Below are 72,089 nucleotides of genomic sequence, written 5' to 3'. Positions count from 1 at the left end.
TAGCTGGGATTAATGTTTGATATTGGGTCCTTCTAGGAAATCCTACAGGAAGTAAGTGCTACCAAAAATACAAAACAAAGAGAATTCACTTAGGTGATGAGAAAGGTCTTATTTTTTTCTGACTGCTACAGTTACTTTACAAGTAAGAGGTTTACATTATACTTCACAGCTTAGTCATGTATTTAATTTGCCATGAAAATCCATATAACATTCATACTGAAAATTTAAAACAAAGGCCAGTCCACGCACAACTAATATTTCAGTTTTTGCTGAATGTAAGTTTGTTAAATCAACCACTAAATGGACTTTCTTGAATACTTGAATTGCTATACATGGAATATGAAAGACAATTATCTTTTGGAGTTTTCTGTAAGTAAAAAAGACTCTTCAACTTGGTGCAAAATCAATTACATGGATAATCGAATCCACTATTTTTGTGGTAGAAACTGCTGGAAGCTGATCAGCAGGCTAACATGTAACATCTCTGTAATACATGTATATTTTCCATGTGTTATGCCTTTAACAGGGCTATGAGTATAGGATACAAAACAGGGGATCTGCCAAAGATCCAGTGTGCTCGTAACTACCTACTTGGGCTGGTAGCCAACCTTGGCATCCCAACCAACTTTGTCAGTCCTAGCTGCTGGACTAGTGCAGTGTTTCTCAACTCCGGTCCTCAGGGCACACTAACAGGCTAGATTTTAAGTATTGGGGAGATGCAGACTAGAATACTGCAATCACTGAGCAGCAAATTATATCACCTGGGATGTATTTCAGTTTTCTTGCAAACCTGGCCTGTTAGTGTGCCCTGAGGACCAGAGTGGAGAAACACTGGACTGGAGAACTCCACCCACCCCTCACCCTTTTCTGTTTTACTCTACATATTCACATTGATTGACCCCCCCCCCCAAAAAAAAAAAAAAGAATAAAAAACAATGTTGATGGTGATGCCTTGGCTCTCAAGATCCTGCCCAGACATCATGTGTAGGTAAAGGTTAGAACAACATGTTTTAACCACTTTCTGACTACATTACCCCACTGTACAATGGCAGAGCGGCTCTCCGGTGCCGGATCATGTACCTAGAACAAGATCCAGCACACTAGATTAGGGAGCGCGCTGCTTCTGCTGTAATTAGTCACAGCAGATGCTGATCAGTGGGTGCGGGCCAATGGATGTCTGCCAGCACCCACTGATAAGTAAGGAGAATGACAGAACAGAGCTCTGCCTATGTAAACAAGGCAGAGCTCTGTCCTGTCAGCGGGGATGTGCTGGATTTTGTTTCCCTGCAAAGCAGGGAATATAATCCAGCACTACCTTAGTGCAGTGGTTCTCAACTCCTGTCCTTATGACCCACTAACAGGCCAGGTTTGCAAGATAACTGAAACAGGTGATATAATTTTCTGCTCAGTGATTGCAGTATTCTTGTCTGCATCTCCGCAAGGTAATACATAAAATCTGGCCTGTTAGTGGGTCCTGAGGACCGGAGTTGAGAACCACTGCCTTAGTGAAAGCACCACATAGTAACACAAAAACACTGGTTGGGCACACATTTAACTATTTGATCGCCCTAGATGTTTCCCAGCCAGCGTCATTAGTACAGTGACAGTGTATGTTTTTAGCACTGATCACTGTATTAGTGTCACTTGTTCCCACAAAGTGTCAAAAGTGTCAGTTAGTGTCAGATTTCCGCCGCAATATCGCAGTCACGCTATAAGTCTTGGATAGTAGGGAGACCAAAAGTAGGGGGAAATCTACTACAATGTTTATCATCCATAAAATGTGATATGGCTTATGCTCCCTTTCCCTTCATCAAAACCCACAATCTCTTCATACCCTGACAACTGTACACAAGTGAAAGGGCCTCACCTTCTTCTGAGGGGTTCTCTTCTGATTGTAAAACTCTTCTTTGGCATGGCCCTTTCTTTCTACCCACCAGTGCTGTCACACAGTTGCCCTTTTCCACCACCATGGCCAATTTGTTGTCAGCTTTTATCTTTTGCTATCTGGTTTAGGCTTTATCATCTGTATTCTCTGGCTCAGTCATCCTTCCATATTCACAGATTTGTCACCTAGAACCCATTATCTCTATCTTACTGTCACAGCTCTCTTCAGTATCTGATCTGCTGCTACCAATCAATTTTTTCAAGTGTTTCTCTACTGCAACCTTCTGCTCCAAGTTCTCAGTGGTCCTTGTACATCCTTTTGCCCCTCCATCCCCTCTGATCTTGCTCACTTATTTTACCTATGATAGTTCTGGGGTTTCCAGCCCAAACTCAGGTGAAGATACTACAGGAGTGAAATCGTTTAGTGCACGGGTGTCCAACCTGTGGCCTCCCAGCTGTTGTGGAACTACAAGTTCCATCACAGGCCTTTGGGAGTCATGCTTGCATCTGGCAGCCTTGCAATGCCTCATGGGACTTTCCTTGCAATGCTTCATGGGTCCTGTAATGCCGCAACAGCTGGAGGTCTGCAGGTTGGACACCCATAGTTTAGTGCATTAATGTCAGATCTGATGTAGGATTCCCTCTAGTAATCCTTAAGCCCCGTACACACGATAAGAAATTCGGCCGGGAAATTTCATCCGATGACCGATCTGCCGATTTTCGGCTTGTTAGTATGGTGATTCCGACAGCCAACTCCGACTTTTCGGCCAAAAAAATTCTGGTGTGCAGGCTATATAATTTTTGTCGTCCGTCAACACACGTCCAATTTTTGTCTCATTAGTACAGATTTCGACGGGGAAAAATCTTATGAGCAAGACTAGGCATGCTCAGAGATGAAAGAACACATAGAAAGCAATCCAACACATGACATCACTTCTAAAATAGAATTCTGTCGTACGGGAAAATTTGTGTGCAGTCTAGAGCACATTCCAACCAACAGACACGCACTCTGGACAAAAGACGGACAACCGGTCGGCGGAAAATAGTTGCGTGTGTACAAGGCTTTAGTTTTCATCTCTGCCCCAACCATCTCCCTTTCTCCCTACCACACCATAAACTATCATCCCTCCCCTCCACCAATGGTTCATTTCCACCATTAGCTCTTGCATCCTCCCTTTCAAGCGCCTGTACACATTTTATAAAAATACATCAAAATGGTAATGACAAATTACTTTTTTGATGTCACAGTCAATATTATAATGGCATAGTAGTTATTGGCAATAATAATATTTTTTTTCACCATGCTTCACCATGTATTTTGTTTTTTTATGGAAAGTAGTAGATTCCTCTGTGGTACATCACTTTTGGTCTTGTCATATCAATAGTATGCTAGTGAACACAGATCAAGGGCAATAGGTGTCTAAGAATCCATAATCATGACTCTTCAACATTTTTTCACTTGTGTGAAGATTATATGACATGCTGTTGTGTGATTGCTGTAAGATGCCCTGTTCTAAGGGGAATAATAAAGAATTCCTCCCATTTGAAAACCCCATGTCTAAATGTGGACTGATGGAGGATAAGTCTTTAAAATTCATTATAGCTTTTTTAGTGCTTTGATCATCAACAGATCTTCTTCTAAGGTTCTCTGAAATATCTTCTGATAAGAACAATTACAGTTTGACCTGTTACTGTTGTAAAGAGCAGATAACCAAAATGGTAGGGATTTTTTTCTCTTTTCTTTTTCTTGGGAATGGTGTGGGTATGGTAAAACTCACAATTAAATGACCAGAACACTGGCTGATGTACACTACATATGGATTATGCTGAGTTAAATAAAAGCAGGTTAAATAGACTGTCTAATTATAAATTGGGTGAATTTCAGATCATATTTCAGCAGCAATTTATGAAGAAATTCAACGATTACTCTAACATTTCCTTTACAAAGGTATGCTGTATATGTTCTGCATTGGTTTATAGACAGAGGTTGTAGAGTGACATAGCCAATGAGGATCATTCCTTGGAGCCCTACTGTACCTCTCAAGAAACCACCATACCATCCAGCATAGCAACTTAAGTTTACAGCTTAGCCGTCAGACCCATTTCAAGCACACCCAGACAGCTGCAGATTGAAAAACAATCCTTTCACTTTACACTTCCATCTGGCTGCAGATGGTTTAAATATGACCCACTGGGAACACAACTTCACTATAGAGGAAATGTCAAAGATTGCAGATTTTAGCCCGGAAAAGGACAAGGGGGCTGCCTATAGAATATCTGACATTTTTTTGAACACTAAGGCTGAACTCCATGATAATTTCCATGATCCAGAATTTTACCACTAATATGATGCATCTAAAGCCAAATCCAATTTAAAGACTATGGGCAGTCCAGAGCCAAGTGAGCTGCGTTTTAATATTTTTTTTTTTTTTCATTTTTTTACATGATTCTTTATGGGGTCACCTAATAGTGTAAATTTAACATGGTTAGACACATAGTCACACACTAATGAGTCAGTCCACTAAACACAGATTATTCATTATTTGGTGGATGTCGGGAAATAAATAATGAAAAGTTTCCTAATGCCTCTCACAGACTCCATGGATTAGATCCATGAATGCTAGTTCCCAGATCAGCAAGTTTGTGGCATTTGCATGGGTTCCAAAGTAATGGAAACATCCAGAAACACTTTTCTTTCTTGTTTTAGCAGGAAAAGTTAAACTTTATAGAGGATTAAAATTATGTGAGAAATGACAGTGGAGAGCTTGGTACTGGAGCCCTGGAGATACAAGAATCCAGAAGAAAACATAGCCTTCTAGACAGCTCCTATAACAGAAAAATCAACATTGGATGGTCTAGTCATTTAATGTACCATGTCATATACCAAAGTACACTACTCAAAAAATTAAAGGAACACATGTAGCATCAAGTAAATTAAACTCCTTGAATATTGACCTAGTCAGTTAAGTAGCAGAGGGGGTTGTTAATTAGTTTCAGCTGCTTTGGTGTTATTTAAAATAACAACAGGTACACTAGATGGGGAACAATGAGACAACCTCCAAAGCAGGGATGGTTTTACAGATGGAGACCAATGACATTTTTTCCCTACTCATCTTTTCTGAATGTGTTTCACTAGTTTTGCATTTGGCTTGGGTCAGTGTCACTACTGGTAGCATGAGGCAATACCTGGACCCTATAGAAGTTGCACAGGCAGTCCAATTCCTCCAGCATGGAGGAGATTCCAGGAGACATGCAGTTACTCTAGGAGAGCTGGACAGGGCCGTAGAAGGTCCTTAACCTATTAGTAGGACCAGAATCTGCTCCTTTGTGCAAGGAAGAACAGGATGAGCACTGACAGAGCCCTACAAAATGACCTTCAGCAGGCAACTGGTGTGAATGTCTCTGACCAAAAAATCAGAAACAGACTTTATGAGGGTGGCCTGAGGGCCCGACGTCCTCTTGTGGAGCCTGTGCTCACTGCCCGGCACTGTGGAGCTCAATAGGCATTTGCCATTGAACACCAGAATTGGCAGGTCCACCACTGGCATCCTGTGCTTTTCACAGATAAGAGCAGGTTCACCCTGAGCACATGGGACAGACTTGAAAGGGTCTGGAGAAGCCGTGGAGAACATTATGCTGCCTGTAACATCGTTCAGCATGACCGGTTTGGTATGGTGGTGGGTCAGTGATGGTCTGGGGAGTAAGATCCATGGAGGGACTCACAGACCTCTACATGCTAGACAATGGCACCCTGACTGCCATTAGGTATCGGGATGAAATACTTAGACCCATTGTCAGACCAGATGCTGGTGCAGTGGGTCCTAGGTCCCTCCTGGTGCAAGACAATGCCCGGCCTTATGTGGCAAGAGTATGCAGCCAGTCCCTGAAGGATGAAGGAATTGATACCACGCTTGCCTGACCTAAATCCTCTGAGACTTTATGTTTTGGTCAATCCAATGCCGCTAGGTTGCACTTCAGACTGTTCAGGAACTCATTGATGCCCTGGTCCAGATCTAGGAGGAAATACCCCAGGACACCATCCGTCTCATTAGGAGCATCCCCTGACATTTTTCAGGCATGCAGCATGCATACAAGTCATACAAACTACTGAGTACCATTCTGAGTTGCTGCAATGAAATTTCAGCAAAATGGACTAGCCTGCTGCATCATTTTTTCACTTGATTTTCAGGTTGTCTTTGAATTCAGCCCTCTGTAGGATGATCATTTTAATTTACATCAAACATTGTGGTATATTTTAGTTCCTAACACATTACCCAGTCCATATCAGTATAGATATCCAGCATGATATTTTTCCCCATTGAGATATAAGGTGTTTTCGAAGTATTATTTTAATGTTTTTGAGCAGTGTATCTATATTAACCAAAAGTGGACCTTGCACTAAAAGTCAAGGTATGTTATTACACCAGGCTCCAAGCTTTACAAATCTCCATCACCTGATACCTGTAAAAAAAAACAAAAAAAAAAAAACATACCTGTGTAAAAAAAATAAAAAGTTAGAAAATATAATTGTTTTCCACCTGGCTCCCACCCATGGCACCTTTCGGCAAGATCCTGATAGTGTTGAAAATCCCAAATCCCGTTGGGAAGACACTCCTGCACTGTGCTAGAGCACTCTTTTCTGACTTAGCATTCCCAGGATCTTATCTAAAGGATGGCGACCGTACCCTCTGTAGTGTGGAAGCCGGGGTAATCAAAGTATATTTTCTAACTATATTCTATATGTAAAGGGAAGTTCTAATGTAATAAGTTAACCCTACCCGTAGTGCAAGGCCCGCTTTAAGTTCTAGTGCCCTTGAAGGACATTAAGTAATTTTCTAATTTTCAATTTCATATGATTTATGTGTATTCTCCCTCTCCGTGTCTTTTAACCACTTCAGCCTTGGAAGATTTTACCCCCTTTATAAAAAGGCAATTTTTTGTGATACGGCACTGCGTTACTTTAACTGACAATTGCGCGGTCGTGCAAAGCTGTACTTAAATAAAATTGATGTCTTTTTTTTTCCCACAAACAGAGCTTTCTTTTGGTGGTATTTGATCACCTTTGTGGTTTTTATTTTTTGCACCATAAACAAAAAAGTGCAACAATTTTGAAAAAAAAAAAAGAAAAAAAAACAATACTTTTTACTTTCTACTTACTTACACATCTAATAAAAAAAATGTAAAAAAAAAAAAATCTAATTTCTTCATTTGGGGATGAGTGACATTATTACAGTGATCAGTGGTAAAAAAATATACACAATTACTGTGCTAATGACACTGGCAGGGAAGGGGTTCACATCAGGGGCCATCAAAGGGTTATATGTGTCCCTTGGGGGTGTTTGCTAACTGTGTGGGGGATGCTCTGACTGGGGGAAGACAGTAATCCATGTTCCTGCTTAGCAGGATCACAAGATCTCTATCTTCTCCCCTGTCAGAATGTTTATCTGCCTTGTGTACATAGAAAGAACAGCTGATTTTCCTGTCTCCAGAACGATCGCTGGTGACCAGCAAGCATCGGGTCCGCCGGACCCGCTGATTGGCTCCCCCTCTGTGCAATCACGCCACCTAGTGGCTATTGCATGAAATGACGTACAGGTGCGTGATTTAGAGCCAATTTGATGCAGTAAATGTACGCAGACGGAAAGTGGTCAATATTGTGCCACAAAATATTAATGATTTAAAGCATATCGGATTATATTCCGAGCCAGCAGTATACCCTGACCTGTATTTTCTCCTAAATACAATCTCTGATGTCTGAACGTATAAAGAATTTGATTCCTTATTGCAGAGTTTCCTTATCCCTTTGTTATCATGCCCTCTTTATGCAAAACTGTATATATTAACTTACAACATACCCTGCAAAAGTTATGACAGTCTACTTCTTGAACCCCCTTATGAACAGGGGTATTTTATGCCTTTGTGTTCAATGACTATGATCAGAAACTTTTAAAGAGTATATATATCCAAAACCAGAAATTTCATATATTGTACTTTACCAGGCCTTAGATGTGGTGGCTGATTTTATTTTATTTTAATTTTCTTGTTCTTTTTTCATGGCTTATTCTCTTTATTTCACCTGGCAATCCTGTGAATACACTTCCTGTCCTTGGGTGGTTACACTCACTCACTCCAGACTACCTATGGAGGAAGCCTCACACCCTCACACATGTCTGCCTTTGTCGAACTCCATCACATGGTGGTTGATAGGATAAGTAGTTTACAGAAGAAAGATAATTAATTGGTTTTGCTGTCTGTTTAGCTCACAGGTAGTGAGAAGGACACTGTATTTCTTCAAGATCAGCAGGTATTTTCTATATGTGTAAAAAATGTTGCTAGGACTAGTAAGCTGCAAAATGTTACATTTTTGTTCTAGGGTTTTTATATCCTTCAGATGATTTTTTTAAAAGCAGTATTAAACCCAAAAGCAAAAAATGTAATATAGAGCAGTTTACCAATCATTAACCGTAGTAGCTGTATTCGTTTTTTTTTTTTTTCTTAGGCATTTTTTCTCTCTCTTTCACACCTCCTGCATTACACAGACACCACTCTGGATGAACAAGCACAGGGCATGTTTGGACAGCACCATTGTCAGTCTGGAGGGAGGAGAGAGTTAGAAGTATTAGCAGATTTAAATATAGTAACACATTGAAGCTGAACTTCAGCTAATACTTTATATACAGGTACAGCAAACAATCTTTTTCTTTTGGGATAAAGGTTTTACATAAATAAATAAAAAACAGTTCTGGAACGGGAGGATTTGCCCCCTTTAATGACCAGGCCATTTTTTGTAATTAAGCACTGCGTTAATTTAACAAAAAATAGCACGGTCGTGCAACGCGGTAACAAAATAAAATTGATGTCCTTTTTTCCCACAAATAGAGCTTTTTTTTTTTTTTCGTGATATTTCATCACATGTGCGATTTTTATTTTTTGCGCTATAAACAAAAAAAGAGCGGCAATTCTGAAAAAAAAAAAATAAATATTTTGTTTACATTCTTTACATTCTGCTATATAACATTCCCCAAAAAGAAATTAAAAAATCAAAAATTTTCATCCTTTTAGGTCAATTTGTATTCTGCTAGATATTTTTGGTAAAAAGAAGTGTATATTGATTGGTTTTCGCAAAAGTTATCGCGGCTACAATCTAGGGGAAAGATTTATGTCATTTTTATTTATTTATTTATTTTTTTACTTGTAATGGTGTTGATCTGCAATTTTTAGTGGGACTGCGACATTGCGGCGGACAGATCGGACCCCTAACTGACATTTTTTACACTTTTGGGGGGACCAGTGACATTACTACAGTAATCTGTGCTAAAAATATGCACTGTCACTGTAATAATGACACTGGCAGGGAAGGGGTTAAAAATTCAAAGAGGTAATTGTGAGCCTAGGGGAGTGTTTTCTACTGTGGGGGGAGGAACTTGTGAAATGATCAATCGGAGCCTTCTGACCCATGCATCGGCTTCCCTGCTGCCGACTGGGGGCGGGAGCATGCCGCTGCCGCCACTCGCTTACCCCCTAGCTCCCTGCTTGTGAGCAACGTAGCCGTAGTTTGCCTGGGGAAGCCACACTGCCGCAGTAAATACACGGCGTGTGGTTGGCAACCGGTTAAGCATTTATTTTGTCAAATGAGAAATTGCTGGACTGTTCTCATTACTCAAGAGGTAGTTGCAGCAATGGAAAAGTGAGCTTGCTACATATAATGTCACAAGGTATTGAAATCAATACATCATATCAATAATCTCTTTTTTTTTTTTCTTTCTTTTCTGTTATTATTTTATGTTAACTTATTTTGTTTTTTATATGCTTGTTTCTTTTTTTGTGAAAACTCAAATAAAAACTAATTGAAGTAAGAAAAGTGAGCTTGTGTTATAATTAAATAGATTCTTTAGGCAACCTTTCAGGGTTTCATCATGGTAGAAAGTAAGCCATTTCTCAGCAAAATGTATACTTTAAGAGCCTGTATAATATAAGACTAATATTACATGCCAGTTACCTTAGCATAAAAGTCCAAGCATAATAAGATACGGACCACGGGCAATGGCTGTTCAATGTTTTCTTACCCACTTCTATTCTTCCAAGCAGTAACAAAAAATCGTCCTTTACAGGGTACATGAAAAGAAAACATAAAAATTCCAAAATATAAGCGTTCCAACTGTATGTTGCCTCCAACAGCACATTTAAGCCTCAGTTAACTCCCCTTGCAGCCTTCTAAAAATCTGAGAGAGCCAACTTTCAATCAAGCACCTGTGTGCTCTAAGTCAGGTGCCAAACCCTGGGGTGGTGTCCCTCTACTCAGGATGTACCACAGCCTGGGCATGATGTAAATCCCATCCAGAACTATAGTCTGGGATTTTTGGCACAACGGGTATACCTAGTTGACTATTTCACTGTCCTTCCTTACAATACCCAAAGTTGAAAATATGTTATTTAAGACAATGGGGGTCACTTCCTTAATTATGCCAAGTAATATAAACCTCTACTGATGTGTTGGACACATACCAGCCTTCAGATTATATAAAAGAGAAGAATGTTTCATGCACCGTATTACAATAAAATGGTACATTTGTAAAGAGTGAAAGCGGTTAAAGTTTACACAAGATGTTTCCTAGGTTTTAGCCAGAAAAAAAGACCCCAATTAATTGATAGATTTTGCCCAGGGGGAAACACACTTCAGCTGTGAAAAATTCTCTCCAGATGTCCTCCTGTTCACCCCGCATATTATCTGACTCTCCGTACATGAAAAACTTTTCAAACACATTATTATTTTAGGCATATTATTACCAAGTATTTCATGTAAATCTAAACCCCAATCACTACAACTTCATATAAGTTTTTACATGTTAATATAATTTCAGTAGATTTTTTTTTTCATTTGCATCTGTTGTTAAAATAATACCTGGTGGTCCTGCCATGCAGGTCTTTGTTCAGGTACTTCCTAGCGTAACAACAGTCTCATTTATGCTCCTGTGTTGTCACCCTGTCACTTGCATCCCTAATAAATATAGTGTCTATGCTGACACATATTGCACAGGCCGGGTCCGCTGCTGTCATCGGTTATCCAATCCAGAGCAATGATGTGTAGCCAAAGTTGGAGGTAATACATGTAGACAGGAGGTGGCTGGAGGAGATCAGCAGAACTGAAATTCAAAAAGGATGAATTAAGTAAAAACAGTATTTTATGGGAAAAAAAACAAAGCTTTTGCTAATAATACACAGTTCTTCAGCAAACTAAATGTCATCCAGGTAGGATTTAGACCAACTTTAACCACTTAACCTCCGGAAGATTTATCACCTCTTAACGACCAGGCCATTTTTTTGCTATACGGCACTGCATTACTTTAACTGACAAATGTGTGGTCATGTAATGCTGAAAATTAAGTTTATGTTATTTTTTTTTCTCACAAATAGAGCTTTCTTTTGATGATATTTGACCACTGCTGGGTGGTTATTTTTTGCTCTATAAACAAAAAAGATCATCAGTTTTAAAAAAGTTTTGCTATATTCAAAACATATCCAATGAAAAATGTAAAAAATCAAAATTCTTTATAAAAATTAGGCCAATATGTATTCTGCTACATACACTGCTCAAAAAAATGAAGGAACACTTTCAGAACTCAATGGGGAAATATATCATGCTGGATATCTATTCTAATATGTAGGGATGGGCCGAACGCCCCCCTGTTCGGTTTGCACCAGAACATCTTGGACAGGGAAAAAGTTCTAGTGAACATTCAAACAATATTAAAGGTTACGAATATAAAAAATCAAAAGTCCTAATTTTAAAGGCTTAAATGCAAGTTATTGCCATTAAAAGTGTATGGGGACCTGGGTACTGCCCTGGGGGACATGTATCAATGCAAAAAAATATTTTTAAAATAATCATTTTTAAAGGAGCAGTGATTTTAATGATGCCTAAAGTGAAACAATACAAAATAAAAATTCCTTTAAATATCATGCCTGAAGGTTCCCCTAATGTGCCTGCAAAGTGGGGCATCTGTACGTATGTATGGAGCCTGCTGCAGCAATACTGATCTTTCTAAAGGAAATGTAATTTAAACTTTTTCGGGGCTGTAATGTATTGTCAGCTCCCGGCAATACAGAAAGAAAAAAAAAAGAAAAAAATGGCGTAGGGTCCCCCTCCCCCAGTCCATACCAGGCCCTTGGTATCTGGTATGGATTTAAGGGGAACGGCAAAATGTAAAAAAAAAAACCATTGTGGGGTCCCCCACAAAATCTATACCAGACCCTTATCTGAGCAGGCAGCCTGGCAGGTCAGGAAAGGGGGGGGGGTCGAGCGAGCACTCCTGAACCTCCTGAACCATACCAGGCCACATGCCCTCAACATGGCGGGGGGTGGGTGCTTTGGGGACATGTTGATAGGGACAAGGGCCTCTTCCCGACAACCCGGGGCTGTGGTTGTTGGGGTCTGCAGGTGGGAGGTTTATTGTAATCTGGAAGCCTCCTTTAACAAGGGGGCCCCCAGATCCCACCCCACTGTGTGAATGGGCATCGTACCCCTACCCATTCACCAAAAAGTGTAAATACCAACCAATACTGACCATGTCAGAAAGAGGCCCTTGTCCCCATCAATATGGGGACAAGGTGCTTTGGGGGGTGCCCCAAATTACTCATCTTATGTTGAGGGCAAGCAGCCTGGTATCGTTTGGGGGGGGGGGCTCTTGCTCGTGCTTTTTGGCGTCTATGGGAAATATTGGACAGCTTGACATGGCACTGCTCCCTGTCTTTATCATTGACATCTATGGGAAATCTTTGTAAGCTTGACATGGCACTGCTCCCTGTCTTTAACACTGGTGTCTATGGGAAATATTGGTCAGCTGGACATGGCACTGCTCCCTGTCTAACACTGGCGTCTATTGGAAATCTGGGTCAGCTTGACATGGTACTGCTCCCAAACCATAAGTGATAGGGACACCAAACTTGGGGAGCACCGAGAGGGGACCCAGGGCTACAACATATCCATACATTTTAAACGTGGGGTATGCCTGTACACTACACTAACTGCACTAATCTGTCTGAACACACTATCCACTAACTACCTGCCTAATCTCAATTGTCATTCATTTTACACGGCTGCCATGTAAGCAGCATCTTTATATAGTGTGGGGCGTGGACTTAGCCCCTGAGCCATGATTAGCCAAAGGCACTCTTCCATTGGCCAATCATGGCTCTGACAGTACATTGTGCTGTGATTGGCCAAAGCATACAGGTTAGATGCATGCTCAGTACAAAAATTACAAAAGGAGACACAAGCGCACAGCCGCCCACGCATAATAAAGTTTTAATAAAGACAATGGACAACACTTCTGTGGATTCACATATTTCAAGGTAATAGCGGGTTGCTTTCCAGCCCTTTATACCCTCCTTACTGTGATTAAACTCTCCCTGGCATGGCCCCTTTAAGAAGAGGGGCATAGGAGGGGTTACTTCTAATAAAAGGAGATTGGGTATTAGTGTGGGCGTTGCCTGAGGAAGGAGGCTCTGCCTCCGAAACGCGTCATCATAGCAAACAAGTAAGTGTGCAACATTGTCCCGCTCTTCACTACAATCTATAGCCTCTCAGCAGGGCCATGGCGCCCATGCACAGTGGCGGCCAAGCCGGCAGGTCCGGGTGCAGGCGCACTGGGCTGAGAACGCCAAAGCCCTAGCGAGGAGGGTTTGGGTCCCGCCACATCAGGATCTGCGATTGAGCTCCGTATCACTTGAAGGGGCCATTCGGGGGAGAGAGAGGAAAAAAAGGGAAATCCATTGATGCATATGCCCACTATTACCTTGAGATATGTGAATGCATCCACAGAAGTGTTGTCCATTGTCTTTATTAAAACCTTTTGTATAGATTAATTGTCCATCACCCAGTGGAAACAAGGAGAGCTGCAACGACCTTACATTGGAAACGTGTGTACTTTCACTTTCTAAAATCAGCCAGCCTTGTATTTTACATCTGGTCAGAGCATGAACTGGTGAAATATTCTTTTTAGGTGCATGCTCTGGCCAATCACCAGCAGTCAATGCACTGCAAGAGCGCAGTTCATTATGGGGCACTATTATACTCATCGGTGGGCGAACTTCTCGCTGAGTACCCCATTTGCTTGGGTGTTCAACACAACAGCCCATCCCTATTAATATGGACTGGGTAATGTGTTAGGAACAAAAAATGTCATGTCATTTGATGGAAATTAAAATTTTCAACCTATAGAGGGCTGAATTCAAAGACACCCTGAAAATTAAAGTAAAAAAATTAGTCCATTTTGCTGAAATTTCATTGCAGCAACTCAAAATGGTACTCAATAGTTTGTATGGCCCCCGCATGCTTGTATGCATGCCTGACAACGTCGAGGCATGCTCATAATGAGACAACGGATGGTATCCTGGTATTTTTCCTCCCAGATCTCGACCAGATCATCACTGAGCTCCTGAGCAGGCTGAGGTGCAACCTGGCACTGTCAGATGAACAGAAATATAATGTCCCAGAGGTGTTGTATTGGATTTAGGTCAGTCGAGCACGGGGTATCAATTCAAATGGTATCAATTCCTTCTTCCTCCAAGAACTGGCTGCATACTCTCGCCACATGAGGCCGGGCATTGTTGTGCACCAGGAGGAACCCAGGACCTACTGCACCAGAGTAGGGTCTGACAATGGGTCCAAGGATTTCATCCCAATACCCAATGGCAGTCAGGGTGCCATTTTCTAGGCTGTAGAGGTCTGTGCGTCCCTCCATGGATATGCCTCCCCAGACCATCACTGATCCACCACCAAACCGTTCATGCTGAATGATGTTACAGGCGGCATAACGTTCTCCACAGCCTCTCCAGACCCTTTCACGTCTGTCACATGTGCTCAGGGTGAACCTGCTTTCTTCTGTGAAAAGCACAGGGTGCCGGTGGCGGACCTGCCCATTCTGACATTCAGTGGTGAATGCCAATCAAGCTCCACAGTGCTGGGCAGTGAGCACAGGGCCCACTAGAGGACATTGGATCCTCAGACCACCCTCAGGAAGTATGTTTCTGAATGTTTGGTCAGAGACAGTCACACCAGTGGCCTGCTAGAGGTCATTTTGGTATGGCTCTTGCAGTGCTCCTCCTGTTCTTCTTTGCACAAGGAGCAGATACCGGTCTTGCTGATGGGTTAAGGACCTTCTATGGCCTGTCCAGCTCTCCTAAAATAACTGCCTGCCTCCTGGAATCTTCTTAATGCTCTTGAGACTGTGCGTGGAGACATAGCAAACCTTCTGGCAATGACATGTATTGATTTGCCATCCTGGAGGAGTTGGACTGCCTGTGCAACCTCTATAGGGTCCAGCTATCATCTCATGCTACCAGTAGTGACACTGACCCTAGCCAATTGCAAAACTAGTGGAAAACAGTCAGTAAAGATGAGCAGGGAAAAAAAATGTCAGTTACCTCCATCTGTAAAACCATTCCTGTTTTGGAGGTCGTCTCACTGTTGCCCATCTAGTGCAAATGTTGTTAATTTCAATTACACCATAGCAGCTGAAATTGATTAACAACCCCCCTCTGCTACTTAACTGACCAGATCAATATCCCAGGAGCATAATTGAATTGATACTATACTCTGATTAAAAAGTGTTCCTTTAATTTTTTTGAGCAGTGTATTTTTGGTAAACAAAATCCCAATAAACTTATATTGATTGGTTTGCACAAAAGTTATAGCGTGTGCAAACCAGTAATGGCACCAGTCAGTGGGGCTGTGAATTACAGCAGACAATCTGGCACTAACTGACACTTTTGGAACTTTGTGGGAACCAGTGACACTAATACAGTGATCGGTGCTAAAAATATATGCACTGTCACTGTGATGACACTAGCTATAATGGGGTTAAACATCCAGGGCTATCAAAGGGTTTAGTATGTGCCTAACCAGAGTTATTGTGTTTACAATGTGGTGCTTTTACTAAGGGATGTGTTGGATTTTATCCCCTGCTTTGCAGGGAAACAAAAAGCACTACATCCCTGCTAACAGAACGGAGCTCTGCCGTGTTTACATAGGCAGAGCTCTGTTCTGTCATTTTCCTCAATGATCAGTCACAGCAGAAGCTGATTAGCGTGTGTTGGCCAATGGATGTCCCCTGGCACCCGCTCATCGGCTTCTGCTGTGACTAATCACTGTAGAAGTGGCGTGCACACGCGCCCTCTAGGTACGTCATCTGGCACGGGAGAGCCACTCTGTATAGCCTTGTTATGCAGTTTGCAAGTGGTTAATCAAAAGAAAACTCCATCTTTCCCTGCATTTTAACATCGCTAAAGGCACCAGACAGGGATGCACGTTATCTCACTTGATATTTGCAGTCGCTATTGAAACCTTGGCAAGTGCTATCAGGAGCAATCCTAATGTAGCTGGGTGTTGTGTGCTTCCCAGATGCACTTTTTTGTGGATGATTTGTTATTGTTTATCACTTCCCCCATGACTTCCCTTCCCAAACAAATTGACCTTCTACTTGATTTGGGGAATATTTCTGGCTTTAAGATTACTGAAATTAAATCTTTGGCTATAAACATAAATTTGCCTCTGAGTCTACTCTTTAGACAAAAGGAGCACTTTCTTTTTACTTGGAGAGATGACTATATCCAGTATTTGGTAACCCACCTTACTTCTATTTCATAGCTATACCGAAGCAATTATCCCACTATATATAAAAGACTAGAAGATGACTTGAACAAATGGTTGATTTATGATCTGTCCTGGATGTGTAGAATTAATGTGGTAAAAATTACTCTTTGGCCTAGAATAGTATCCTTACTGGTAGCCATTAAACATTCTACTGTTGAAATTTCAGTCGCACTTGTTTCACTATAAATGGGTCAAGAAGGGACATAGGTTTGCTAAGGGTGCTGTTTATTCCAAAATCTTATAGTAGCATTGGGGTTTTGAATTTGTGGTTCTAGTATCAGGCAGCAAAACTGACCCAGCTTTCTGTAGTTTTTTCTAGAGGGAAAAAACCTGACTGGATTCCGAGCGATTTTCATCTACACCATAGATTTCTTGAAGTGGATGGCCTTAAAGCAAAGACCACCTATTTTAGCACCATCTCTTTCTCGTTCGTTAGCACTTTGGAATAATGTGCATTGTCTCAGAAATTATTCCTTTTGTCTCTCGGCACATATTTTCAAAAATCCTATGTTCCATCCAGGACTAGATGCCAGGGAGTCCAAGTGGTGGCTTATTTAGGCCATTTATAGGATTGATCATTTTTTTAACTCCAGGAATCCCTTCACTTCGCAACATTGTTTGAATATATTGGAAATGCTTCAATCTGAAAGTGTCTAATTTCATCAGATTTCACTCTTTTTAAATCTTCATGGTCTGGTCCATCAGAACCACCTCGCTGTACACCCTACAAAGTTTGGTGTACACAGGGTTTGGGTCAGTGGGGAGGTACTATATATCCACAATCTATATATTGCTGGATGCCCCCATAAAATTATTTTAAATATGGCTGATTGGGACAGACACCTTTCGGTGGATACAGAACTAGATCAATGGCTTACACATTGTCTGTCTTCCATTCAAGGAATTTCCTTACTGGACATTAATCCTAAAATTCTGACAAGGCGATACCTTGTCCCTTCTCACTTGGCCAAGTTACAGTATATCCTGCACCTCTATGCTTTAGAGGAAGAAATCTATGGGGCACCAGGCTTCATACATGGTGGGAATGTCCGAAAATGAGGGGGTTTTGGAACAGGATTCTTGCTTTACTTTGAAGAGTTAGAGGATTGAGTATACCACAAAACCTCACACCCTGCCTAATGAACCTTTTACAGATGTACCACATTACTTACAAAGATTAATCTTTTTTTATTTATTTTTTTTATCTCAGCCCAAAAAAACATAGCTGGTGCATAGAAGAAGCTTTAGGCTTGCATATCCAGGTCTGATGATAGGAATTCTTTGATCAGGGTACCCGAAAAAAGAGTTAGCATTAACATTGTTACTAAGACACAATTTGAAAAAACATGGGACCCCTGGGTCTAGAATATGCATATCCAGCTCTCTGTTTAATTTTGTTAAGGTCTTAAGGCTCTAGGAGATCTTCAGGCCCAGAACTCTTCATATTTCTTTCTCTTCCTTTTCTGCTTTCTTTCATTATTCTTTGTCTCCTATCCATATCCGACTGGTTGCATGGTCCAAATGCCTTTAAATACTTACCAGTCTTCCTGAGAAGTATTTGCCCCTAGTTGCACGTTTTAACCACTTTGTTGTACACTATATTACTGTTTTATCACATCTTTTACAATTTTGTATTGCTAGTTGATACTTTATGAGGCTTCCTCATCTCAGGCTCTGCTACCAGGTACATGATAACTACTTTCTTTTGCACGTGTTCTTGGAGCTGCCTTTTGTTCCCAGCATTCCCCTGAATTGTTTCATAAAGATCTATTATCCATGATTACATCTATCCTACTACTAATTGTTTTGCTGCATCATTTGCAACCTCTTGATTCTTGCAGAATAAACATTTGATTGTACTCTGTGCTTCCAGTACTTATTGGCCAAATCTCCCTCATTAAAAAAGTCCTGCTGCTGGCTAATTTTACACTGCTTTATCTCCTGTAAATAGAATTTTGCCAGCGGCAGGACAATTTTGCATCAGCGAGAACAGGGACAGCCCAGGCGAACCAACAGTCAATTCAAAGCCCACCCATAACCGCTAACCGTGAAAAAAAAAAAAAAAAAGGCTTTATTTCAAGCTGAAATTAATCAGATTGGGCCGCTACTGCTGTATGTAAACCAGACTAAAAGTATAAGGAAAAAAAAAAACAGTACTGTTCCAGAACACCATGTCATTTATTGGAATTGTGTATTTTTCCCTTAAAGCCGTATGAAAATAAACTTTCCTTTCCACTTTGTGTGGTATTTTTTTAAATGTTTTTTGGCTTTGTTACATGTCCCCTACAGCAGTGTCCAGCTTCCCATGTTTTTTTTTTAATTGTTTTTTTAGCGTATCTCTTAGCCCTAATAATGACCAGAATTTATTAACAAGATTTGCCTCCCATAGCATTTAATCAGATTTGCCTCTAGGTTTGGGTTTGTCAAATTTCAAACAGCATTTGCCTACGCCTTGGTGAAGCGATATTAATCGAATGGCAAATATACTACATGTAAATCAAAATGTTACAAAATACTGTAGGTCATTATATCACTTTAAAAATCAAGTAGTGAGGGATAAATCCTATAAGAAATGCACTTATTACTAATGTTATACCATGTTAGTATATTACAACAAGATATGCTTTGGTTAGTTACCAAGGATCGTTGTATTCCTCGTGTGCCCAAAAATCTCATGATTTGAGGTGGCTTTGAGGGGACCTCTCTGGGATCGTTTGGACCTCCCCAACTGTCTGTCTTTCCACCTGGCGAACGTGCACCTGGTACTTTTTAATTTTACATTGCTGTATGTATATCTGATCATCTCTTAGGGTAGGCGATCAGTAAAAAATGAGGAAATCTTCTGTCTATGTATGCTTGCCTTGTATATGTGTTAACGGCGGCTGTCAGACTTTATTCATAGTAACTCAAAATACATGAATCCCCTCCAATATACCCCTGAAGACGGGATTGACTGCTTCCTGAAAAACGTTGGGTGGGAGTGGAGATAATGTTGTTGTTTCCTACAATTTATTTGCACGTAATTTCAGCCGTTGACTTGGGCCCCGAGTTAGAGGTGAAAGAGAGGCCTTCCTCATCAAATCAAGCTCTGCTACCAGGTACGTGATAACTACTTCCTTTTGCACCTGTCCTTGGAGCTGCCTTTTGTTCCCAGCACTCCACTGCATTGCTTCAAAAAGATCTATTATCCATGATTACATCTACCCCACTGCTGATCATTTTTAAACTGCTGCATCATTTGTAGTCTCTTGATTCTTGCAGAATAAACATCTGCCTGTAGACTGTGCATCCAGTAGTTGTTGGCCAAATCTCCTTCATTAAAAATGTGAATTAAAATCATTCCAGTTGCTCAGCAAGCAGTGACATTGCCAGGTCCCAGGTTAAGGTCCAGGTCCTGACACAATAGGTTGTTAAGGCTTCCCTACTGAGAGCTGATTTAAAAAAAAAAAATAATTGTAAAAAGAAAAAAAATTTAAATTAAACAGCATAAAAATGTTCTGCTGCTGGCTAATTTTACACTGCTGTATCTCCTGTAATCTCCTATTTATTACTGGGAGGAACATATAAATTGGCGGCAGGACAGTTTTGCATCAGCGAGAACAGGGACAGCCCCAGCGAACCAACAGTCAATTCAAAGCCCGTCTATTACCACTTGGTGAAAAAAAAGGCTTTATTTCAAGCTGAAATTGATCAGTTTGGGTCACTTCTGCTGTATAAGAAATGTATAAGAAAAAGAAACAAATTCCACAGCCAAATATGTGCTGTGACTGTCCATAAAACAGTACTGTTCCATGTTATTTAACCTCCCTGGCGGTATGATTCTTTCAGATTTTAGGTGCTGAAAGCGGTACCATTATTTTGCATGTAATTCTTAAGAACGAGAAGCCCAAACCAACTATTTACATATGATTTTTTTTTTTTTTACTGTGCGTTCTTCTTTATAACATCTTGGGTATAATAAAGTTTGAAACACAAAATCATAAATTATAATATAATAAATAACTATAAATAAGTATGTATGTATATATATATATATATATATATATATATATATATATATATATATACTATATATATATATATATATATATATATATATATATATATATATATATATATATATATGCACACACACACACACATATATATATATATATATATATATATATATATATATATATATATATATATATATATATGTATACATATATATATGTGTGTGTGTGTGTGTGTATACATATACATATATATATACATACAAAGTACAGTAAAACTGCAGGAAAGGGCACTGGGGGGCAAACTAATGTGAATTTATTTTATTTTGTAATGTATCAGTGTGTTTGGTGTGTTTTACTGTTTGAATTTGCCACCTGTTCCACCCCCCTGCGAGTGTCACGTTGCAGGAGACGGAAGGCGGGGCACAGAGCATCAGGCGGAAGATCCGGCCGCCGCACACTGCCGGGATACATCGCTGGATCCCGGGGACAAGGTGAGAACCCTCTCTTACAGGATCCAGCGATCTCCCTAGCGGTACCCCGAGTGTGGCTCGGGGTTACCGCTTTTGGCACTGAAATTTAACCCCGAGCCACACTCGGGAATACCGCTAGGGAGGTTAATGGAATTGTGTATGTTTCCCTTGAAGCTGTATAAAAAGAAACTTTCCTCTGTGTGGTATTTTTTGGCTTTGTTACATGTCCCCTTTGGCATAGTCCAGCTTCTTATGTTATTTATTTTTTTTAGCTTATCTATTAGCCCTACTAATACCCAGAGTTTATTAACCACTTGCTGTTGGTGGAGTGTGTGGTGCTTGGGGGCAAGCAAGCGCCAGCGGTGGTGCGCTCCCACCCCTCACTAGGTAGCAGGGATGCTGATCCACAGGACCGGCGACTACGTTTACCGCCGGACACACGTAATCGCTTCCCAATGAGAAAAAAGGACTGTCAGCTGTTCTAAATACAGCTGACTGTTCTTCACTCTGAAATGATCACAGAGCCTCTGTATAGGATGCTCCTATTTAGGATCACAGGTCTCTGTGGTCATTTCACAAGTCCCTCCCTCATACAATTAGAAAACACTCCCTTAGGCTCACACTTAACCCTGTGATCACCCCTAGGTTAACCCCTTCTCTGCCAATGTCATTATTACAGCAACAGTGCATATTTTTAGCACAGATTACTGTAGTAATGTCACTGGCCCCCCCAAAAGTGTCAAAAATGTAAGTAAGGGGTCCGATTCTGTCTGCCGCAATGTCGCAGTCCCGCTAAAAATCGCAGATCGCCGCCATTACTAGTAGATCGCTGCCATTACTAATAAAAAAATAAATTAAAAAAATTACATAAACCTTTCCCGTAGTTTGTAGACACGATAACTTTTGCGCAAACCAAACAAAATATGCTTTTTTATTTTTTTTACCAAAAATATGTAGCAGAATACAAACTGGTCTAAAAGGATGAAAAATTTAGATTTTTAAATTTTTTTGGGGGGGATGTTATGTAGCAGAATGTGAAATATATTGTTTTTTTTTCAGAATTGTCGCGTTTTTTTGGTTTATAGCGCCGTGAGCAAATACCACCAAAAGGAAGCTCTATTTGTGGGAAAAAAAGGATATCAATTTATTTTGGTACAGCATCACAAGACTGTGCAATTTTCCGTTAAAGTAAAACAGGGCCGAATTTCAAAAAATGGCCTGGTCATTAGGGGGAGAAAGCCTTCTGGTCCAGAAGTGTTTAACAAGGTTTTCCTCCCATAGACTTCAATCTGATTCACCTCTAGTTTGGGTCTGTTGAATTTCAAACAGCATTTGCCTAACCCTTGGCAAAGCGAATTTGTGAAGATTCGCTCGTCCCTCTCCCTCACTCAGTACACATATACCTCATATATTTATCCTATAGAAATGTAATCAACACAAATATTTCTTGGAAAATATTATAAACAATAACTTATGGATGATATATTAAAACAATATCTAATAAATATTGCTCAATAATAAGGTTTAGATTACACTTTTATTAACAATAAAAGCTACATGTGCTATGTTTTAGGATTTTTATGGTTTTATTGGTTGTGTTTTGGCCAAAGCACGCTCTGGTGCAGTCTGAAAGTAATGCCGCACATTTCTAATAATCGTCGTGTTTTATGAATGCGGCAGGGCAGATTTAGATGGGAAGGTTAATGGCACAAAAGGTCAATTTGTGATTGATATAAATACGTGTTTGCGGCGAAGAGACGGGGTGAGGTTCTGTAAACAAGGGAGCTGCTAGCTATAAAACAGTTGTAAAAGTTTACCCAGAGTTCAGGAATAAGAGAAACATTCTGCATTGGTTATTGTGAAGAAGAATATTTTTGCACAAGCTCTCAATATACACAGCTGGTTTGTATAATGTCATCAGCATAATATTAATAACATCTATTTCTTTGAGAAAAATGTTCTTAGCTGAGGCTCTGTCATTAATGAATGGTGATTCTTAAAAAAGAAAAAAAAAGAAAAAAAAAAAAAAAAATATATATATATATATATATATATATTAAGGGTTGCCACACAAATACAGTCTACACAATAATCCCTGTAAAATGTAATATCAAAACATAGTTGTTGGTAGATCTAAAGGAGATCATACAATTATATTGGACAGCTTAAAGAGGTATTAAACCCAAAAGCAAACATTTACTATTTTTTTTTATAAATCTGTTTATTATTTTTGCATACATCAAATCATACCATACATATTCACATAAATGGTAACAACGACAATAACAACAACAACAACAACAAAAAAGGGAAAAAAAAAATATATATATATATATATATATATATATATATATATATATATATATATATATATATATATATACTGTATATATATATATATATATATATATATATATATATATATAAACAGAAAATATATATATCCTTCCTTCCTTCCTTCCCCCGTGCATAATCCTCATAAAGATACTTTAAATATTATCTACTTCCAGGGTTAAAGGAGATAAAGCCAACTCGCTATGCGGCCGTACCAGAATTGGCCAGCCACCCTGACCATATTCTGTCGTATTTCCTCAGACAGCCCCTATGTGCATAGGTTTCTCTGTACAATGGTAAATTGCTATTAACCAGACCTTTCCAAAATGAAACCGTAGGTGGAACCCTTTTCTTCCAGTGTAAAGTAATGGTCTTCCGTGCGTAAAATAAAAGAAGACTTACTAGAACTTTTTCAGCTCTGGTATGTAGCAAGGCAGTTACCAGACCCAATAACCAAATTTCAATAGCCCTGGGGATTGAGATCGTTGTATGTGTGTTAAGTACCACCAAAACTTCCTCCCAATAACTAATGATCTTAGAACATGACCAAAAAATATGTGTAAAGTTCCCCTCATGGTCTTCACATCTCCAACATTCACGAGAGCGTAATGGGTACATTCGCTGTAATCTAGCAGGAGAAAAATAAGCCCTGTGCACTATTTTATACTGAATTTGTCGGTCCCGCAAGGAGACTAGACTTTTAAATGGTAAATCCCAGATCTTATCCCAGTCCTCCGGGCCTAAACCTGGCACATCCCTCTCCCATTTAGCACATAGTTTATCTAACGGAGGTAATGCGTCTGCTACTAAATGAGCGTAAATCCGTGACATGTGCTTTTTATTACAATCCAAGCGAAGCAAACATTCCAACCTAGACTTCTCTACCTGCGAAGGTGCATTCAAAAACTGACTCTTGAAAACATGTGCAAATTACCTGTAGTAGAAATAATAAGTGAGTGGAATCCTAAACTCCTCAGAGAGTTGAGCAAAGGTCTTCAAAAGGCCTCCCTCCACCACCTGAGAAAGAGACTTAATCTTATATTAATTCCAAATCATCAGGTCCGGTAGCTTGAAAAAGTAAGGTAGAGTGGGATTCTTCCAAATCGGCACATTAGGAGATACCAATAGAACCACGCTCCCTGAATAATCCAGCCCTCCACATCCTAACCGTAGTGGATATCGAAGGTGTCAATGGATACGGGGCCCCAATCCCCGAAACACCAGTACACACAAAGCCTCCAGTGATCCAACTATGGCCGCTTCCAACATTGTGGATGGATTGGTCTGGTTCGGGGGAAAACCACCAGGCCACCGCGGTCAACTGGGAGGCCAAATAATACTTCTGCATATCCGGAAAAGCCATCCCACCCTGAAAGGCAAGCCTCATAAGTTTGGCTAACTGGTATCTTGGAGGACTAGGGGACCAAAGAAAAGAGGAAAAAACACTATTTAGCTGAGCAAAAAAGACTTCGGAATCCACGACTGACAGTGGCATAGAAGATAAATGAACTTAGGCACTACTTTCATTTTAATTAGATTCATCTGACCTAATAGAGAAAGGGGCAGGCGTTCCCAAGATTTCAGTTGTCGCTTGGTTTCTTGTACCGCCGGGGTCAAATTTAAAGAAACATTCTCCGAAGGCCATCTAGAGACCCAAACTCCTAAATATTTCAATGTTTTAATATATTGCAGCTTACAAGTTCTTAGATGTGATGGCTGCATTTATTTCTTTTTTTAGGCTTTTCTTCTTCTAGTGTCATCTGGTGATCCAGCCAGCAAGTCAGTTGTTTTTCACAAACTCAAGCTCTCCAGAAGAATCAATCAGTTTACGTGGATGAGACAAACCACTTAACACTGGGTGCATGATTACAATGATCATCTTTTATTTATTCACGCTAAACCTTGATCCCAAAAGGAAATAAAATGTTTGCTGTAACTGATTATAAAGTGTGAGCTGGAGTTTGGCTTCAATTTGTTAGTGTATCTAAATCTGCTAATACATTTAATACTACCCCCTCAGACTGACAATGATGCTGTCTGCTGTGCCTTCTGTGATCATTCTTCCAGAGTTGTGTCTCACTGATACAGGAGGTATGCTGGTATGTTACTGGCCCGATCACCAGGTGAAAACAGAGAGAAAAAGCCAAAGAAAATAAAAATGAATGCAGCCACCACATCTAAGGATTGGTAAGCTGCAATATAATACATTTTTGGTTTTGGGTTTCCTACCACTTTAAAGTGCCTTTGAACCCAAAAACAAAAATATATTATATTGAAGCTTACTAATTCTTAGATGTGGTGACTGCAGGTTCCCTTTATTTCACCAGGTGATCCTGCCAGCAAGTCTTTTGTTTTTTAACTTACTTTAACAAGCTGTCTAGCAAAAGTGGCAGTTGCAGGGTTGGGGCAAACCATTCACCACTAATACGGGTGCTTACAATGATCAGCTTACTGTATATTCATTTATGTAAAACCTTTTTTAACTACCTCAATACTGGGCACTTAAACCCCCTTCCTTCCCAGACCAATTTTCATCTTTTAGCACTGTTGCATTTTGAATGACAATTGCGCGGTCATGCAACATTGTACCTAAACCAAATTTGTGTCATTTTTTCCCCACAAATAGAGCTTTCTTTTGGTGGTATTTGATCACTGCCAGGTTTTTTCTTTTTTGGTGCACAAATAAAAAAAGACAGAAAAGTTTGAAAAAAAAAAAAAAGTTTTTTTGTTTAGGTTATAAAATTTTGTGAATAGATACGTTTTTTCCTGCACTGATGAGCACTGATGATGCCGCACTGACAGGCACTGATGAGGAGACACTGATGGGGTGGCACTGATGGGGTGGCACTGATGGGGTGGCACTGATATGCAGCACTGATGGGCACTGATAGGTAGCACTGATATGCAGCACTGATGGACACTGATATGTGGCACTGATAGAGAGCAATGATATGTAGCATTGGTGGGCACTGATAGGCAGCGCTGATGGACACTGATAGGCAGCACTGATGGGCACTGATCGGCGGCACTGATGGGCACTGGTGGGCACTGATTGGCACTGATGGGCGGCACTGATTGGCACTGATGGGGGGCACTGATGGGGGGCACTGATGGGCACTGATAGGCAGCACTGGTGGGCAATAATGGGCACTGGTGGGCAGCACTGGTGGATGGCAATAACGGGCACTGGTGGGCAGCACTGATACATGGCATTGGTGGGCAGCACTGATAGGAGGGCACTACTGGCAGGCTGTTTGCCATCCCTGGTGGCCATGGTGGGCATCCCTGGTGGTCATGGGTGGGCATCCCTGGTGGCTCTAGTGGCATCCCCTCCCCCCAGGGCTGCACTGGTAATCAATCATCTGATTACCAGCACAGACCCCCCCTGTGATCAGTGAGTACTTAGAAATACTCACTGATCACCCCAGCTCCAATATCGATCCTCTTCTTCTCCTCCCTGACAGGATCTGTCAGGGAGGAGAAGAGATCGAAGCCGTTACAACGGCTGTATTTACATTGCATGACGGCTGTGATTGGACACAGCCGTCATGTGATCAGGAGGGCCAATCACAGGGCCCTCCTGACGCATCTTGTTGCGCTGTGTCCGAGGGACACAGGCACATCGAGATCACGGGCACGCGCAGCGGCGCGATCTCGCTCCTTCTGAAGGACGTTCCGGAACGTCCATTCAGAAGGACGAGACTCCCACCCGGCCGTATATGTACTATGGCCCGGGTGGGAGGTGGTTAAAAAGGACATAAAAATGTTGCAGTAAGTGGAGTTCAGCTTCAATTTGTTATTTAAGTCCATATCTATCTATCTATCTATCTATCTATCTATCTATCTGTCTGTCTGTCTGTCTGTCTGTCTGTCTGTCTGTCTGTCTGTCTGTCTGTCTGTCTGTCTGTCTATCTATCTATCTATCTATCTATCTATCTATCTATCTATCTATCTATCTATCTATCTATCTATCTATCTATCTATCTATCTATCCTATATTACCAAAAGTATTGGGATGCCTGGCTTTACACACATATGAACTTTAATGGCATCCCAGTCTTAGTCTGTAGGGTTAAATATTGAGTTGGCCCACCCTTTGCAGCTATAACAACTGTAACTCTTGTGGGAAGGCTGTATACAATGTTTAGTAGTGTGTTTATGGGAATGTTTGACTATTCTTCCAGAAGCACATTTGTGAGGTCAGGCACAAGGAAAGAAGGCCTGGCTTGCAGTCTGCACTCTAATTACTTCCAAAGGTGTTCTTTGGGGTGGATATCAGGACTCTGTGAAGGCCAGCTAAGTTCCTCCACCTTCAAACTCACTCATTTATGTCTTTATAGACCTTGCTTTGTGCACTGGTCCAAATCATTTTGTGGAGGAGAGATTATGGGGTTGGGTTGTGTTTCAGGGGTTGTGCTTGGGAACTCTTAAAGCGTCAGCATACCAAGATATTTTGGACAATTTCATACTCCCAACTTTGCGGGAACAGTTTAGGAATGGCCCCTTCCTGTTCCAACATGACTGCGCACCAGTGCACAAAGCACGGTCCATAAAGACATGGATAAGCGAGTTTGGGTGGAGGAACTTGACTGGCCTGCAAAGAGTCCTGACCTCAACCTGATAAAACACCTTTGGGATGAATTAGAGTGCAGACTGCAAGCCAGGCCTTCTTTCCAACATTAGTGCCTGACCTTACAAATGAACTTCAAACATTCCCATAGACACACTCCTAAACCTTGTGGACAGCCTTCCCAGAAGAGTTGAAGCTGTTATAGCTGCAAAGGATGGGTCAACTCAATATTGAACCCTACGGACTAAAGACTGGGATGCCATTAAAGTTCATGTGCGTGTAAAGGCAGGTGTCTCAATCCTTTTGGTAATATAGTCTATCTATCTATCTATCTATCTATCTATCTATCTATCTATCTATCTATCTATCTATCTATCTATCTATCTATCTATCTATCTATCTATCTATCTATCTATCTATCTATCTATCTATCTATCTATCTATCTATATATCTATTCACATACATAGATTACATACAGATGGCTACGATATTGACAATAAACTGTATACAGAATAAACAACAGGAAAGACAACACTTTACAATTAAAGCGTATCTAAACCCAAAAACAAAAAAATAATTATATATTGCAACTTGTCAGTCATTTCAAGCTTTTTCCCCCTCTTTATTTTACTTGATGTCCCTGCTGGGAACACACTAAGGCAACTTTCAAATGGGCCTTTTCACCTCTGATTGCAGCAAACTATCTGCCCCCCATCACCAGTGTGAATATAGCCTTAGGGTGTCATCTATGGAGCAACAAGAATGTCACCCTGGAACAAAAAGTGTACTGGGACTATAGAACACCTCTCCCTCCTTATCTCTATAGCATAGAGGAGGTGTTCTGTAGTTCACAGTGAAAACTGGTCAGTTTTCTTTAAGACGAATTAAGCTAAAACTGTAGAGGACACAGGGGCACCTGATTTCTGGTTGAATAAAGAGGTAGTATTGGCACCTTTTGAACAGATATCACAAAACATTTTTAAATGTATATTTAACCAATAGGAAGCAAATAAGAGAAGTTCATTGTTAGCTTTTTTTTCTATTTATATCTGTTATCATATAGAAATCTCTATACTTTTACATTTTAAAGCATCTTTGATGGCAGCATATCCATAACTTTTTAAAGTGCAGAAACAGTTGTGCATTGTAAGAATTACAAAGAATATATTTTGAAGCTGATATCACATGCTAATTGTACTCTCATAAATAATGTTAAAATTCATTGTATTCCTTGGAGTAGGATTAAAAGGCATCACAAGAATTTCACGTGGAGCCAAAATGTGGTTCATGTAACATAACCAGATTCAGGCATATTTAATAAGTCAATGCAAAGTGCAATGATCATGTGCAGATTACAGCAAACCATAGCATAGCATTGTAAATAGGTAAATAAAGAAGAAGCTATAAAGCTGTAATGTAAAACCAGTGTAACATATGTTCAGCTACACACTGTAGATTTTATCAGCTGTTTTTTGCAAGTGACAGGTCCTCTTTAATGCATAATACAGAAACTTTCAAAATGTTACTGTGGTCTAAACTCGGAAACACAGATTCTTTTCTCATTAGTATATGATTAAGCCATCTGTTAACCAGTTGCTACACTGCTACGACCATCTATAAATTCCAGCTTAATAATCTTTGCATTTTCCTGTTGAGAGACATCTTGCAGACGGTAATTATTACAGAATGTGAGTTTCACGAGGTGCTAAAACTTAAATGCAGCGCTCAGAAAATCTCCATGTTAACTGGGTAGCCTGACTGTACTGCAGTGCTGTACACTTTTATGTTGGCTAACTTGGCCTATTCAGAAATTGTTTTTCATATGATTATACTGTGCAATCAATAATAAGTCCTACGTTTTCCAATAGACCGTTATATAAGGACTGAAGAGGGATCTTCTCGGCGTACAAAATAGGGTATAATTCAATAGCTAAATTTATCTAGGGAATCCATTATGAATAAGAAATAGTTTTCTATGAGTCAGAAAAGTGTACAGTTAAGTAAATAAGAAAAATGCTTTACTAAAAGAATCATGTTTTACCTAGCTCTTGTTAATTTAAAAAAATATATATTTTAAAGTGGACCTAGACCTTCCATGAAAATGGAAGGTCCATCTTACTGTCAGTCCTTCCTGCCACTTACTCCTTCAGGAATTGTCGAAAGCTGGGGTCAAGGTATTTTTCAAGCCATTTTAAAGGTTTTTTTTTGCGTTTGGCTATTTGTGTTTGGGGATGTCGGGCTAACCATAAAGCAGACTTTCTTTATGCGTAGAAGGTCTGCTTTAATTCTCCTGAACACGATTAAATATTTAAAACAAATACTTTTTGGGTAAAAACATTTTCTTTAGGACAGTGTTTCCCGATGTTATTATTGTATGTACCTATTATAAAAACCATAACCCTATGTTGTTGCTCAACGCCCAATAACATGTGAAAATGTATTACTAGTATGCCTAGTTGCGTACAACTTTTCAAGCAACCCTTATAATTTGAAATTGTTGAAAATACCTACTTATATTAGTTTTATATTTAAATATAAATATTACAACTCTATATTAATATTTTTAGATTTTGTTTGGGGTGATAGAAGGGCCCCCTTGAAGCTTATAGAAATATTGCTTGCTGTAAACCTGAGATTAGTATATCAGTTATATTGGGTAATTTAAAAATGCTTACAGAGTAAAGACTAAACCTAAAAACAAAACTATATTATATTGCAGCTTACCAGTTCTTAGATGTGGTGGCTGCATTTGTTTTCTTTCCAGCTTTAAAGTTTACATTTAGTGATTTTTTAAAAAAAATCAGCACCGGGTTTGGTACTTACATTAAGTGTCCCTTGTGCTGGTGGTTGCCATGTTCATTGAAATCTTGAGTCCTCTACCACACCGAATACTCCCACAGCTGTGATCTTCTGGTGCTGCAGGGGTTAATACTAGAAGCTAGACATCCAACTATGATGGCATTTTCCGCCACCCTGCTCTATTCATAGAAGCTGTACTATCAGTTCCTGCAATGACAAGTGATCTATGTATGGAGAGGGTGAACCCTAACTTTATCTTCTAGTCCTCCATTCATAAAGTGCTTTTTATTATGGGAACTGATAGTCCAGCTTCTATGAATGGAGGAGGGGGATGTAAAGGGCAGATATAGTGGGCACTTTGATAAGTGGTCCAGCCCCTAACATTAACCCCAGCAGCATCAGAGGATCACAGCTGCGGGTGTATCTGGGGGGAGGGGGGCAGAGGATGAGCATAACAGCCATCAGCGCAAAATACACTTTTCATTCATTGTAAGTAAGTACTGTCCCTGGTGCTGATTAAAAACAAAAGAAAAAGAAAAAAAAAGCATGTTTTCCTAAACCCAAGTTTTAAAACCTGGTAATGTTGATATGCATACTGGGATAGGCAACAGCAACAGGTTCTTAGTTTTAGGTCTGTACCAAAATAGGTCAGAATGCAGAAAAGTAGTCATAGGTCTCAATGTGTTTTGCTGTTTATTGGCTTCATCAGAAGATCCTGAAGAAGCCAATAAACTGTGAAACACACAGAGTATGGTTTCCTGATGAAGCCAATAAATGGCAAAACACATTGAGACCTATGACTACCTCCCTGCATTCTGGCCCAATACTGTACATTTATAGTGCAATAATATGTATTTTTATGAACAAAGTTTTAGAAGTTGTGTCCTAGCAGGATAAGCGCTATTTCAGGGATATTTACACAGTTGACCTGCTATTGTGTTGGACAGATTGTTTTTATTGATGTACAAGCTTTTAATGAATAATGTTGTGAATAAAATATGTTTTGCATTTAACAAGTTGAATAAACACTATTTCTGGAGTTGTGTGGCACTTTAAAGTCCTAATTCTTTATTTTGTTCTTTACACATATATTTGGATGTGGTGCCATTTCAGTTTATTGTGCTCCGCATTTTCTGACTTTCATGTAAATGTTACAATAATAAAGTTTATCTTAAGTTCCTAGCTTTGGATAGAGTTTGGAAGAAATACCACTTTTTTTTTTTTTTTTCCTATCTGTGTCTCCGTTGAGAAGATTTGCCTTCTTTAATCAGAAATTAACAAAAATCTAAAATTTGATACAATTGCACGGTCGTGCGACACTGTACCTAAATAAAATTGATGTCCTTTTTTTCCCACAAATAGAGCTTTCTTTTGGTGGTATTTGATCACCTGTGCAATTTTTATTTATTGCGATATAAACAAGAAAAGAGCGACAATTCTGGAAAAAAAAAAAAATTTCACTTTCTGCTATATAACATTCTCAAAAAAAATGTAAAAATCACATTTTTTCATCCTTTCAGGCCAGTTTGCATTCTGCTACATATTTTTGGTAAAAAAAATCTCGATAAGTGTATTTTGATTGGTTTGCACAAAAGTTATCGTCTCTACAAACTAAAGATTTATGTAATTTTTATTTATTTATTTTTATTATTAATGGCAGCAATCTGCGATTTTTGCGGCGGACAGATCGGACCCCTAACTAACATTTTTTGACACTTTTTGGGGGGGACCAGTGACATTACTACAGTAATCAGTGCTAAAAATATGCACGGTTACTGTAATAATGACATTGGCAGGAATGGGGTTAACCCAGAGGTGATGAAAGGGTTAAGTGTGAGCCTAGGGGAGTGTTTTCTAACTGTATGAGGGAGGGACTTGTGGAATCAACACAGAGACCTGTGATCCTAAATAGGAAGATTACAGGCACCCTGTGTTCATTCCAGAGAACAATGGTCAGCTGTGTTTACAACAGCAGATCGTCGTTCTCTCTCTACCGGGAGCGATTGTGGATCGGCTTCCCCACTGCCTAACGGGGAAAAGCCCCCAGGACGCTTTTGCAAACCACCGTACAGGTACGGCAGTTCACGCGGCCGAGCTAGCCTGCTCCAGTATATCTGCGGTGGGTGGTCGGCAAGTGGTTAAAGCACTCTGAGTGTGCCATGAATGCAGAGCGCCGTTCATCGATAGTAATGCTTGTGCGCATGAACAGGAGTGATGTCATCATGGCATGGCCATTCAAGCGGCTGGAGGGCATGAAATTAAAAGGAAGACTGATTGAAGATGAAAGCTCTGGAAGCAATGGAGGCTCCTTGTGAAAGGTAAGTCAGTGGTAAGTCAGGTTCATACTAGCACATTATGGCATAAACCTGCACAGGGGCCTTTAAAAAAAAGATTCACTTTGCCAACACTTTAACGCAAAATTTGTACTTGCTGAAGCAAAACTTCAGCTTTTACCTTTATATGCAGCTTAAAGGTTACAAGTCTACCTCCATGGTGCACTTGAATAATACCTAATTGTGTGCCGTAAACGCACCCCTTACTTCATTTAATCATATTACTGTATTTTATGGACATTTAAACACATTTTCTACACTAGGGTAGCCGAAATCTCATCTGTAATTAATAAGTTTAATGAACCCTTTATGAACCACCTATTGTATGTTTACAGTTACAGGCAGTTTAGAAATATTTCATATAGTTTCACAGGTCATAAAATATCCTAAGACACAAACAAATAAGATATGTATAGGCACAGGACCCATTCATATCTTGGCACTGCTTTCATTCTGATTTCAAATACACAAGCATGCCATACGTAGACCGTTCATAATAAACCAGAGGGCTTTACAAAAATTGTCACACCTGTTTTGTAGGTCATGAAGTGGATGAAATCGCCCATTATTTTCTTCTGGAGTGATATGGTATTAATCAGTTCACCAGAGGTACAGTAATACATGCAGACAGACCACACGCAAGCAAATAAGTTGAAGCTTAAGAAAACAGATTAAGAAATCATTAATATTTAATATAAAAAAGTCTATTTTTTCAGTTATTCACAGAAGGCTTTGCAGAAAAAAAAATCAACCAAAGACAGACATAATACAAAACAGGTATGGGGAGACATATAAAGCACTTTGTTTTCAGAAGGCAACAAAATAATGGTGTCTTTTAAGGCAGATTCAGCTAAATTTGATTCTTTACAGCTATTGTCCAGGATCCAAAGTGGAATGTTCAAACTGTAAAGTCCACATACTTTATTTAGGCAGAAAAGCCATTACCCGTCTCAAAACCAAAACTTGGTACGATGTCTACAGTGCCATGGAATGCCCCGGCCCAGGCTGGAGAAGCCATGGTGGGTGTTGTGGCTTCAGTTTTAGCTACGTCACATTGAGCTGCTGGAATCCTGGCTGCACGCATTGAGGGCATTACAAGAGGTCCATATCGTGGGTCCACATGGGAACTGGGATGGTGATGATGGTGGTGATGGTGATGCATATGGGGATGAGCATGGTGCCGATACATGTAAATGTCATGCATGTGAGCATACGGTGATGCCGTTGGTGAAGCCAATGGATAGTGCCAGGAGTCCGTCACCACTGGTGGAGGATGTGGGACAGTCTGGTGAACATTATCTCCTGGCCAGCTGTTGTGCTCTGTAGTTGAGAGGGTGCTGGCTGTTGTGGTGGCAAAGTCTGGATGAACTCCACTCAGGCAAGCTGGAGCTGACTGATAGGAGTTTGTCCATAAGGATGGAGGTAGACTAGTCCGCTGACATGATATTGATGGGCTCTCTGAAAAGAAAAACAAACATATTTGATGTGAATTTTCGACTCCAAAATGTTACACTGACACAAAAGACACATTTAACTGAACCTATTAAATGTATGAATGTAATACACAAACCAAAGTCAAACTCTATGTTCCTGTTGGAATTCAAGTACATTGCAGGCATGTTCCACATGCAGTGCAGTGTGCCATGCCTATCTACTGAGCTTCCCTGCCTAGGCAAGTGGTCCTAATGGGAAAACATAGCAAAGGCACCCAAAAGCCCATAGTGGAATTCCAGATTTTAACTAAGGCTAATTTTAGCTAAGGTCAAATTTTAACTAAGGCTAAATCTACTCCCACCCCCATTTCTAAGACTATTTTATCTACCCTGCAAAAGAAAAGATGCCTATATATAACTATTCTAAAGCCGTTCTGGACCAGTCACATGATCGGGTCCCAGCGCCGGCTTCAGTGTAGAGTGAAAAGACAGCGATAATGGCTGCAGAGCCTGGGTGATGATGTCACCCATAAGCTTACTATGGGGCAGCTGTTGTCGGCTGTCTCTCCTCCAAACGAAAGCGCTGGAAGCTGGTCATGTTACAGGACAAAAAGGTAAGTATACACATCTTTTCTTTTACAGGGTAGATAGAATAGTCTTAGAATGGGGGTGGGAGTAGATTTAGCCTTAGTTAGAATTTGAATGGAATTCCACTTTAAAGAGAATTTTATCAAACTGAGAATGACTATGGGACACGTATATTTGATTATTACTTCCAGGAGTAAACACATTTTCTATATAACTGTTGCAACAACTTCATACTAAAGATACACTTTAAAGTATACTTCATGTGCAGAGCCAGAAATTACATAAATGATGCAGTCTGTTGTTATCATTAACACAGCATTTTTTGTCTTTCCCAATCCCCTGGCACATAATTGTAATAACTGATGATCCTGCCAGTAGATCTATTGTTTTTCCATCTCTTTTCACAGGGTGAAAATGCTGTTTGCTTTGCAGTGAAATCGCACAGCAGTGTTGTTACCCTGTGGACAGGGTAGTCTTAGATGGACATGTAGTTTTGGACTTTGAGTAGAAAACTAACAAATTAAAGCACAGTTCTAGTGTAGATACATCAACATTTTTGTTTTTCCCTTTTGGCAAAAAAAAAAGGTTTAAGCAATATGCATAAGCCCTGGTTCACTCTGATGACATTTTGGGAAGCGTTTCACAATGCTTTGATTTGTATGACAAGTGAAATAACATGTATTCTTTGGAGGGTGTTCACACATATGCAGTCCGAATGCGAAAAAAAAAGGGGTTAAAAAAGGGTCCTGTGAGTGTTTGATGTAATGGGGTAATTTGAGTTTCATGTAGTTGAATGGAAATTGCATTGAAAACGCATATGTGTTCAAATACAGTGCGATTTCAGTGCATTTTCTAGTAGTCAGTATTGTGTTTCCATGGTGTTTTCCAGAGAGAAAGAGACAGTGAGAGAGAGGGACAGAGAGACTGCATCCAATTTGCACTACAAATGCAGCTCAAGTTGCACTGGCTGTGATCCTTCAATTCTAACTGCAAAACTCACTAAAATTGCACTGTATCAGTGTACAGCTAGCCTAACTAAGCTTACTATTGCAAGAATGCTTGTCAGTGTTATATAGTTTGTCCCAACCTCTGTAATTACCTCTATTGTAGGACAGCTTGGCCCATTATAGAAAGTGAAACTTCTGGGCAGGGCAGATATAACAGCTACAGACCTGGATAAGACAGGAAAGAGCAGGAGGAGTGGAAAAATACATATTGGAAATACTCTGATGATGTAATTTCCTATGACCACACGCGTCAGGCGACTCCGGAACGATCAATTTGCTTTCGAGCCTGAAAAAGTGTTTTTTCCAAAAAGATCTTTACATATCCTGACCATTTTTCATCATTGAACACCCCCAGCAAATATACCTCAGGGGTACAAGACACCGGCCTTTTAAAAATTTCAGATTGTTTTTTATTACTTGAATCCAATATCCCATTAGAAGCAAGATCCCAGACACCAATGGTGAATTCAGATGGAGCAAGCAATGATGATGTCATTTCCTATGACGACACGCGTCAGGCGACTCCGGAACCATCAGCAAGCTTCACATACCGCGGTTATATGTTATTGAAATGCCTGTACACTTTCGCAAGATTGTGAGTACTATTCTTTTATCCGAATAAAATGTCTATGTATGCAGTCTGCACTATTGTCCTCATTTGTTTCATTGAGGTATATTGGAGTACATTGAGGAGTTATCTTGAAGCTTGTCTGAGTCATATCCTGTGGCATATATTTTCTTGGTGAAGCTGTCTTAGCCTATACATCGCCCTATATGATCACCATCTGGTAAGTAGTTAGTGTATTCATCACGGCTGGGTGCTTGCTCCATCTGAATTCACCATTGGTGTCTGGGATCTTGCTTCTACTCTCCTTCCTTACCATTTATGGACATTGTTGGACTGTAATTGGATGTTTTTTCACCATTTTTTGGCGCTGCTTTTATCCTTTTTTATGTCTACAAGTTTGTAATCCACTTTTTTAGCTGGCTGCCTTATCTATCAATACATTATTGTCTTACGTATTTATACATATATATTCATATATTTTTATTTATTTATGAATTTAATTATTTATTAGTCTAAACACAGATATCACCCTATTTTTTACCTATCGAAAGCAAATTGCTAAGAGGTGGATGCAAGTTGTAACTCCTTCTTTTAGAGAATGGATGAATGCACTTAATCATATCATAGCATATGAAAATGTTATGTATGAAAGTAGGGGAAACCTACAGAAATATTAGAAAATTTGGAGTGAATGGTGTAGTATGGAAGGGACTAGCGAGAGACAGAGTAGATGAATAGAATGATCAACTTAAAAAAACTGTAAATGTAATTTGTATTATTATGTATGTTTTTGATATGCAATTAAAAGAAATAAAAGGAAAAAGAAAGTGAAACTTCAACAGTTCTACTGGCAGGATCAACAGGTAATAAAACTATATCACGGGAATGGGGTAGGAAAAAAATACATAAGAAACTGCTCTTTTATTTGTTAATGCTATTGACATACTGCATCAGATATGATTCCTTACTTTGGCCATAGTTCTACTTCAATTACTTGATTACAGTGACACCATTGCTCACTGTGAGATTTCTCTGAATTGTTCATTGGAAATGGTAATGCATCTGTCAAATCACTGTATGTACGGAAAAGTATATTCACCCATGTGCCATCTAAGTTTCAGGTCTTGGAGTCATATATTCCCTGTATGAATCTTGTATCACAAACGCTAATACTTTGCCCCATTGCCAGGAAGACTAGTAGGCCTCTCTGAGTACTTTTCTGACTTTTCTGAGTATTCATCTGAATAGTATTTGTACATCTCACTTAGCGATCTCCAAAACTAGTGGGCATACCTTTTCTTACAACACATTTCATTCACGAGAATTGCATAATATGGACAAATGTAAACCTTATATGACACAAGCACTCAAAGCAAACAAAAAAATCATGTTGAAACAGACACAACACACTGTAAATAAAATGTCAAAAGTCATCTCTGGTGAACTCATTAAATAGTGAAAATGCCTTTTATAGTCATGACAGAGATGGGAAACCATGTATTGAAGAATGGATAAATCTGCCTACTGAATAATAGTTTGAAGAATTTTTTTCCTTGTTCGGGGTTGTGCATACTCATTTTTCTAATTATAAGTAAAATGTCAGCTATTTTAGGAAGGAAGATCCCATGGGAACAGTATTGGATGCCTGGATTAGATTTGTCTTTCCATGTCTAAAAGAGAGAGTATTAAAGCTGAACTGAAATATTTTTATTTAAATATACTCCTGAAAAACTAGAAAGGATATAAAAATCCACTATGTGTGTGCCAAAACCCAGTGATTACCTTGTTAAGTAACAGTGACATCATTACTGTGCAGTACTTATGCAGAAAGCAGAGCTATGGGAGAGATTCAGAAGGCTCCACCCACTACAGACTTCCTGCAGAAGACTACAGAAGGGGGCGGAGACAAGACCAGTCACCCTGTGGAAGGCGTGAGAGCAGCAGTGACCAGTTTTTATTACAGGAAGCTCCTGCACAGAGGCAAAGTTGAACATTTTATTATTGCACAGATCTGGAAGAAATACACAAAGCACACCAAGATTCCTCTTGTATTTAGAGAAGAGTTGCTTATCCTGGAGTTCAGCGTTATTCCTGCATTTTCGTATTATTGTTTATGTTTCTGTACTATCTATATTTTGGACTAATAGTCAAAAATGTTTAAAGTTCAGTAATACTAGGATAGATATTTATTGGGATCAGGGAAATGTGATAGTACAGTATGTATGTACGATAGAATAGACTACATTAGATATAACTGATTGTTTCATTTGTGTCTTCTATAGAGATAGAGCTGCAAGCTGGTTCCACAAACAATAATAACAATTTGGTTTATGGATTATTCTTAGAAATGTTTAAAAGACTGGATAACCATGCAATTTATTACATTGCTCTGATGTTGCCCTCTGGACTAAAAGTACAACTAAAGGCACAACTTTTTTTTTTTTTTTTGGATAGAGGGGAGATGGACTAGAACACCTTTCAGTTTTATTTGCTGCCTGTGCCACCAATAGGGAGATTCTATATTTGTCCTGTTTACAAACATCTTTAAAAGTAAAAGAAAAACCCACACTTTGGGTTGTCCCAAGAAAAGTAAATGCAGGGGAAATCTTCCAATGGGGACAATAGTTCTGGTGACCTGAGGGTTGCCAATGGATTCCCTTCATTTGTAGGGATTTCCTCTTACTTCCTGTTTTGGCTATGGGACAGGAAGTGAAGAGAAATCTCCCCAGTGGAACACATATGGCAAACAATAAACTGACAGGGAAATGACCAGTGGCAGGTGGTGCTCCATGGGCCGGCGGGCAGATGGACCACAGACGGACCAGCTCCAGCCCGCACACCATACTATCACCCCCCTGTCCCCCCTCGCCAGCTCACTCACTTTGGACTGCCGTGGAGGGAAGGCAGCGGCGGCAGCTTCCCCCGGCAGCGGCGACGGCTTCCCTTGCGTCTTCTCCCTCCTCCTTGGCCAATAGCATGCCTTCTCCTTTCAGCCAATCGGGAAACGGGTCTCAGGACCCGCTTCCTGATTGGCTGGGAGGAGAATCAGTGTGATAATAGCGAATATTAATTCGCTATTGTCACACAACTGGGTGGGCGCAGGGCGCAGTGCTCTGCGCCCCAAGCCCAATCTTTTTTGAAGCCTATTAGAGCCTCCGGCTCTAATCACGTGCTTCAAAAAAAGAAAAAAAAAAACACTGGAATCCATGCGTCCGGCGCCCTGCATGTAGATTAGGGGGCCGGACGCATGGATGGGGGGGGGGGGGGTGGCGCCCTAATGGACGGGCCTCCACTGGAAATGACCCTCCCTTACTCTATCCAAAATGAAAAAACGGTTTTGCCTTTAACATTATCTTTATAAACCTCTGTAGGATTTTGGGAAATATATACAACAAAACACCAAATAAGCCTCACCTCCTACACTGCCTTTCATGTCATTAAATACCATTTACATTCTATGTCAAAACCCCTTCTGCTTGTTGACAGCAGGTACCTCTGGAAGTCTGCACATCATGCCATTTCCATTGTGAGCACCCTAGGTGTCAGGAAATCTACTACAAATCCACAGGTGCTCTGATGTTCACATACTTTCAGAGGTTGTGTGTTGGGATCCTGGTTCACCTTCAAAACTTTACTTTTGACTAGTGAAGCCACTCATCATAGTAATGGGTAATTGTCGGACTTAGGAGGTGGAAGATGGTTGGATTCCAGCCACCTAAGCTGCCTATATTAAAAACGAACCTGATGTGTAGCCACATTTAGATGCCTATTGTGGACTTACATTTCTGGATTAGGTAAGTATTTTAATTTAAAGTGCACTAGCACATACAAGATAAGGTTTCTGCAGACCAAAGAGTGGTAGGTTAGAAGGTCCAGGGACGTATGTTGATAGTTCTAAGAATACTTCAAATAAAAGGGGCTTTATTCTCTATTGCTGTAAATATCTGGCTGTCGTTAAATACCCTGTTGTAGCTGATAGAACTGACACTATGGGGTTGATTTACTAAAATTGTAGAGTACAAAATCTGGTGCGGCTCTGCATAGAAACCAATCAGTTTCCAGTTTTTTTGGTCAAAGCTTAATTGAACAAGCTGAAGTTAGAAGCTGATTAACTACAATGCACAGCTGCACCAGATTTTGCTCCGGTTTTAGTAAATCAAACCCTATATTCTTTCCAGATTCAATAACCTGCAACATTGTTGCATTTTATAAAAAATATATTTTATAGGATAAACATATGTTTTATAATGTTCAGACAAGAGCCAGGCATTTTCTTTACCTCGACTAGTTCCTGCTTTGGTCTTTGTGCTGGTGTTTTCTGGATTTAAGGTGCTTAATTGACTCAGGGCTCTTGAGAAATGTTCATCCACAACTGCTCCTATGTCTCCATGAAAGTAGGTCAAGAGGACACATCGAGAATTCAGATACTCCATCTCTGCAGGCTGCTCTTTCTCATCCTCTTCTTGCTTGGTTGAAAGAGTCACCTCCAATGTCTCTTGCATCTTACTATATGCACCAATCTTTTTCTGAAGGGAAAAAAAAAAAGATTGATTACACCCCAAATTCACAAAGCAGTCTTCTAAAAAAAAAATACAGATGAATATGGCTGAGCTAACTCTATAGTCAGTAATAAAGTGTGATTTGATTTATCAATTGAGGTCATGTAACGTAGTTTTATACATTACATGTTCATTGAATGGGAAGACATGACAACCATGGTTGAATTTTTAAGGGCTTGTTATCAATTATATTTTAATTATTATAACATAATTGCAAAAATTCTGCTAATTACTTGTTGAACTGAGAATAGCAAAAAGGTACTCAATGATTTTATTCTCGTCTGTACACTCTTTTATTGTTTGAGCTTTCCTAAACATAGGTGACGCATTAGGCATGATTTACTAAAACTGGTGCAGCTGTGCATGGTAGCTTCCAGCTTTTATTGTCAAAGCTTAACTGAAAGCTTAACTGCAGGGCTGACACCACATACTTTGGAATTCAGAGCCAAATATAAACTGTATTGTCCTGTCAAAGAGGAAGGTAGGAACACAATATATTTCTGGCATATCAACTGCTTTTTTTATGTCTATATTAGCAGTGTGTTTAAAAAAATAAAACATGGGGAAATGTGTATGTATTGCATAAATTAATTATGTAATATATATATATATATATATATATATATATATATATATATATATATATATATATATATATATATATAAAATTATGTACAGTATCTCACTAAAGTCAGTGCACCCCCCACATTTATGTAAATATTTTATCATATCTTTTCATGTGACAACACTGAAGAAATTACACTTTGCTACAATGTAAAGTAGTGAGTGTACAGCTTGTATAACAGTATGCATTTGCTGTCCTCTCAAAATAACTGAACACACAGCCATTAATGTCCAAACCGCTAGCAACAAAAGTGAGTACACCCCTAAGTGCAAATGTCATGTCACTAGTTAGTGTTACAAGACCTAAGGTGTGAATGTGGAGCAGGTGTGTTAAATTTGATGTTATCGCTCTCACTCTCTCATACTGATCACTGGAAGTTCAACATGGCACCTCATGGCAAAGAACTCTCTGAGGATCTGAAAAAAAGAATTGTTGCTCTATATAATGATGGCCTAGGCTATAAGAAGTTTGCCAAGACCCTGAAACTGAGCTGCAGCACGGTGGCCAAGACCATACAGTGGTTTAACAGGACAGGTTCCACTCGGAAAAGGCCTCGCCATGGTCGACCAAAGAAGCTGAGTGCAGGTGCTCAGTATCAAATCCCAAGGTTGTCTTTGGGAAATAGACATATAAATGCTGCCAGCATTGCTGCAGAGGTTGAAGGGGTGGGGGGTGAGCCTGTAAGTGCTCAGACCATACACTGCATCAAATTGGTCTGCATGGCTTTCGTCCCAGAAGGAAGCCTCTTCTAAAGATAATGCACAAGACAGCCCGCAAACAGTTTGCTGAAGACAAGCAGACTAAGGACATGGATTACTGGAACCATGTCATGTGGTCTGATGAGACCAAGATAAACCGTTTGGCTCAGATGGTGTCAAGCATGTGTGGCGGCAACCAGGTAAGGAGTACAAAGACAAGTGTGTCTTGCCTACAGTCAAGCATGGTGGTGCGAATGTCATATTCTGGGGCTGCAGGAGTGCTGCCGACACTAGGGAGCTACAGTTCATTGAGGGAACCATTAATGCCAACATGTACTGTGACATACTGAAGCAGAGTATGACCCCTCCCTTCAGGGAATGGGCCGCAGGGCCATATTCCAACATGATAACAACCCCAAACACAGCTTCAAGACGACCACTGCCTTGCTAAAGAAGCTGAGGGTAAAGGTTATTGACTGGCAAAACATGTCTCCAGATCTAAACCCTATTAAGCATCTGTGGGGTATCTTCAAACGGAAGGTGGAGGAGCACAAGGTCTCTAACATCCACCAGCTCCGTAATGTCATCATGGAGGAGTACAAGAGGACTCCAGTGGCAATCTGTGAAGCTCTGGTGAACTCCATGCCCAAGAGGGTTAAGGCAGTGCTGGAAAAGAATGGTGGCCACACAAAATATTGACACTTTGGGCCCAATTTGGACATTTGCACTTAGGCTTTTACTCACTTTTGTTGCCAGCGGTTTAGACATTAATGGCTGTGTGTTGAGTTATTTTGAGGGGAAAGCAAATTTACACTGTTATACAAGCTGTACACTCCCTACTGTACATTGAAGCAAAGTGTCATTTCTTCAGTGTTGTCTCATGAAAAGATATTATAAAATATTTACAAAAATGTGAGGGGTGTACTCACTTTTGTGAAATACTATATATATATATATATATATATATATATATATATATATATATATATATATATATATATCCAAAACAGGTATCGTGCCACTTATGGGTAGTGCAGTTTATCTATATATGGATAAATATTACCAAAACTGTTTCAGGTATAAATTGAATACCTCTTGAGGGCAGTGTATACCTGCATACCTGCATATACCTGCATATACCTACTGGAATATTTCTACTATTGCTGTACAGAGAAGGGGATGCTTTTTTAATTTGGGCTTTAACAAAAACTAAAAACAATTGGCCCAAAACCATTATTATTTCTCTTTATAGGCTAAGTTCACCTTTTCCAAAAAATAGCATATGTAAAGGGGACCTAGTAGATATTAAAAACTGTTTACCTTTGTAAATTGTTTATTATTTTATTGTCATATCTGTAATTTTATTGCCATAAAAGAAGAAAAGAAGAAGCGCTAAAAACTGCTCCACTGTAGTGATAATAAATTTCAGTACTGAAAACAAGTTAGTGTGATAAACTATGCTCTAACAGCAGTACTCATCCATCCAGATTCCAATTGTTAAACAATATTTAAACCAAAAATTAGTTTCACTGTTCTTTTAAAACAAAATAAACAAATGGTTAAATAAATAATTAATTATAAATAATTATTCAATACTCTCATGCCCCTGAATGAAGTCCCTTGTGACGAAACATGTAGGGCAGAGCTTAGCGGGGTTGTCATCACGCCCACTCGGTTGAGCGAAGCTGTTTTTGTGCGATGATCTGTGTTTACAATCTGTAAATATATTTCTTGCTTTTGAAGGAGATGTACAGCCAAAGCTTATTTGGCTGTACATCTCCTATGGATCATAGGAGTGCATTTCGTTCTGCACTCCTGTGACCCGTTTTTAGCAGTCCAGGCACCGTGGTGCAGGCAGCGTGTCATCACAGGAATGGAAGTCAGGATCAGCCACATGCCTGGATCAACACCCGGTCAGCCTCTCAGCGAGCTGCTGAGAGCCTGAGCTGGCTGCTCTGCCCCCTCCCCAGCCCAACGATCCAATGAGCGAATAGGGGGCAGAGCAGAGAGCTGAAAGTCAGCATCTCTGTGCTCAACTGTCAGAACAGAGTGATCAGCGGTGTTTGATCGCTCGGTTCTCAGTGCAGAGGCGCCAGGGGACAGATGCAACATCAGACCGATGCTGCATCCACCTAGGTAGGTGTATATTGGAAAAAAAAAAAAAGAAACCCAAACTTCTCTTTTAATAAATAGTGGATTGAAAGACTAGACTATACGATTCCTTATATGTATCCTCTATGGCTTGCTGGGTATGGATTTGTGAGAGTTTTTTTTTGGGAGAGATCCTTTCATCTATGCAAGATATTGTTTAATGCAGGACATCGGCTATGTGACTTTCAATCTGGGAGAGATCCTTCCATCCATGCAAGTGCTGTGGGATTGAATCAAGGCACTTTCAGACCTCTTATATTATGGGGCCTGAACTTCTGGTAAGCAGATGTGTGTAAAGGTGGTGGAAGCACTGAAGCACTAGTTTACAGAGGATGTGACTTTTCTGATTTTGGTGATATATTTACACTGGACTTTTGCCAGATCCACTTTATGATTGCATAACCCATTCACATTGGATTTTTTTTGAGCTTTACCCGATAATACTATTGACTACTCATTTATAATGTATTTATTATTCAACCACTTGTATGTATATTTTTGGTTTATATATTTTATTGTCATACCTATAGGTCATTTGGGTTTCCCCCAGAGGCCTCGCTAAAAAAATCCTGGTTAGCAATCCCCATGTCCTGTCTGGTCGGTATTACAGGAGCAAAAACCAATGGCTTTCATGTCCAACAAAAAGGCAGGACATGGGGAACACCACCCAGGAGCATTTTACAAAGCAGGACATAGGGATTACCAACTGGGAACATTTTACAGAGCTGCACAATTTTTTAATAGCTACTGGGTCTCCTTTACTGCATAATCTATCTTCTGGAAAAGGGGAATTAAGCCTTTAAATATTTTGGCTATAAAGACAGAGCTGGAATCAAATACTGCACAAATTGGGTGCATCGTATCTGTATCTTTAACAGGTGGGCATGCTTAGTATTGAAGGAATAATAGGAAATGTTATATAAAGTATCTGTAGGAAGCATATAATTCATTTTGGAAAACCATTCCCTCTTAATTCCTCTCATAACTCTATATAGAGGTAATCATGGAAAAAGAAAACATATTTTCATCAATGTCTTTTTAACGGGTCTTTTTCTGGACTGACTGAAGGACGGCAAGCTATTTTAAAAAAGAATAATGGAACCTTCAAAATAAATCGCAGCCGTACAAACACTGCTGAATTTTGACAGATGTAGCATTTAGGGTAATTGCAATGATATTCCATTAAATAAAACAGAAGTTTTGTGTATACATGTAAAGCTACGTAAGGTATTTTTACATCCAAACGCCTTCCATATCCAGGCCAATCTGATGTTCCGCTAACACACGTACTAAGGCATGCAGTTTGTGGTTAGTTACATAACAGAGTGAGCCAAAATACAGGCGAAAAAAAAAAAAAAAAAGACAAATGTTTGTTTTTCCATGATCTGCGAGGCAGGTCCTGACATTTTCTTAGGACCATGCTCAGAAATGTGAGGTTGGATGCGCCAATGCTGACTGTTAGCGGAGTAGAGTAAGTAAACTCCAATTTACAAGCATAGAAAGTATCCCTTTACAGGAAGCCATCGTCCTGTTCAGAATTCAATATACTTAATGTCATATTACAAATTGAAGGGCTGGACCCATAACTTATTTTTATTATTTGTTTAAATATCTACTATGGCCAGCATGGTCTCAGTCTTTCTGCTGCAGTTTGTATCATTTTTAATATTACAGAGACCAAGGCAGGAAGAGTAAAGCTGGCCATAGATGGATGGAAACTCCAACATAGATGGATGGAGACTGAGATTGGATCCATCTATGGGCAGGCTGATGTACTGAAGTGGATCCATCAACTGACTTCAATACAACCTGCCTGTCTGATTTTTTGCATACAATTATTGCCAGCAGCTATAGCTGCCCAATTGTGTTCTGCCAACAGGAAAGGCTCCCCCTGGCAGAACACAATAGTACTGCGGGTGCAATTCCCTCATAACTGACTGTGGTGATGGGGGAATCAAGCTATTTTCTTTCCTTCCATAAACTCCTATTGTTTTCACCTGACCATTATACTTAGCCAATTCCGGACCGGCCACAGTGTATTTACGTCGCTACCTTGAAGTTAAATACCAGGGTTATGGCAGCAGACAGCTGACAGAACCCCAGTATTTTCTTAAACAGCAGGTAGTTTTCTTTAACCTTTAACATAAAAGTGGTCCCAGTGGAGGAATCACCACGGGGTCACTTTTATGGGCGGTGGTCCCCCCCCCCTCCCCCACGGCTTCCCGGTCGTTTTCCCTTCTTACCGGAGCCATCGCTAGCGGGGAAAACTATCCGATCCCCTGTGTTGCTGGCCAGGAAGTCGAGTGAGGGCAAGATGGCCCCTTGGAGGACCGGAGCAACGTCAATTGTGACTTCTGCCCAACGGCTTTAGAGACTATTTTTGTTTTTTGAAATAAACTATTTACGCTTTTTTTGGATTACTTTTAAGTGTAAATGTGAAATCTGAGGTCTTTTTGACCTGTCCTGCTTATTTCTATTACAAGGGATGTTTATATTTCCTGTACTAGGAATAAAAGTGATCATTTTTTTTTTTTTTTAGGGACAGTGTAAAACTAAAAAGTAAAATAAATAAGAAAAAAAAAATTGAAAGCGCCCGTTTCTCTGAGCTTGTGCGCAGAGGCAAACACATACGTAAGTTGCGCCCACACATGTAAACGGTGTTCAAACCACACATGTGAGATATCACCGCGATCATTAGAGCAAATGCAACAATGCTAGCCCTGAAACTCCACTGTTACTCTAAATTGGTAACCTGTAGACATTTTTAAACGTCCCCTATGGATATTTTTAAGTACCAGAGTTAGTCGCCATTCCATGAGCGTGTGCATTTTGAAGCATGACATGTTAGGTATCAATTTACTCCACGTAACATTATCTTTCGCATTATAGAAAAAAAATTGAGCTAACTTTACTATTTTCTTATTTTTTAATTAAAAAGAAATTGTATTTTTTCCCAAAAAAATGTGTTTGTAAGATCGCTGCACAAATACGGTGTGACATAAAGTATTGCAAGACTCTCCATTTTATTCTCAAGGGTCTCTGCTAAATAAATATATAATGTCTGGGGGTTCTAAGTAATTTTCTAGCAAAAAATACTGATTTTAACTTGTAAACAACAAGTGTCAGAAATAGGCCTGGTCCTTAAGTGGTTAGGGGTACATCATCCCAAAAAAATGTATATCGAATGAAAACATGGAATGGGGCTATATATATATATATATATATATATATATATATATATATATATATAGGTACCAAACAAACAAAGTAAGAAGATTATATAAAAGGATATAGCTCTTTATTAGTCAAGTAAAAATTCAAATCTTGATGCAAATAAAAAGATTGCAATCGATTACAGGGCTTTTATATAACATGTATACAATCCCTCGTGTGCATACTAGTCTGTATCAACACCTCAATGCGTTTCAACTCATAAAAGAGCCTTCATCATGAGATAAACAATTATATTCTGAAATACAAACATGAAAAAATATCCACAATTATCACAGACCCCCACACAAATCATCAAAAAACAGGTTGTACAGTAAGTCAACCAATAATCTCAATTTCTTACACAAAACCCAATGATGTCTACACAGGATTGAAAGGATGTAAGTCCAAAGAAAGTCCACTTTTCGTGAACTTTCTTTGGACTTACATCCTTTCAATCCTGTGTAGACATCATTGGGTTTTGTGTAAGTAATTGAGATTATCATAGCTGTGCAGTAAGGATTCCCCGATTAACACTGTATTGATTCAGGAATCAGGCAATTTCTTTTTTGCAACCTGTAGTTGCAGGAAATAAAATTGCATAATCTATAGCTTGCCTTAGCCTGCAATTGCTGCTCTGCCAAGGAGAAAATACAAGCAAATAATAAAAAATGAAGTTTATTACTGAAAGGTAAGGCTATGCCATTATAACAAATCAATTTTGGTTATTTAAACAACTATAAATACCCACTTGTGACTTATTCTATTTAAAGGGAAAGAAAACTACCATATCAGACTAGTATCCAAGATTTGGGTAGACGCAGGGAGCTTTGGTTATTCTCATACCAGCTGTCCTGTCTCCAACCATCTCATAATCTCATTGACTGAAATGGGAAGGTATTCATGAGCAAAGTGCTGCCAGTTGATGCAAAACGACTGGTAAATTTCCACCCTGGCTGATCCACTCAGTTTGATCGAATCTGATCTAAATCAAGTTTAAATTGATTGGAAGGGCAGTTATGGCTATTTGATTGTTTGCAGATGTGATCATTTTGATCAATTCACACATTGATCAGATAGTAAATGGAATTTTTCTGTATTTACCTAATCCATGTCGTCTCCATGTTTATTGACCAGGACAGATCAAAGGGTTTATGACAGTAAGACACAAACAACTGAACCTTTCAGAATGTTCAGATAAACACCAATGGAAAAAACCATGGAAGAAGACTTGTGAAAATGTCTAATGAGACAGCTTCTTTAGTACTGTCCATGACATGTCTGATGTTTTAAAGGATGACCCATTTATTAAACAATCTCACTTCCATTCCAAGGAATGTGTTTTAGCATCACAATAGTGGACATTTACGTGAGAAAGTAGAGCACTCAGCACCCTACAGCAGGACAAGAGTGATGTGTGTCCACCCACTTGTGTACTAAGGAGTCCCTGCTCAGGGGGCAACTTCCTCCTTCTGGGACTTGAAAGGGATAATGGGAGCAATGACTGACACTAGCCAGCAGGAGAATGACAAAACATTTGGAAGATGTCAGTGACAGGTAAATGTTGTAGTTGTGCTGAGATGGAGGGGGGGCATAAACATCAGCAAATAGGATGCTACAACAAGTAGCAAAGTTATGTCAGACTTTACTTTATGGTAAGTCTTTTTTTTTGGGAGCTTATATTGTCCTTGAGATTTTTCAGAGCCCTACCACATTGCACAGCCATTAGGATGACACTACTTTAGTCTACAACAATTAAAGCGATACCAAATTCCAGTTTAAAAAAGAAAAAATATATTTAAGTGTGTATTCTTAACTCAGACAATCACCTTCTGTTGCTCTCAGCCTCCTCCAAATCTACAAATTCCTTTTTTTTTATCTGACTTCCCTTTAGAGTGTGGCTACGCTGATTCTCCATGGTCCCACTGTTAGAAGTGTAGCCACCCTCTCTTGCTCACTCCATAGATGAACTATGGACTAAGGAATTTGTAGTGTACATATAACCACAACTAACACGCACTGAAGTGAGCAGAAACAAGGTTTGGGAGCTCACAAAGAACAATACAAGGAGGTAGAAAACACAGTAAGAAAAAAAAAATTACAAATAGTTTATAATGCCATTAGGTAGTTAATGTGTATTGGATATTTTTGGCGAATAAGGATATTGTTTTGTGTCAAGTAGAACTATAGGCAAACCTTTTTTTTTTAAATTTTGTATAGAGTAAGGGAGATTTTTCTTCACATCCTGTCCCACAGCCAAACAGGAAGTGTGAGGATATTAAAGGAAATTCCTAGGGGACCTCCAGACCACCAGAACTATTGCCTCCATTGGATGATTTCTCCTCTATTACTTTTCTGGGGTCAACCCAACATTTTCTTTTACTTTCACTTTCAATGATAATGGTGCACAGGGCAAATAGAGAGGGTGAATCGCCTTAATGGGGACATAGACAGCAATAAGAACTGACAGGGTTTCTAACTCCTCTCCACTCCATCAAAAACTAAAAAAATAAGTTTAGCCTTAAGCTATACTTTAAGGAATGCACTGCTGACTCCATCCTGCCTGCAGACTGTTGATTGGACAGTAAAAGAGCAGCAGCAGACTAATGGGACAACTAATAACTAACTGACAACTGACTAACTGATAAATAACTGATAACTAATGTTATCCTTTTATTCACTCTGTTCTCTTTACTCTGACTTCTGTCACTTATTGGCCAGAATATTTGCACACAACTCACCTGACTGCCTTTCAGTCCTGCTCCTCCCACCCCCAGTATGGGTAATGCAGAGGGCACTGCAAGAAGCTGACACCAGGTCAAATTCAGGTACTTTCAATGTTTGCATTAAAAATATTAATTTAAGGATTTAATAAAGAATACAGAGTTGCTTTAGTGTGCATGGAGTTCAGATTTTAAATGAATACTAAAAAATGGGTCTCAACTTGTTTGCAGTCATTGTACATGTGGTGAGGAAATTGTTGCAGACTGAACATGAAATATTTTCCAGCTTGGGAAAATAACTTTGACTAACCCCAAACTTGGAGTTAGCTTCACCACATCCTGCATTATCCTGTCTCTGTACAGTCAGGCTAAATTTCTCATCTCCTCCAGTGTTACTGTTACTTTATCATTTATACAGTGTCAATATATTTTACAGAGGTTTGCATAAAGCAGTGGTCCCAACCCAAGGCCCATGGGCTGGATGTGGCCCTCTACTTGCCTTTATCAGGCCCATAGGGCACTATTACTCCCACTGATACAAGGCACTATTTCTCAAACTGACACCAACAATGGGGCATAATTCCATCATCTGACACCAAAGATAGAGAAATATTAATCTCGCTGACAACTTAAATGGCACACTATTCCTTCCACTGACATCACAGATAAGGCACTATTCCTTCCACTGACACCATAGATGGGGCACTATTTTTCCCACTAATACCAATGATGGGGAATTATGCCTCCCACTAATATCAATAATGGGCCACTATTCCTACCACTGATACCGAGGATGGGGCACTATTCCTCCCACTAATAGCAATGAAGGGGCACTATTCCTCCCACTGATACCAATGATTGGGCACTATTCCTCCCACTGATACCAATGAAGGGGCACTATTCCTCCCACTGATACCAATGATTGGGCACTATTCCTCCCACTGATACCAATGATGGGGCACTATTCCTCCCACTGATACCAATGATGGGGCACTATTCCTCCCACTGATACCAATGAAGAGGCACTATTCCTCCCACTGATACCAATGATTGGGCACTATTCCTCCCACTGATACCAATGATGGGGCACTATTCCTCCCACTGATACCAATGATGGGGCACTATTCCTCCCACTGATACCAATGATGGGGCACTATTCCTCCCACTGATACCAATGATGGGGCACTATTCCTCCCACTGATACCAATGATTGGGCACTTTTCCTCCCACTGATACCAATGATGGGGCACTATTCCTCCCGCTGATACCAATGACGGAGCACTATTCCTCCCCCTAATACCAATGATGGGGCACTATTCCTCCCCCTAATACCAATGATGGGGTGCTATTCCTCCCACTGACACAAACAACGGAAATTATTTTTTTCTCTACTATCAATACCTCCTACTGTCCACACGAGTTATGTAATTTTTTTACCTCTGCTGACCACCAAGTCAGATGATTTCTACTCCCACTGGCCACACTCTGGCCATCCTAAAGTCTGAAGGACAGTAAACTGGCCCTTTGCTTAGAAAGTTTGGAGACTCCTGGCATAAACTAAAGTAGTATCTAGAGATAAAGGGGAACCTCTGCAGACATGTTGAGTTGTTACTCCTTGTCATATTGAAAGGTACATTCTGAGGTAAACATTATAGCCACTCAAAGCTGACAATTTTTTGTTAGGGGATAAAGCCATGGCCCCAGCATGGTAAGACCTCATTCTTCATACAGTCTAACTGAGCCAAACTCCCTAATATTCAGTTGTGCTGAGGCTGCAGAAATGTCATGTAAATGTAGCACTCCTCCTTTCTGGGTGGTTGAGAATGACCCCCTAGATCAGTCTTTCTCAACCTTTCTAACACAGGGGAACCCTTGAAATAACTTTCCAGGCTCAAGGAACCTCTACTAACAATAACTATAACTACAGCTTAAGGTGTGTTGATGTGTGATGGTCAGTGGGAAGAATGCTCCTTACACTTGTAGTCATTGAGAAGAATCCCCCCTTTCAGATAACTAAAAAGATCATTATTGTCATTAGATACTCATCTGAGAGGCATAAGTTGCTCCTTACTCAAGGGACCCCTAGAAAACCCTGGAGGAAGCCTGGCTGAGATATGCTGTCCTAGATGATGTGGCAAGCTACTTCTCCTGGCACAATCCTTGGCTTATTATGGGGTATAAAAGAAAGCTGAGTGCCAGTCACTTTGGTTTTTTAAGATTTATTTTTGCTCAATAAACTCCTGAGAGAGGGTTAGGGTACAGGTTATCCAAAAGTTGGAAAAATAGCTAAGATTTACAAGGGATTGTTAGAGTTAGCGTTGGCATTTTAAGAGCAGCCAAACAAATTCTAATGATCCTATGAGAGCAGTTAACGTCTCGGCTAAAGGCCAGTTTGAGTCTTCCTCTACCTCCAAGTAGAGAGCCTTGACCCTGTGTGAGCAGTCATCAGGTACTTCAGTTGTTGAGCAGTGAGAACTTCTTGCAATGACCACCACCATTAGCCTCTACCCGGCTCCCCATGACAGTCTTTAGCTCAGAGGACTCCTTCTAAAATGCTCCGTACAGGCAGCCATCTTCCTCTGAATGTACCCTCCAGAAGAGCAACTGAAATCCCTGAAGCTTTTAACACAAGCCCCTGGCTTGGACAAGGCCTACAACAGAGTATCTTTTGATGATGGCATCCCCACCAAGCAGAGGCCCAGGCAGGAAAACCCTTAACTCCTGGCAGGAACCCAGGAGGCAAAGACCCTTCTAGTAGGTCGTCCAAACTATTTATTCTCTTCTCCAGCCTGCATCACTGGAATAAATCTGTCAGAGATTGGCCAAGGCAGAATAAATATTTATTACACTATATCTTCTCACTCTTACTATTAGAGAACACTTCCAATGCAGGCAGAAGTCCAGAAAAGACGTAGAAGTCCATAGAAGTCCCTTCTATTTATCCACTCCTCCCTTCTAGACCCTCAGTGATTGGCTATGGAAGATAAATATTCATAATTCATTACATTGTTCTCACTCTTACTACTAGAGCAGGGATATGCAAACTGTGGCCCTCCAGCTGTTGCAGAACTACAAGTCCCATGATGCATAGCAAGACTCTGACAGCCACAAGCATGACACCCAGAGGCAGCGGGATGATGGGAATTGTAGTTTCGAAACAGCTGAAGGGCCACAGTTTGCATATCCCTGTACTAGAGGAAACTCAACAGCAGAAGCAAACAAGCGAACAAAATAACGGGGTGGGCAACTACATGGCAGATGAGATTTAATGTAGAAAAATGTAAAGTAATGCACTTGGGGGCCAGAAACCAGAAAGCAAGCTACTCACTAGGGGGGGAACCTCTGGGTGAGTCTAGGATGGAAAGGGACCTGGGGGTACTGGTAGACAACAGGCTTGGCAGTGGCATGCAATGCCAAGCCGCCGCAAGCAAAGCCAACAGAATACTGGGTTGTATAAAAAAGGGGATTCACTCCAGAAATAAAGAGATTATTCTTCCACTCTCCAAGACTCTGGTCCGGCCACATCTGGAGTATGCTGTCCAGTTCTGGGCACCGGTCCTCAGGAAGGATGTGCTGGAACTGGAGAAAGTCCAGAGAAGGGCAACAAAAATAATTAGGGGAATGGAGGACATCAGCTATGAGGAAAGACTACAAGCACTGAACCTATTCTCTCTGGAGAAAAGACGATTGAGGGGGGATATGATATCAATGTACAAATACTGTACTGGCGACCCTAGCATAAGGAACAAACTATTCAGAGAAAGGAGATACAATAAGACACGTGGCCACTCACTAAAACTTGAGGAAAGGCGGTTTAACCTTAAAGTGCGTAAGGGGTTCTTCACTGTAAGAGCGGTAAGGATGTGGAATTCTCTTCCACAAGTAGTCGTATCAGCGGGGAGCATTGATAGTTTCAAAAAACTATTGGATGGACACCTTAAAGACCACAACATACAGGGGTATACAATGTACGGTTAAAAGCAAACATACACACACATCGTAGGTTGAACTGGATGGACTTATGTCTTTTTTCAACCTCACTAACTATGTAACTATGTAATAAGAAGCAATCAATGTTCGGAGCTTACGAGAAACCTAGAGAACACAGAATTTCTAAACAAGCTCAGGCTGGCTACAGAACTAAATATACCTAGGGACCCTTTAGCTTACAGCAGGCTCCCTACATAAACATGTTTAAACTGGAGTGTAAAATAGCCATATCTGGCGGAAAAAAAATGTCCATGCATATAGGGCCTCTATCAGCTTTGAAAGGAGATTGCTGTTTTCCATATTACTGGCAGGAATTTTTCTTTGTCAGAGATACTTCCCATGTAAAGAATGATCTTTGGGCTTAATAATGATAAAACTCTGTGGAATGCAGCAACAGAATTCTCTACTCTCCAGTGATTGCCGTCTCTCGGCCAAGTCAGACTTAGCTCCGCCCCACACCCACGCTGCATGCTTGCAGTCTGCAGTCAGTCTGATAAGAATCCCCACATTGCTACATCCCATCACTACTTCACAGAGCAATGGCTTTTTTTTTTCTTTTTCTTGTTTGACTGATGTACAGTTTCCAGACACTGGAGCTGGTGACTTGCTGGCCTTATACAATGAGAAAAGAGCAATGTGCAAGGGGTGCTAACCCACAACATCCATCAGCAGTCTTCATCCAGTGTTCTGGCTTCTCTAGACCGATGAAAGGCAACATCTGTAGACATGGATGACTGCACATTGTAGATGATATCTTTCCTTTACACTCCCAGAAGCAGCCTATACATTTGTCGTTTTTAAAGCAAACCTTTGGTTCCTAAATATACTACAGTATATGATTACAGAAGACAGACTCAGGGGGTCTGTGTGTAAAAAAGATTGTAGTAAATATAAAGTGTCCTGTATGTGCCCTACAAGTGGATCTGGAATTGAGGCTAGGTTTGGACCCTTAACCAAACCCCCCCCCCCCAACTCAGATCTCTTTTTAGAGCCCTTGGACGTCACAGCGCCTCCTCGCCATCTGTTTTAACCCCCAAATTGCTGCACAAATATGCTACAACTATGTACATTGTACTGTGCTTCCTCATTTACTTCAATGGGTGCAACATGTTGGTTCATTTTTGCCACAGATGCAAAGCAGCAGCACTGTGGCATGTGAACAACCCGGTCCACTGCCATTGTAGCCTTTTATGGAGGAGGGCGTTAAAAATATGTCTCAATCATGTGATTTTAATGTCCGTCCACCCAGGGCTGGCAAAAGACATTGTGCTGCCTGGATCAATAAATAAAATGCTGCCCCCCACCCCCAAAAAATCATGCCCAACAAAAGGCCCCCACATCCATTATTTTATATAAATATACCTTTAGAAAATCTTATGTATACTGTTATCTTCTTCCATAACTCACCCCCGGGCCAGTCCACCAAACACCCACTGTCTGTCCTCAGTCCTCCATTCACTCCTGTGTCTGCAGTGCCCACCGCCCTAGAAGATCCAGCCTGCCCTGCATGAGATGGAGTGCGCTGATGTCTGAAGTCATTGCGCACACCACGATCACGTGAGAGATATTTCCCGGAGGAGATGCTCTGCCTCCTCACACTCATCAGTTTGCACTACAGGCGGCAGTATGAGATGGGGAAATGCCACCCGTAACCCACCGCAAACTGATGACACACAAAACTGCTGTAAAAAAAAAAAAATCTTGGGAATCAATTTGCTGCCCCTCTCTAAGTGCTGCCTGGGTACAATGGACCCAGTGGGACCCATGGTAGGGCCGGAGCTGCGTCCACCCCCCCCCCCCCCATCTTCAAGTCTACACAAGCCCTAAAGTACAAATTCACATATTAGAAAAATGTCCCCACTCACCTCCCTAGTCCCTAGTTTCTTAACCTTCCTAGTGGTATTCCCGAGTGTGACTCGGGGTAAGATTTTAGAGCCAAAAGCGGTAACCCCGAGTCACACTCGGGGTAGCGCTAGGAAGATTGCTAGATCCTGGTAGAGGTTTTACTTACCTTTTCTCCGGGATCCAGCGAAGAATGCGGGCGGTGCGCGGCGGAGCTTCCTCCCGATCGTCTGCGAGCCCCGGCTTCCCTCTCCGGCGACGTGATGTCCGCCGGGGGGTGGAACCGGCGGCAAATTCGAATGTAAAATACACCAAACACACTGATACCATTCAAAATAAAAAAAAATCATATTACATTGCCCCCCAGTGCCCTTTCCTGCAGTTTTACTGTACTTTTTATGTAAATATGTATATATATATATACACATACATATATATATATATATATATATATATATATATGTATATATATATATATATATATATATATATATATATATATATATATGTATACATATATATATATATATATATATATATATATATACGTATATACACACATATATATATATATATATATATATATATATATATATATATATATATATATATATATATATATATATATATGTGTGTATATATATATATATATATATATACACACACACATATATATATATATATATATATATATATATATACACACACATATATATATATATATATATATATATATATATACATAATTCTTGTGAATGAGCAGCCCAAACCAACTGTATACATTATATATATATAATAAATGTATACAGTTGGTTTGGGCTGCTCATTCACAAGAATTACATGCAAAATAATGGTACCGCTTTCAGCACCTAAAATCCAAAAGAATCATACCGCCAGGGAGGTTAATACACCTACCCATCCCCAATAGACCCATTACACCTACACCACATGTCCGTACTAACCTCCTCTGACTGATGTGCTCCTTCACACTGTCTGCATCATTGGCCAGTAATAGTCTAGTGCTGGGCTGCTGTGTCCTAATGTCCCATAGACCTGCATGGACAGGTGCAGGAAGCCTGGCATTAGAATTTTACTGGCTGGGCTGCAGAGAGCTTTAGAGCTGCAGTCACTGGAAGAGGTAGGTACAGATGTGTGTCTGTACATGTGTGTGTGTGTGTGCATGGAGGCTTAATGGCAAAATGGCTATGTGTATTGAAGATGTTAGAGAGAAGGCTGGAGGTATATTTATTTATAATGGTGAACTTTAATTAAAATTTTTTAATGAGGGGCAAAGACAACTTTAGGATTTTCAAATAGAATGAGGGGATTCCAATGCGCTAACCCCTATGAGTAATGGGGGAAGTAATTTAAAATTCAAGCAGTTGCTCACATTGACAGAGTGGGGCTGATTAACTAAAACTGGAGCACTGAGAATCTGGTGCAGCTGTGCATAGCATCCAATCAGCTTCCAACTTTAGCTTGTTCAATTAGGCTTTGAAAATAAAACATGCTTGTGGTCATTGTAGTCGTATTAGTGCACTTGCGACAGAGACAATTGAGTACTGTCCGTGATACTTTTTTATTTGCACTAACATACAATTTTTCAGGACAAGCTTTCGGGGTATGTCCCCTTCAAGATCCAAGCAGTACTGATTCACAAAATGTTTAGCAGAATGGTGAAAAAACACACAATCTCTAAGCCAAAGGAACAAAAAGAGAAAACCAAACAAACATGGAAGCTGATTGGTTTCTCTGCAGAACTGCACCAGATTTTGCACTCTCCAATGTTAGTAAATCCCCCCTAATGTGTTCCCACGTATATGCTTCTGATTGATAATTCTAAATGATGTGGCACTTTGCTTTTATTTTATTAGTTACAGTATGGGATTCCATATCATAAAATTAAAAACGTGTCTAAATAGTACAAAAGGGTTAATAGATATGTGTGTGTATCTATCAACAAGCAAAGATTCCAAATGTGTTTATTCAACTCAATTCAAACTCATATACAGTGCTTCCAATATATAAGGTGCTCAACGTGCTATATAGTAAAATTTAGGAGAAATATAGTTACGAATTAAGAGGTACTGCATTTCTCATCTATCTATCTATCTATCTATCTATCTATCTATCTATCTATCTATCTATCTATCTATCTATCTATCTATCTATCTATCTATCTATCTATCTATCTATCTATCTATCTATCTATCTATCTATCTATCTATCTATCTATCTATCTATCTATCTATCTATCTATCTATCTGTATATCTATCTATCTATCTATCTATCTATCTATCTATCTATCTATCTATCTATCTATCTATCTATCTATCTATCTATCTATCTATCTATCTATCTATCTATCTATCTATCTATCTAGCTGTATATCTATCTATCTATCCATCTAGCTGTATATCTATCTATCTATCTATCTATCTATCTATCTATTATATGTCCGTCCGTCCGTCCGTCCGTCCGTCCGTCCGTCCGTCCGTCCGTCTATCTATCCATCTATCTATCTATCTATCTATCTATTGAATATGTACAGTCGTTCCACTTACAAACATTATTTAGTTTTGTTTATGGGAAAACTCAGGAACTCCTACATACCGTTCTATGTATCTCTGGTCTGTAAATGAAGAGGTTCACATTTTATATAAGGTATTTAATGTACCCCTTTATTTATTTATTTATTATTGTATTTATTTACTTTCAGAGAGAAATGTGTTTTGTGTATGTTGATTATTGGTATTGTATTATATTCTTTACATGTGTATATAAGGTAAATATTATTCCATGAATAACAGTTAAGAGATAAATATTACTGGACGCAGACAGTACAGCAGATGATCCCAGTGCAGTGATCGCAGTGTATGTTATGTAATATCCAGGTGGTGTTGTGTCTGCTCCGCTCTACATTCCATCACTCATGGGGTAACTTTTGGTCACATAGAGCAGCTCTATTATTGCTCCGTACTCAGGGACACCGCGCTTCTACTACATTGCCATCTACAGAATTCACACACACACACACATATATATATATATATATATATATATATGTATATTTGCCATATGAAACTTGGATATTGAACAGTGATTTTTGGGAGCAATTACATTATTGGAATCATTTCTCAAATGTGTTGCAATGAACACTCTGCTTTAGACTCACGGGAAATAGTGACTAAGGGGGAGATTTACTAAAACTGGAGTGCAAAATCTGGTGCAGCTCTGCGTAGAAACCAATCAGCTTCCAGATTTTTATTTGTCAAAGCTTAATTGAACAAGCTGAAGTTATAAGTTAATTGGCTACCAAGCACAGATTTTGCGTGCACTCGTTTCTGTAAAGTCCGCCATTGCAGACCTCTCCCGAAAATGTTAGTTGTCCGGCTGTTGTGCCGGTCCCCTACTGAGGAATAATGACAGCTTTACTTTACTACTTGCCGACCAGCCGATGTACATATACTGTGGCAGGTCTGCAGGTTCCCAGTGAAATGACGTACCCGTACCCATTCACCAGAGGGGAAGCTGATCTGCGGAGGCCGGAGGCCTCGATTGCCGCCAGGGACCCGCGATCGCCCTCCGTGGAGACAGAACAGTGGTCTGCCGTTGTAAACACAGCAGACCACTGTTCTGTCAGCATTGAACGCAGGGCTCCTGTGTTCCTCCTATTTAGGAACACAGGTGTCTATGTTCATTCCCCCACACAGTTAGAAAGCACCCCTAGGGACACATTTAACCCTTTAAACGCCCCATGGTGGTAACCCATTCCCTGCCAGTGTCTTTATTACAGTAACAGTGCATATTTTTAGCACTAATTACTGTAGAAATCTCACTGGTCCCCTCAAAAGTAAAAATTGTCAGTCAGGTGTCCGATCTGTCTGCCGCAATGTCGCAGTCCCGCCAAAAATCGCTGATCGCCGCCATTACTAGTAAAAAAAAAATAAATAAAAATGACATAAATCTTTCCCCTAGTTTTTAGATGTGATAACTTTTGTGCAAACCAAACAATATACTCTTTTTTTTTTTTTTACCAAAAATATGTAGCAGAATACAAATTGGGCAAAAATGATGAAAAAATTTGATTTTTAATTTTTTTTTTATTAAAAATGTTATGTAGCAGAAAGTAAAAAATATATATATTTTTTTTAGAATTGTCGCTCATTTTTTGTTTATAGCGCAAAAAATAAAAATCACGAGGTGATCAAATACCACCAAAAGAAAGCTCTATTTGTGGGGAAAAAAAACACATCAATGTTATTCAGGTACAGTGTCGCACAACTGCGCAAATGTCAGTTAAAGTATCGCAGTGCCAAATCACAAAAAATGGCCTGGTCATTAAGGGGGAAAACCTCCCGGTCCAGAAGTGGTTAATTAATGCAGGTTGTGGTCATGCAATAAGATCGTGTACAGCGCCCAAGAACAAAGTAATGTCCATGTCCTGACTACAAGAAGCTTTTTTACTGCAGTGCTGAAAAGTTCATTAATTGCTTAAAAACTACTGATTTTCCACAGCTGACTGGTCTGCAAATGCAGCATTGGAACAGGAAGGTTCGATTCCGTGCTTTCAAAAAATGTTAATAATGATAAAGAATACGGACCAACTAAATACATTTGGGTACAAGCTTTCAAAACGCCTTAGATGACAAAATCACGGTCAATGAATGAGTGCAAGGACCCCCCAATCGCTTGACAGCAAAAATTGATTATTTCAGCCAGGGACCTCTTTTGGCTTGAATATGTATGTGTGTGTGTGTATGGGTGTATAATATATATATATATATATATATATATATATATATATATATATATAATATATATAGTGTTAGTAGTATTAGTTATGATTATTATTTTTATTATTTATCTTTTTACATTTGAATGATTATGAAAAATGTTATTAATCTTATATTATTGGTATTATTGCTATATATATATATATATATATATATATATATATATATACACACACACACATTTATATATAAATATATATATATATATATATATATATATATATATATATATATATATATATATATATATATATATATACATACATCTACTATATATTTTCTTATAGGACTAATTTATATATATATATATATATATATATATACATATATATATATATATATATATATATATATATATATATATATATATATATATATAAATTAGTCCTATAAAAATATATATATAGTAATAACAAACCCTTATACCCAGTAATGAATACTCGTTAAACCAGAGTAGCATGTGTATAAACAATATAGGGTCACCTACACAATTTTTTTCCTGCTGAGTTCCATTTTACTTTCACATTGACTCTGGTGAATATATCCCAGAATGCTGTCATCATCTCATTTTTGTTTTAGTCTGAGTTTATTTTAACCGACATGGAAATCATTCCAGAACATATGACCTATGAGCAGAACTATGCCAGATATGAAAACAATTTAGGGACATGGCTGTGGTTTTTGATATTGAAGCCATTAGAGATACAAGTGATGCTGGCTTGATTCAGACCATGACCATGTATCTAACCATGTATATGTATGACCGTGTCTCGGTGACTGAGTGAGCACAGAAGAGGTTCTGCAGCAGCTTCCATCTACAACAATATGATAGAGCCTAACTATTCTACCACTGCAGGATGTCATTATTTTAGTTTTACATATTTCTGCAATGAGCTCATTCTGGTAAATACTGCTGAAGCACATCATGTTATTGAAGCAATCATTATATAAATATTTAGATTTGGAACTTTTCGATACATTTCTATACGTTTGAATACAATTTGAAAAAAATTTGACATTAAAAGTTTTAGGATTGATAAGGGAAAACTGACCATGTTTGTGGTATCAAATGATCATTTTGAAAAGATAATCGATCAAAACTTTAGGAACCAACGTGTGATCACATGATGTATTGATCTATGTATGGCCACATAAGATGAGAGGTGATTGGTTGTATGTTACTCTATTCCTATAAGTCAGAATAGCTGAAAAGCAGATTCAGTGTCTATGATATCTATCCTATACACTACTATCATACACTATCCTACACCGAAATGTGAATTATATAGCATTCAGCATCTCTATGACAGGCTAATCATTTATTTTTATTAACTACAACCTAATAAAATAATGTAGGGAACATAGAGCCAGATCAGTCCTTACACAATGGGAGTTTGGAATCAAAAGAACACTGGCATTTAGATACATACACTATAATTGTTTAAATTGTAATAACAACAACAATACTACTACTATTAATAATAATAATAAATAAACCACCACTGGGTGGAAAAATGGCCAAAATCAGACTGGGGATCATTCACAAAGGGGGTTTGGTCTGTAAATGAATAATTCACTTAGTCTAGTAAATATAGTGAATCTGTTTTCTTCCATCATTCACCCAATTTCAAACAAAAATTGTGTTTTTTTTTTTTATATTTTTTTTTATTTCCAAATAATTGGGCATTTAAAGTGAACACAACTTCACTTTATTTACTATATTAAATGATTTATTGAGATAAGATATTGATATATATGAAAAAGAGATCAAGGTCAGTCCTGGCCATTGGAAATGTAATAGCAAATTGTTGCAGAAACCTGCGTTGGTACCCCTCTGTACCCCTCATCTTGGTCCTTCTCCTATAGTCCATGAGGGGTACCAGCGCAGATTTCTGCACCAATGTGCTATTATTTACTATATTAAGAGAACATTCCCCTCATTTCCTTTGCTGAGTGAACATTCTTTAGGAACTCATCCCCACTATCTGTAGAACATAAGCAATATACTTCTATCATAGTAGAGGAAGAGTCCATCTATGAGGATGACAAGCCCCCCACCCTGCCTGTGTCACCTTGTCCCTGGTGTCACCGGGCAGGTAGAAGGAAGCCGGCTGTACATGGTAGAGGAGGGACTCACCTGCGGGTGATGATGATAGTAGGTTGCGGTGCCGGGCAGATATTGGTGCATCCCATAGACTTGGTGATGATACATAACATCCAGACAACTCATTGCAGGCCCCCGTCCTCCCCGCACAGTCCCGGAATAGTGCTATCCTAGGAGCCGGTGTCACTTCCCCTGATCCGGGATGCTGCCTCCATCGCTGCCTTATACACGGAGAGCGGAGGAGACAGGCGGCTGGATTAGCATGCACACAATAGACACGCACAGCTCGGCCAATCCGCTACTCCGCTCCCAGCTGGAGAATGACAGGGGGCTAGAGGCGGGGCCACTCTCCGCACATCTGATTGGTTGAAAGTTTCACACTGCTCTGCGCGCTGATTGGTTGATGGATGATTCTTGCTGGGGATGAAGTTTTCATTGTAGCATCCCTGAGTGCTGATCCCTGGGTGTGTGTGTGGATGATGAGCAGCAGATACAACTCTGTGATGAGTACAGCCAGGGACCCCTGAAAACTGACTGCTACATATCACCTACATATTATATATTATACATCTTATATGTTATGTACAGTATGCTATACATCTTATATGTTATGTACAGGTTATTATACACCTTTTACTTTTTTATATCATTTACAGTATATTATGCATCTTACCTGTTATATATTATATACAATATATTATAAATTCTACATGTCATATATCATTTACAGTATATTATACATGTTACATATTATATATTATGTACAGTATATTATACATCTTATATGTTATATGTTATGGACAGTATACTATACATCTTATATGTTATATGTTATGTACAGGTTATTATACACCTTTTATTTTTTATATAATTTACAGTATATTATACATCTTACATGTTATATATTATATACAGTATATTATACATCTTACATATTATATATTATATGCAGTATATTTTACATCTTACATGTTATATATTATATGCAGTATATTTTACATCTTACATGTTATATATTCAATACAGTATATTATAAATTCTACATGTTATATATATTATTTACAGTATATTATACATCCTATATATTTTATATTATGTATAGTATATTACACATCTTACATATTATATATAATTTACAGTATATTATACATCTTACATATTATATATTATGTACTGTATATTATACATCTTATATGTTATATGTTATATTTTATGTACAGTATACTATACATCTTATATGTTATATGTTATGTACAGGTTATTATACACCTTTTATTTTTTATATCATTTACAGTATATTATACATCTTACATGTTATAAATTATATACAGTATATTATTCATCTTACATATTATATATTATATGCAGTATATTTTACATCTTACATGTTATATATTATATGCAGTATATTTTACATCTTACATGTTATATATTCAATACAGTATATTATAAATTCTACATGTTATATATAATTTACAGTATATTATACATCTTACATATTATATATTATTTACAGTATATTATACATCCTATATATTATGTACAGTATATTACACATCTTACATATTATATATAATTTACAGTGTATTATACATCCTACATGTTATATATTATTTACAGTATATTATAGATCCTATATATTATGTACAGTATATTACACATCTTACATATATATAATTTACAGTATATTATACATCTTACATATTATATATTATTTACAGTATATTATACATCCTATATATTATATATTATGTACAGTATATTACACATCCTACATATTATATATTATTTACAGTATATTATACATCCTATATATTATATATTATGTACAGTATATTACACATCTTACATATTATATATTATTTACAGTATATTATACATCCTACATATTATATATTATGTACAGTATATTATACATCGTACATGCTATATGTTATGTACAGTACAGTAAAACCTTGGATTGCGGGCATAATTCTTTCCAGAAACATGCTTGTAATCCAAAGCACTCTTATATCAAAGCAAATTTCCCCATAAGAAATAATGGAAACTCAGATGATTCGTTACACAACCATTTATTCATAAATCCTTCAGTTTACAGTCCATATAAAAGGATTATAGCAATGTGATAGGTTGGGTAACCATAAAATGTCCATCCCCAAATGGCGCCTCCACAAGGGGATTAGAAGCAAAATCCAGCAGGAGCTACAGAGTATAAAAGAGAAGAGAGGAGCCTCTAAGTGTAGCAATATGGTTACATTTAATGAAGGTATAACATTTAGCAACTCACATGGTTGCGGATTAAAAGAGGCATATCTAAGTATGCAGGCATCCAGGGTAAAGCTGTTCACATAGACCAGATCTAAAAAAGTGAGTCTGGAAGCGCTTGTGGAGCGCAGGGTGGACAGCTTTACCCCGGATGCCTTTATACTTAGATGTGCTAGTTTTATTCATGCCACACTGCCCTGCCACAGTAAATTTGCGTGGGGCGGTCAGCAAGTGGTTAAAGTATGACTAAAGGCAAAACTTTTTTTTTTTAGGTTTTGGGTTTTGCAGAGGCAATAGAATGTTTGTCCAGTTTTATTGCTGTCTGTGCCTCTTTAAGGGAGATTCACCCTCTCTATTTGTCCTCTTTACCATTATTATTGAATGTGAAAGTAAAAGTAAACCCTAAATTTCAGGTCGTCCCCAGAAATTTAATAGAGGGGAAATCTTCCAATAGGGACACTAGTTCTGGTGATCTGGGGGTCCCCAAGGAATTCCCTTAATTTGCAGGGATCTCCACTCACTTCCTGTTTGGCTATGGGACAGGAAGTGAAGGAAAATCTCCGCAATGAGACATGGATGGCAAAAAAAAAAAAATCGGACAGGGGTTATAACTAGAGTTGAGCGGACACCTGGATGTCCGTGTTCGGCGGGTTCGGCCGAACTTGAAAAAAAAGTCCGGGTCCGTGTCCCGGACTTTTTTCGAACTTTACCCGGACACCGAACCCCATTGAAGTCAATGGGGACCCGAACTTTCAGGCACTAAAATGGCTCTAAAAACCCAATGGAAAGGGCTAGAGTGCTGCAAATGGCAGCAAAATGTAGTTAAGAGCATGGCAAGTGCTCTTAAAAAAAAAATTCCCCTTTAAATTTGTAATTTTTAAATAGCAGATTAGAACAGCACTCTGTAGTAAAATATAGCTGAACACTGCACACAACAGACTGATAAAAATATATTTTTTTCTCCCTTCTCCTCCTCCTCAGTGGGCTCAAGTGAGGGCAAAAAGATTGTTCACTGCACCACCCCCCACACAGCAAAATCAATGTAGATCAATAACGGACGATTGTTCTGTCCTGTGTCTCCTAATCTCTCCCTGCCTAATCTCTCCAGCCTGTCCCTAAAATGCTCAAATATCTTTCCCTGCCTACACTCTGACCTGTCCCTGCATTCTTTTCAGCACAATGTTGTTTTACCCTGTCTGTCCCTAATCAGCAGCAGCCAGCACAGTTCTGTGTGCTCTCTCCCTACACTACAGCAGACTGACGCACCACGCTGTGTCTCTCGAGCTTATAAAGACCTGGGTCACATGCTTCAGCTGGCCAATCACAGCTACTAATACATTAGTAGGCATGGCTGTGATGGCGCACACCAGTTAAACGCTTGTTGATTGGCTGTTGAAAGCCCGCCATTAAAAGCGCGCCTTTACATACAAAACAGGAAATAAAATGACCGAACACGGATTTTAAACCCGAACATACAGTAAAGTTTTCGGGTCCGTGTCCGGGTAACAAAAATCCAATTATCCGGTACGGACCCGAACAATACAGTCCGTGTTCGCTCAACACTAGTTATAACCTTCCCTTACTCTATACAAAATGAAAAAAAAGGTTTTGCCTATAGTTCTACTTTAGGTTAAAAAACCTTCTGTGTACAGCAGCCCCCCCCCCACCTCCAGCCCCCTAATACTTACCTGAGACCCATTTAGATCCAGCAATGTTGCAGGAGTGTCTCGGCTGCCCAGGACTCCCCTCCTCATTGGCTGAGACCGCTGCTGTCAATCAAAGTGGAGGCAGGGCCGGGCAGCAGCTCCGTGTATGAATGGCTACATGGAGCTGTGGTTTGGCTTGGGTGCCCCCATAGCAAGCTGCTTGCTGTGAGTGCACTCAACAGGAGGAAGGGGCCAGGAGCCCTGAAGAGGGACCTGAGAAGAAGAGGATCATGGCTGCTCTGTGCAAAACCACTTCACAGAGCAGGTAAGGCCCCGTTCACACTGGGGCGACGCTACTTCCCGGGGCAACCTCACAGGTTGCGGCGCGCTGCTCGCACCGCGACCTTGGAGCGACCGGCACGGACTTCATAACATTGAAGTCTATGCAGGTCGCTCTGGGTCGCCCCAAAGAAGCTCTGGACCCTTTTTCTAAGTCGGAGCGACTTGTGTCGCTCCTATTAGAACTGGTCCACAGCTTCTCTATGCGAGGCGACCTACGGCGACCTGTCAGGGGACCAGGTCACCTGACAGGTCACCCCAGTGTGAACGGGGGCTGAGTATAACATGTTTGTTATTTTTAACTAAAAACAAAACAAGACTTTAGTATCATTTTAAGTGAGAAAAGACTTTCTGAAAAGTGCAGCAGCTAATCAGTATTGACATTTTTTTGTAAATAGATTGCTTCCTCCATATTATGAGGCTTGTGCAGAGATTATGAAGCTCAGTATACCTTTAAATTAAGATGTAGATGTAAATTCTAACTGGATGACATTGAACCACTTTAGCCACGGAAGGATTTGCCCCCTTCCTGACCAGGCCCTATTTTGCGATTCAGCACTGCGTTACTTTAATAGAAAATTGCGTGGACGTGCGACGCTGTACCCAAACGAAATTGATGTCCTTTTTCCCCCCACAAATAGAGCTTTCTTTTGATGGTATTTGATCACCTGTGCGACTTTTATTTTTTGCGCTATAAACAAAAAAAGAGCGACAATGTTGAAAAAAAAAAAAAACAACAATATTTTTCACATTCTTTTATATGACATTCTCAAAAATGTGAGGCTAATTAGGCCAATTTTTTTCTGCTACATATTTTTGGTAAAAAAAATCGCAATAAGCGTATTTTGATTGGTTTGCGCAAAAGTTATTGTGTCTACTAACTACGGGAAAGATTTATGTCATTTTTATTGTTTTGTTTTTTGTTTTTACTAGTAATGGCAGCGATCTGCGATTTTTTGAGGGACTGCGACATCGCGTCGGACAGATCGGACCCCTAACTGACATTTTTGACACTTTTGGAGGAACCAGTGACATTACTACTATAAGCAGTGCTAAAAATATGCACTGTTACTGTAATAATGACACTGGCAGGGAAGGGGTTAAAACTATTGGTGATCAAGGGGTTAAATGTAAGCCTAGGGGAGTGATTCGAACCGTGGGGGGGTTGGGCTTGTGAAATGATTGTAGAGACATGCGATCCTATATAGCAGGATCACATAGCCTCTGTGATCATTGCAGGGAGAAGGATGGATGGCTGTGTTTACATCAGCCGACCGTCCTTCTCCCTCAGCGGGGAGAGATCGCCGGTGTCAGGCAGCAATCGGAGCCGCCTGACATGCGCCGGATTCCCTGTGAACGAGTGGGGCCGGAGCGTGCCGCCGGCGGCGCACATTCGCCCCCTAGCGGCCTTCAGGTGAGCGCCATACATGTTTAGCGATTTGCTTGTAAGAGCCAGCCTGCCGCAGTATATCTGCGGCGGCTGGTGGGGAAGTGGTTAAGGACATTAAAGAGCTCCAGTGTAAAATGCCTGATGTTTTCCCACACCTGAGTAGCCAGAGGTGGCACATACAGCCAGCTATAGGAGTGCACGGCTTTCTGCTTTTGTATTTGTCTGGTCTGCTTCCTGCACAGAGGAGTTTGGTGTAGGCCTATGACAGGCAGATGATTCTGCTGCTAGAGACAAATCTAGAAGTGGCAGGATCACTAAGGAGGCTTCCTGTCTATCCCTATGGAATCACTCCCTCTGTAAGCAGATCCAGCGGGATGTCGTTCTGTCCCTGGCCCTAATACTAGTCACTAGCAGCAGGGCCATCTTACCCACCTGCCCAGCTACCCAGCCCCGGCCAAGCATTAGTCCCAATTCCTGTGTGCATCCCGGCGCCGAGCTTAGCAGGTGGCAAGTGCCTGTCAGGCCACTTGGGCGGTGGAGGGGGAGCCCACAACTGCAGGAATGCCTGTCCACCTCCACGGGAACAGGCAGGCACAGGACAGTCGAGTCTGACTTCCGTCCATGTGTGTGTTCACCGGACCCAGCCGCCGAACTTGGACTCTGTCATTAGGCTTGCACTGCTGTACCAATAAATATCGCCTTATCGATAATTTGCATTTTTATTCTTGTGGGGGATTGTGTAGGTAGGGCCCCATTGCACTGCATTGTCCGGGGCCCTTTAATGCTCTTAAGATGGCACTGACTAGCAGTGGAAATGACATCTCACTACTAAGGGAACAAATCTGTAGGGACAAACCAGCAGCCTCTTAACAATCCTGTCACTGGCAATTTTGACAAGATATAATAAGTGAAAGGATCACTAGCGGCTTAGTTTGCTAAAACTCTATAGCCAGCCATAGATGGAGTAATTTTCTTTCCTGCAACCACGGGTTGCCCATACATAGATGGAACATCGACTGGTCCCAAGATTCAAACTGTGTATGGCCTACTTATGTGTTATAAACTATTGCCATGTTTTTCTTAGGGCCAGTTCACACCACAATTATTACAGTCCAGATACATTTCTGCATGCACGTTTTTGATGCATTTTTCATGCCCTCCAAGGCGTTTTTTTCCCCTCTTTTTTTTCTTTATCACAGTTGAGGACAATTGAGGACATGTGCATTGTAGGGCATTTTTGATGCATATTGCCACATTCCTTAACCACTTTACTTTTATTTTAGCAGTAAACTCACTTTATATACTGAAAGAATCTATTTCATCTTGACTGAGTAAAATAGTCTATTTCACTATATAATCAGTTATTCGCTGAGCAGTGCGGGGTGTACCAAGATGGCCGTCGCCACCTTCTACCTGGAGGTTTCTCGCTATACTTACTAGAACACAATAAAAATACAAATGTAATAGTGTGATTCAGTATATAAGGTGAGTTTACTGCTAAAATAAATGTCTGCTTCATGTTCTGTCACATTAGGAAACCTATTTGATTGCATAGTGGCCATGTTGAAATGCATGGCGCATGCGCAGTTAGTTGTTCTAGTCCGTACATCACCTCCGGTTGCAGAATCTGATAGGTAGCGGTATTCTGATAGAACACCGGCTTTAAAATGAAAGTGATGCAGCAGCTCCATAGCTGCCAACCACTTTCACACAGCTGGCCGCGTGGTCCTCCCCTCCCCCCTCCTATTGGCAGCCTGTCCTCCTCCTGTGGTTCCCGGGCTGTCCAGTGCTTACCGACACCCATGAACATATCCACTGGGGGGGGGGGGGGGGGACTGCAGTGAGACCGAGGCAAATCCATGCCTCAATCTCACATGCAAACAATAAAACCGGAAGTGATGTCATGTCATCACCAGGTAAAAACAGAAGGAAGAAAGCCAAAGAAAAGTAAGCTGATGCAGCCACCACATCTAATGACTGGTAAGCTTCAATATAATACATTTTTGGTTTAATACTGCTTTAGGAATAAAAGTGAGTTTATATAGGAAACTGTCAGTGATTTCATGTCTGTGATGTTTATATTTTTTTTTATACATTTTTTCTATTTGCCATACAAACAAATACAGAAATGTTCTTCCTATCATATCAATACATTACAGTCTGAACAGCAAGTCTCATCAGTCAATTACAAGATCAAGCTTGAATGAGAAGACACGGCTCCTGCATGTATGGAAATAAGATAAAAGTGTAAAATAACAACCAATAAAAAATACAAACAGCGCTCAGTGAATCAATGTCTCTGTTTGATCACAAAAAAGAGGATCTATGTTTCCACACCCTCCATTAATTCTGTAACAACCACTGTGCCACATTCTGTACCCCAAGACAAAAGCACATGAGTGCCCTTCTCAGTATTCCTAAATAATTGTTTCCATGTAAGACCCATGTAATTGTTTCTGGAAATGTACGCCTCTTCCATAGTTGCCTGTGAGTCTACCTACCTATATCATATGTTGTCGAATTTTTGGGTTCATCCTCCGGCTTCATAGGTCATTCCATACAATGATAAACCTAAACCGATAAGCTTTTTCCAAGCTTCAATACCAACCCAGTTAGAACTAAGCAAATGGATTACTATCAATTTTCTTGCATAAAATAATAAGCAAAGAAAGGTCTTTGTAGAAATATTCATTTCTTCATCTTCAGCAGCTCCTAATAGACACCTTACTGGACTACAATATTGGATGGGTCAAAGTGTTACAGAATGACGTTAGTAACCTGAGACCAAAAAGGCCTAATCTTATCACAGGATCATACCATATGTAGACGCGTCCCATCTGCGTCGCCACGTTTATGACACATAGGGGTTGATTTATTAAAGCAGAGTTCCACCCAGGGGATACTTTTTTTTAATAAAAATACCCCCGGGACAGTCAGGGCTAGTGCATTCCACAATGGCTAGCCTCTGATCTGTCCCGGGTTGCACTTACCTTTTAGGAGAAATACTTACCTTGAAAAAGTATTCTCCAGCGCTGCCATCTCAGGTGTGGGCAGCTTGAAGCCAGCGCGATCCTCTTCTGCGTCCTCTTCCTTCTTCTTCGGTCCCACGATG

At 39.8% G+C, this 72,089-nt stretch overlaps 1 protein-coding gene across 1 annotated transcript; it reads right to left on the bottom strand.

Annotated features, from left to right (window-relative positions):
- Positions 1 to 33,713: 33,713 nt before the first annotated feature.
- Positions 33,714 to 63,608, bottom strand: VGLL3 (vestigial like family member 3). The gene is made up of 3 exons (XM_082246835.1): positions 63,371 to 63,608; positions 40,918 to 41,164; positions 33,714 to 34,500 (listed from the first exon to the last, which is right to left on the bottom strand). The coding sequence occupies exons 1-3, from the start codon at positions 63,461 to 63,463 to the stop codon at positions 33,968 to 33,970; spliced, it is 873 nt and encodes a 290-aa protein (XP_082102961.1). The 5' UTR covers positions 63,464 to 63,608; the 3' UTR covers positions 33,714 to 33,967.
- Between the last annotated feature and the right edge of the window lie 8,481 nt (positions 63,609 to 72,089).

This window comes from Pelophylax lessonae, assembly GCF_965119305.1.
Source record: "Pelophylax lessonae genome assembly, chromosome: 2".
Lineage (NCBI taxonomy): Eukaryota > Metazoa > Chordata > Amphibia > Anura > Ranidae > Pelophylax > Pelophylax lessonae.
Note: the sequence above shows the minus strand (reverse complement) of the source record. Positions and strands in the feature narration are given on the sequence as shown.

What these genes read in the sequence shown, in the direction of transcription:
- VGLL3 (XM_082246835.1), bottom strand. Translation starts at nt 63,463, where the DNA reads ATGAGTTGTCTGGATGTTATGTATCATCACCAAGTCTATGGGATGCAC. An exon ending in ACTATCATCATCACCCGCAG is followed by an intron (nt 41,165 to 63,370) that starts GTGAGTCCCTCC and finishes TTTTCCCTTCAG; the next exon opens with AAAAAGATTGGTGCATATAG. An exon ending in CAAAGCAGGAACTAGTCGAG is followed by an intron (nt 34,501 to 40,917) that starts GTAAAGAAAATG and finishes TTTTCTTTTCAG; the next exon opens with AGAGCCCATCAATATCATGT.